This window comes from Callospermophilus lateralis, chromosome 11 (genome assembly GCF_048772815.1).
Source record: "Callospermophilus lateralis isolate mCalLat2 chromosome 11, mCalLat2.hap1, whole genome shotgun sequence".
In the NCBI taxonomy this organism is placed as follows: domain Eukaryota; kingdom Metazoa; phylum Chordata; class Mammalia; order Rodentia; family Sciuridae; genus Callospermophilus; species Callospermophilus lateralis.
Genome location: NC_135315.1, coordinates 79,434,593 through 79,506,681, shown reverse-complemented (window position 1 = coordinate 79,506,681; position 72,089 = coordinate 79,434,593).

Below are 72,089 nucleotides of genomic sequence, written 5' to 3'. Positions count from 1 at the left end.
TTCTTTTAAAGTAAAGTTTTAAATGGTGAAAATGAGAAGGGGGTGGTCACTGCCTAATCAGCTCAGTTGTTTTGATTGTGGAGCAAAGAGAGGGCCGCAATTGTCTCGTTCTTCTGAGAATCTTCAGTTGGCATCATCTAGTTAATATATAGGGTTTGGACTATATCCATATTATGGGTCTCCAACCATCTCTCTCTCCAGGCTTCTGTTAAACCAGTCTAAAAATTACACTCTATAAGCAAACAAGGACTATAGCCACTAATTATTTAGGTATACAGTACTCTTAAGATTTATTGGCCCTTTTAAGGATTTAGGCCTGGAAGCAAACAAGCCTGAGGGGTGGAGGTGAGGGTGTCCATGGACATTTTAAGTTACAGTCCCTTTTTCCTCCCTTGTCTCCTTTCTACATATGCTGATTTACTTTATCCTATCTCATATCCACACCTCAGATCCCCTAGATGAAAGCCAGATCTTCCAAAACTCACACAAGAAGAAATGAACAATATGAATCAGCTTATACACACATATATATTATTTTAATAATTAATAACCTTCCAAAATAGAAACATCAAAAAGGATGGGTGGGTTCTTATAAGCATTTAAGAAAGCAACTGTCAATTCTCCTTTTGCTTTTGATTATATACATTTATTTAATGAGTTTAGGCCAAGACATTAATCATTTTATATTGATCCATTTTCTGAAACTTTGCTAAGCAATGTAAATACTTGTCATTTTTGGTAAAAAAAAAAAAAAACACTTCAAATTCACATTATCATTACATATAAATATATTTTACATAATACATATAATAATATAGGGATATAGCAATATTAATAATATTATATATATTTATACATTTCCATGATTGTTTTGAAATACTGGGGATTGAACACTGAGCTATACCCCATCCCTGTCATAATAATATTAATAAAAATAAAATAATAGCTCATATTTTTGAACATCTCTTATCTACTACATGATAAGATCACTGATTTTGGATACCCATGCTATAATATATTTAATATTTACAGCAATCCTGTGGACTGGCTAAATTTTTTTTTTATTTCCTATATTCAAAGATATAACTTCAAAGGATGAAATAATTGATCTTACCACAATACTATATGAGAACCTGTGATGACCTGGTTTGTTTGAGTTTCAGGGATTTTATATTACAAACTTATCTGATTCCACTAGAATAATCTTTCAAAACAATTGAAGTTTATTAAGAAATAATTTCATTATAATAAAAGAAAATTATGACTGAGCTTTGTTTCATTTCTTTCTGAAGGAATAAATATGATTTGAAACACAACTGAGTAGACAAATGATAAAAACAATAACATGAATTCAAAATTCAACTTCCCATTATTGTATTAAAGCTGTTGTTTTAAAAATTTTTTTAAAGAAAAATTTTCAAATTTTTTTCAATAAGAATGATCTATCATAATAAGAGGCATGATTAATTTATTATAATTTTTATATAAATTTTTAACATAATGTATTCTATTTAACTTACAGATTTTAAAACAGAGAATGTAAGTAAAAAGTACTTGACATTTTCTGGTTTTACTTCTAGCTGATCTTTTTATGTGAAACAAAAAACAGCAAAATCAAAATCCTATTAACGAAATGGTGACAAGAAGCATCTGAAGTAAAACAAATCTTGTTCTTATCACATTCTTTTTCCAAAATTGAATGTGATTTATAAAGTGACTAAATATTTCTGTTTTTAGAGCCTACCTAAGATTATTTTAATACATACATAAGACTATTGCATGTTATTTGGCCAATTAAAATTGTATATTAGAGTTTTTTATAGCTTTTTTCCTTCTTCACTTGACTTCCCTAGTGGGGAAGTTAGCTAGAGTTACCTAGAGTGATTTTCAGGCTGCAGAGTGAACTCTGCAGTAATGAGGAGGGCTCTCTGAATGCAGTCTCAAAACTTTGAAATGAAGGTAAAAGCAAGCCTTAATGCCTCCTTTACTAGTGTCTCTGGGAACCTTGCGAGGAAAATGCTAAAACTCTAATCAACGATACCCTTTATAGGTCTTCTCCTTGCAAATGTTCAACTAGTGAAGATCAGAGCAAATGAGATGCTTTACAATTCCTTAAATATTTTCATTCAATAGGGCTTTCAATGTGGGTTTTCATTACTAACTCTTCCCAATCTGTCCTCTAAAGACTGGTAATTTCTTAGGTCTTTAGTAAATGCCTATTTTTATTCAACAATTGACTAAGATGAATTTTATTAATTTGTGATACTCTGGATATTTTTTTCATTTTTATATTTACGGAAACCTACAATATATAGTAAGGAGTTTCTTCAAAAACACACATTTACGGAACTCCTAAAACATGTGATTTTAATCCATACTCTGACACAGTGAAGTAACTATGACTCATCATTTTATAAATGAGAAGGCTACAGCTCTAATTAAGTATCTTGCTTTAAGGAGTAAAAGAAAGTTTGAACTTGGATCTGCCTACCTTTAGGCCATAGTGTTTTCACCCCACCATGTTGCCAAGGTATATGTGATAGATATATAGGTAACAGGCTTATCACAGAACAGTACCTGTGGTATTGTGGCCTTGGTGACTTTTATCTTCTTTTATGTTGACTGGATCTATGGTTATTGTCTCAAAATGGAATATGGCAAAAGTGCTGGACTGTCGTTTCTAATATTTAGTAATAAAAAAGATGGTGGTTTTTGTTTGGGTATTCTCATTTTCTCTTCAATAAACTACCTGCCTGTCACGAGGCAGCCCTATGGAGAGTCCCACATGAGTGAATTCAGAAGGGAGCTGTTTGAGGACTCTAAGAGACATATGAGTGAGGACAGAAGCAGAACTTCTCCCTGCTAAGCCTTGCAATAACAGCTGTCCTGGCCAATACCTCAGGGGAAGTCACTTGAGGGAGCCTGATACAACCCTCCGGCTAGTCTCCTCCCTTATTTCTGAACCACTAAAATGTGACATAAAAAAATGGACTGTTTTCAGCTGCTAAGTTTGCTATAATTTGTAATAGAGCATAAATAATATGTTTCAATTAAAAAATACATTCCTAATAAATAAATGAATAGATGGATAAATGAAAAGCTGGGATTTATGCGAGTTCTCTCTAACTAACTTGAACACTGATAACAAGAAAAAGAAGAAATTAATTACAAAGAATGACAAATAATTAGAAAATCACATTTTATCTAACCTTAGGATTTGACACCAACAGCTATTATAAAAACAATTGCATAGATAAAGGGATTTGGTTTAAAAACAAGAAAAGCTTTTAAACAGAAATGATTATAAATAGGTTTCTGAAGAAAGAGTTTCAAACTCAGACAGCCTCTTATCTATCTAGAATGGTTGAAGCCTGATGCCTGAGGGCTGGATTAGATGAGGTGTCTTTCACCCTTTGATATTATGATAATTAGCACTTATTGAGCCCTCATGGGGTGTCTGTCCCATGCTAGGTGCTACTTGAAAGCTCATCTAGACATGATCCTTTTGACTTGATAGAAAATACTCCATACATATTAATTTAAAAGAATCTTTCCAGCTCATTTCATTTGTGACCTCTTGTTTTTCTGAATGTGCTACACAAATTGTCTGCATAACTCATTTGGCAATCACTCATGTACTGGCTTGTGACATTACTAGAATTGTTCTTTTATTGATATTTAATTCTTCATGTAAGGAAATCTTTCTGACTCATTATATCTTAATGTGCTTCTCTGCATTTTTAACCATACCAAACCATGTAGTCAAAGCTATAGGCAATGATTACTAGATATTTTTGATATAATGACCATAGAAACACCACACTGCTATTGCATTTTAGCTCTGCTCTGCATCTGTGCCATATACTTTTGAAGTCCAGATCCCACATTTGTATTCTCCCCTACTGTTTCACTTGCACTGACTTATAGACCTCTAGGTCACATCTCATTCCAGGAAGATTTTGGATCATGGTTCATTGTCATGATTCTTCATGATTTCAATATCCATGCTGCTGGGAAAATATAATTAAAAATTAAATCTCCTCCCATCCCAAGAAACCTCTCTATGTAATTAGTAGAAAAAGAAATAGCTTCATTATTATATAAACATTAAACCAGAATGTAACACATATCACAGGCAATCTGCTAAGAAGCTGCAAAGACAGACAGAAGTCTGACTCTTTTATATATCCTAGCAGATACAATTCATTACTTATGTTTTGAGATAAGCAATAACTAATCCTCAAGTAATAGGACTCGATGGCACCATTAGTCACACATAATTCATCCTTTAGATTCACCTGATAATTGGAATGACCATATGTGCTTGTTAATTGATGTTATACAAAGGAAAATCACACTTTCAAATCTTTATAACAAAATGTAGTTTTACAACTTGAATCAAGAGCCCCTAAAATTAGACTCCTACTATCATTCCACAGAAGAGAAAGAGGAGATTCAGTCTCTCTCACAATGTTTATGTTACAGAGAGATGGTGTCCAAGCCCCAGGCATTCCTGGATCAGAAGCTGGTGAGAGGCTTACTGAGTATCCAAACAATTTCTATGCATTTCAAAGAGACAGAAGGAAATTAAAGTTAAAAGTTTTCTAGCACAAATGCTGTTGGAAAGAAATGGGGTCAAGCCTCTTCTCTTATTTTCAACAGGAAGAATTAAGCCTCTCATTTAAAAATTTTATTGTCCTTACAATACAGATAATCCTTCTAATGCATCTGTTTCTCTGAGTATGTCCAATTAGTATAGGTATTCACTCCTCAGGTTATAGCTTTAATCTCATACTTACCTAATTATAAATCCTGCACAATTTTAGTATCAACCTTCCCATTCTCCAACAACCACCTTCAATTTCCCAACTCATGACCTCATGTACAGTGATTATAAAGCATCTTTGCCTTCATCAGGAACTAAAGTCCACTGATGTATCCTTCATCCTCCATATATCTCCACCTTTCTTTCTAATTATCTAGCTTTGAATCCATCACCCTTCATTTAAACTCTCTCCATGCATATATTCTTTACCATTTTTTATTGTTGTTTCAAAATACACTTATTGTATTAAGATCTGAATGGTTACATTTGTTTTAACTCCTTTATCTATTAATTTTCCTTCTGCTCTAGAGACAAAGACTGCCACCCGTGAAATCCAGCACTTTGTTCTGATGTGTGCCACAGCAGCTGAATGTGACTACGTGCTGGCTGGTTCATGACCATAAACCTCAAAGGGGATTTTTACACTACCAAGCGTTCTATCATATGGCTCCAATCCATTCAGTATCATTTTCTAGATGAGCATTTTATTCTTTCTGCTCTCTTTCATCCACCTTTTTCACTCAAGATTTTTTGTTTGTTTATTTCACTAACGAAATAGAATAATCATCAGAAAACCGGCATGTGCTCCCAATATTACTGAACTATTTGCATTTTCACAAATGTATTCTTCCTAACTTCTGCTTACCAGGAATGGACTATAAATATTGCTTTCGAAGACCCTCACCTTCTCTTGTGCAGTTAATTCATTTCCTCTCACCTCGTCAGTTATATCAACTCTGAAATCCCTCCATCTTCTGTATTTATGTCAGCATTTATACTTGCTGTAATAAGTACCTTGTAATAAGCACCAAAATAATACAGAGAAAATGGCAATTGTAGTTTGAATTGCTAGTTTCTATTCTTAAGGTACTTAAGTATCTTAAAAGTCAAAGCAACATACAATAAAACAAAAAAGCAAAACCATCCATCTTCAAGTCATATTGTCTAGGGCTACTATTTCATGATCTCTAATACACTCAACTCTGAGTTTTCCATTTCTGTTGCCTCTATTTTCCTCTACTCTTTTTCTTCCTCAAACACATACACACACACACACACACACACACACACACACACACACACACACACACTTTCTTACCCATACTGTTCTAAATATTACTCATCAAGATTATTAAAGACATCACTTTGCCAAATCTTCTTGTTAGTAATACTCTCCAGACTGCTTTCCTTGTAGTTATTACTTTACTTAAAATCCGCCAATATCTTTCTGTCTTCTAACTAAAAGCAGAAGAGTCAACCATGCTGTACAAGGCCCAAATAATACATGTGGTCCTAGACTTAGTAGAAAATGACAATTTTAGTTTTAATTGCTTAACTAGCTTCTATTCTTAATTTGATGATTACATACCAAGAAAATTAATAGATCATTTCTTAAAACATCATTTTCTATATTTCCCTCAAGTCAAGTACAGTAATGGCTCTATTAAGATAATTCTATACTGTTTAACAGCTTCCACAATAGATCTTGTTCTTTTCTCTTCAGAACTATCTCATATCATTTTTCAACTTCCCCATTAGAATCAATCAAGCCTCTTTTCTCACGTCCTAAATATGCCATGCCTGCCAGCTCCACTGCTCTCAAAATTCCCCCAGCCCCAGAATGAACACTTCCTTCATGCTGACTTGTGTCCTCTGCACTCTTCAAGGTCCAGGTTAATTTCAGATGCTTCTGTGGTTATGCCAATCCACACTGATCTTTCCCTTCTCCAAACACCTATTAATTTTGTCATTAGTGTGCCTGCAGAAATAATAACAGTTGTTTTAGTTTTTATACAAATGTAAAATTATATAGGTATAAATATTCTTCCAGCCAGAGAATCTCCACCACATCGTCCTTTTCCAGTGAACCTAGAATTATGCCAGACACAATGCAGAAGCTTAGTAAATTGAGTTATCGACTAAATGTTCTAGCTAAAGGATAATAATGGGTTGAATAATAATTCAAAAAGAAATTCTTATATGTTCAGAGTATAAAGTCATTTTGGTTGAGACTTTTTTATTGATTCAAAATTTTATCGATAGCATCAAATAGGAAGAAAAAGAAAGACATTAAATTTTCTCTTCTTGCAAATTAAGTCAGTGTTCTGTTCTGGGGAAAACTTCTCATGTGGCCTTTACCTCTTAATCCAATTCAACTTATGTAATAGAAAAAATTAGATATATGTATTTTTTGAAAGTTAAATAAGGATTACTGGAATTGGTGTTTTATGAGGAATACTGTAGAATTTTTCTATCTTTCCCATGAAGAAAGGGATAAACATCCTGAAGCCTAGTTATTGGAGGAATGTAGAAGATGGAGAGAGAAGTATTTTGTCTTGTGTGGCCATCAATGTAGGCCTTGGCAATAGTGTTTGCAGGAGCTTACTATTAGAATTCTTGAACAATTGGGGTATTCTTTTGCTTGGAGGATTCTGAAGTTGCAAAATAATACAAAGGTACTGCTGATCTCTAGTTAAGGAGAAAGGGCAATGGAGAAAGCCTGCACTTCCACTTTTTAGCATGGTAAGGAGAGAGGAATTCCTCACGGACACAATAGCCAGATGGACAAAATAGACAGTAGCTATGCTTGGAGACAGCAGGGTAGAGAGGAGTCAGGCTGAAAGACAACTGAAGGACGACTGCTAGAGACTACAGCCCACCTGTCAGAGGTTTTTGCCGTGTGGACATCCTCATGGGGACTTTTGAAGAGTTTTTGTATACACTTCCTGAAAAAGACACATTTAAATGGATGTTATAAAAAGAACACTGGCGGCCAAGCGAAGCATTAATATAAAGGATGAAACTTTATTACAGGAGGCACTAAGAAAGTATTATTTTTGGAAAGCTCTTTTCATTTACTGATTTTTTTCTTTTGACGATTTTAACCTATCTGGAATTTACCTGGTATAAAGTAATTTTTCAAAACAGCATGAAAGCAGTTGGAGTCAACATTCTATTTTCACATTAGAAGAGGGTGATGTTAACACCAATATGCATAAGTTAAGAGGAAATACTACTAAGTATCTAAAGTTACAGTAATGGTTCTGTTGACTTGGCTTTTATGTATTTGGATTTTTATTTGTCAGAAATGAATATGTATACAATATTCAAATAGAAGGAAAAAAACAGGCTGATTAGCAATACATCTCAATAATATTTATAATTCATGGTAAAGTAATTCTAAAATAATGATATAAAGTTATTTTATAATGATATATGTTTTACCATCTATATAATGATATATGGTAAATGATAAATAATTTATGGTTGCCAAAGTGATTAATAAGTGATCTTTAATCTAATAGTTGCCTTTCCTTCTCTCAAATGTAAATTTTAAGGGGTTAGCGGTGTAGGTCAGTGATAGAACAATTTTCTTCCACACTTGGACCCTGTGCCACCCTCTCTATTCAATCATTTAAGTTTGGATAACTCTAATCAAGTTTTACATCAATGATAAGGGAAAAAAGTTCAAATGAGAAAAATGAGTAAAAGAAATCCATTTCTTTTACCATTATATACTGTCTCATAAAAATATTCTTCCCCTATGACAATGAGCAGGAAATCCCAATAGCAAGGTTCTTGCCTCTTCTCCAATATCTTTCACCTTGATAATTTACTTTATTTACTATAAGCAGACTCTGCTGTCCCAAGAAAACTGAAGTATAACATATTGTTGGCTGCCATTCTTTCCAGACTGACTAAATCTAGAGTTGATTGACTGCTTCAGGGTGAATTTCATTACTACCTTTAAGCAATGAATTTATTTCTGGATGACCACTCTTCCTCTACAATACAAAAAGGATTTTACTTTGTGTCACATCCTCTTCTGAAGGGGTGATACATGTTCCCAAGATATTTTTCTGCAGAAGGATACATTGTCTCCTGGCTAGTTTCCCAGTCTCATACCATACATAAAAGTAAGAATAACACTATTGCTTCTGAAATATTTAAGTCTAAAGTGGTCTTGGCTGCCTTATATTCTGGAAAGTCAGCCAAATCCTGTGCTGATGTTTCTATCATGGTCTGTCATCCCCTTGTTTCATATCAGATCAAAGGCTGCTGAAGTGGCTAAATTAGATTAGGTACTTTGCCTTCTGCCATCACCAATACCATTTGGTTTCAAACACAGTTTTGTGGAGTGCAGTGGTTTAAGCGCTCTCTACCTTCATTACAGCTTACAATTAAAAATGCTTTACAAATTATTATAGGCCATCTGTACCCAGTGGGGCTCAAATACAGAATTTCCTGGAGAAAAAAAATGCCTCTGGATCCTAAATTTCTATCAGGGATATGAGAAATTTTGTAGCCCTCATGACCAAGGACTATGTTATGTATTTTTTTTTTCACCAGAACTAAACAACTATGCAGCCGGTCAAGCTTAAAGAAACTGTAGACTAACTTTTTTAAAGGGTCTAAAATTTCCAAGTTTTCTTTTTTTTTAGAGAAGCTTATCTCTGCCTGGGTGAAAAAAATATGACAGTATACAAGGATGGATGCACAGGACTGAATGGAACAGTAGCAGAATAATCACAGTGAATTGGAAAATGATTCTGACATATTTCCATCAATACTGACTCAATCAGGCAGTCCCTAGAGGTTTCTAGACTAGCAAACCAATGTCAGAAATGCTCTGCCATTTCAGAGAGCATGGGAAGGATTTTTTAAGATGGTTTCTCCCTATATGTAATTCAACAATTGGTATCTTTAATGAATACTTATTTAAATGTTCATCCTCAGATTCAGATACTTATCTCTCAGAAGCATCAGTAAACAAAAGCTTATGTTTTAGAGGAGAGATGAGGAACCAGAGGTCTGTGTTTCCTTTGGAACATAGTCTTCTAGAGGGTTGAGTGGGAGGGAAGGTTTGCAACAAGCCCTGAGGGGAAGAACAACTTTAGATTCACTTTTTCCAGGTACATTAGTTTTAAGTGGGTAATCTGGAACTTAACTAAACTAAATATAGTTTAATTTAAGAAGATATGCAGTGGGACATTTCTACATTTCAGTTCTGACATTCATATCAGGCTGGGATTTCTAGACACCAGCAGGCACTGTAGAAAAGAAGGGTCAAGAGCCATGATTTGTGATTTTTCCTGAATTAGTGCTTTGGTACTGCTCCGGTTACATTGCTTGTTCTTGCCTCTTGCTCTCCCAGGTCAAGGGAAGATGCGATCTTTCAAGCACCTGAAAGTATCTTCCAAACTAGATAAAGACAGGAAACCACACTTTTATACTACCACATCCCTGTACCTGGAACAGGGAAGAAATGCCTCCATTTATGATTTGGAAAAGAGATGAGGAGAGAGAGCAAGAAAGAGAGAGTGAGAGATAGCAAATATGTGTGTGTAAGCAAGAAAGATTAGAAACTTGAAAAATAACCTATGTCAGCTCCAAACTCCCATCTATGAACAACCTCAATAGGTCTCTTTTCTTATCAAGTGTTAGTCAATTTTTCATTACTGTGATCAAACTACATGAGAAAATATACTTAGAAAAAAAAATTATTTTGGCTCACAGATTCAAAGGTTTCAGTCCATGGTCAACTGACTGCATTGCTTTGGGCCTGAGGTAAAACAGAACATCATGGAGGAAAGGTGTGGCTGAGAAAAACAGCAGTCAGAAAAGAGAGAGAAAGAGAGAAGAAGGAGGGGGAGGAGGAGGAGGAGGGGGGATGAGGGGAAAGGGGTACAGGATAAAAAAATACCCTTTCTGGACACACACCCAGTGAACTACTTCTCTCAACCATGCCCCACTGCCAGTGGTTTCTACCACCTCCCAGTAGTCCATTCAGGTATAAATGGAGTAATTCACTGATAAAGTCAGAACCTCATGACCCAATCACTTTGCAGAAGTCCCACCTCTGAACATTGCTATATTGGAGACCAAGGCTTCCACATATAACCTTTGGAACACATTCCAGATCCACACCATAACAACATGTAAAATGAGAATCATAATGATATATTTTTGTAGAAACCATTTCAAGAGCTAAGAGAGATAATGTACATGAGCTGCTTGAATTCTAACGCTTCATGGATATAGAGTTAAGATATTTTGAAAGATGTCCTTCAGCAAATATTTTCAAATTAATACCAGGGGACCTGTGGGGTCCCCTGAAGCAAATTATTTCAAAATATGTTTGAAATTTAATATTTATTAAGTCTTGGAATTGAACCCAGGGTATGGCACAAGATAAGCACACAGTCTACCACTAAGATCAACCCCCCAACCCTTAGTTACTTTAATTTTCAACAAATTTACCACAAGAGGAAATACTTGCAAGATGCTTTCACTGAAAAATCAAGGACTCTCCCCTTGTACCTTAAAATTTAATGATTTTATGACATCTAAGTGGTTCTTAACTATTGAATTTCTACATCTTCATCCTCATACCTTCTTTTCCCACAGATATTTTAGGTATTAGAATCATTAATCACTGACTTTTTAAAAAACTTATTTATTTATTTTTACTTTGAGATATGGTATCATTGAGTTGTCAAACCTGGCTTTACTTGGGATTCTCCTGATTAAGTCTCCATAGTTGCTGGTCTTACAATTCTTACAGTTGTGTGCCACCCCACACTGACTTCTTAACAGCTCTAAGATGCCTCTCTAGGATCAGGACCATGAATCATTTAACATGTTTCCTTGAAGGAAAATGTTTGAAATATTACAAAACAATGGCTATATTTAAGAAACTGAGTAAGGTCAATTGATCTTAGGAAGCACAGGCTACATAGTGCAATAGTTCTTTACCATAGCAGGTCTAAAATATGTACATGAAATTAATATCATAGTTAATTCCTCAAAATCTACCTCAAGTTTCTTACCCTCGAATTTGATAAGGGGTAGAGGACTTGAATCAGGGCTTAGCACTTTTTTCATCTGTGACACACTTGCATTTAAGCTTGCATGGTTTACTCATTAAAAGCACTTCTCTCATCCCAAACTTAGGAGAAATTTTTTTCTGGCTTAAATTTGCTTGGAGAGAAAGAGAAGAAAGCACTGGTCGAGATTCGGTCATTATTATCTTTCAAATATTTTGACTGTCATGATTCTTTTCTCTCTTATTCAAGAACCTAGTCTTTCTAAAATTAAAGCTCCGTGAGAAAAAATACCTGTTTTTAAGTCTCTGCTTTATGCTAATAAATCTCCTTGTTAAGGAAAAAAAGGTCAGATAGCCTGGTTACATCATGAATAGGAAGAAGGCCAACTTAAACAAGAAACCCTGAAAGAATGGTATGTCTACAGTATTACATAGCTATATCTGAAATTGAGACTACAAAAATTCCCAATGCAGTTTTATGTTCAAGAAGTGCTTACTGTACTGAATTAAAATATGCATGGTATGATATATATTTTAGAATAAAATCTATTTTAAAAGATCATCCCTGGATGGTATCACAATGTATTGATGTACTCTCTCTTAAATTTATTAAATAAGAGTGAATATAAAGATTCCCATAATAAGTATGGATTTTGTTCACCAAATAATGAAGTCAGTGAGGAACTCATAAATCACAGAGTATAAATTACTACTGCTGAAGGCTACCACTGCCTAATATTTTTTCTTTAAGAAAGATTTAATTCTACCTACAAGCTTATGTATTTCATGCACAAGAATTTTGAATGTTCTTTTCCCAAGCCTTTGTATATTTTGAATGTCTTGTTTGCAATTGTATCCTTTTATGAAAAACATAAATCATAAATAAACAGATGAAAATATAATAAATTTTCTGAATTAATTTGTCACAAACTATCCACTGTATTGGAAAAAGTATATTTCTGACCCTTTCATTTGGACTTCGTTATTTTCAAAATGTCTATGCATTTATATGAAATTCTGAATGCACATTTGTGCATTGAAGTAAATATCTCATTTTACCTTCAAACCATTCCCTCAAAGTATTAAATAAAAATCTATACAGAGTTTTGAGTACACTGTATGGCTTGTTACCATCAATATAACTGATATTTTAATGTTTTTTGTGAAAAATCATTTATCATATTTTCTCTTAACTGTCTTCATTAGTTTTAAAGTTAAAGATATTAAATATTTCCAAAGGAAATATTTAAAATAATAAAAATTTAGAAAAGTTTTTGGCATATTCATTAAAATTAATAGTAAGTAAAGCAATAAATGACATAGGAAATGTAGCAGTCTCTCACTCATTTCTATTTCCAAGGTCAAGTGTTCTCGGTAGTTCTATTTCAAGGTCTAGCACACATCTAAACGATGTTTGTAGCATTTTTATTTCTTGATATATCAATTTGCACATTGTTGCTCAGTTTTACTTTAAAATATGAGGATTTCACTTTTACATTCATTGTCCTCCATCTCTTCACACCCCCCATTTGATCATTATATTATTTTAAATTTTCCATTTTAATAATCTTTTAATTTAATATTCCAATTTAATTTGTTTTATTGTTCTTTATTTCATAAAATTGTCTTTGTTTTTCTTTTTTCCAGTAGTGTGGATTGAACCCAGGTCACTGAGCATATTAGGCAAGTGTTGTGCCACTGACCTACATCTCCAGCCCCAATCACCACTTCTTTTGGCTCATTTTTCTGCATAATATTATTGTTTTGTACTTCCTTGCATGTCTCCTCCATGACATTTACTCAATAGGGTGAAATCAATAGCAATAACATTCTTATTACCCATAATTCTTTCATTTTCATAATAATGATTTTAAACATATTATCTACCAAAAGCTACTATTATTTTTAAGGAAATGTTTTCCTATGTAAATTAAACAGTCCTTTTAATATGTATCAAATTTAATTACCATTGAACTACTTAAGAAAGAAAGAACATAGTAAAAATCAATTGTATACCAAATATGATCAAAAGATCAAATGTATTCTCTTGGATTATACTTCAGTGATTATTTAAAAATTGTATCATATTTGGATTTTATAATTTAGACACATATATTCAGTTTTAATTTGATGGCTATTTTGCATTTTTTTAAATTTCTATTTAGTTCTTCCTAAAACATACCTATTTATTTTTAAGTACTTTATTTTATTTTTCATTTCTATGGTGATATTCTTACTGTAAACTTCTGAATTTTGTTTTATTTTTTAGTCATGGTAGTTTTTTTTTTTTTTAATGTGGAATATAAGTTTGGATTACAAACTCTCTTTAGGAGGAACTGAAAGAATCCCAAATAGCCTAAGTGCAATATTTGTTTGTTCAAGAAGAATTAGATTTGCTTGTATAAGTTCTTGGAAGTTTATTAGAGACACGTTAAATTTCAGCTTTATGGTATACAGCTACAAAGCCAGTTCATATTCAAGTTTCAAGCTTTCTTCTTTAGCCCAGGCCAATAACTAAGAATTATTTATTTTCTTCTGTTTTTCTTATCTACCATTTTTTTTCCTAAGGTATAGCTTTAGAAGTTGTAATGGTTAATTTGAATTGTCGATTTGATTGGACTAAGAGATGCCAAGGACCAGGAGGATTAGGGGTGTGTCTAGGAATGATTGGCATGAGATAGCTAACTGAAATAGAGACCCTCCTAAGCATGGCAACACCATTCAATAGGGCAAAGGCTTGTGTGAAATAAAAGTTGGAAGGACAAGAAAGGAGCAGCAGATGGCAAGCTCCATTCTTTTTGAATGGATTCTTGATTGCTGCTGCAATCCTGTGAGGATACTGGACTCTTGCTTTTTCACTTTTCCAAAGCGAATTCTGCCAGAGATTCTCCATTAGCCCTCGGTCTCATACTAGGGTAGCACCATTGGTCCCTCTTGTTCTGGGGCTTCAGCCTCTTAGACTGCACAGTCACTGGTTCTCCAGCTCTTCAGCCTGCAGATGGCCATTGTGGACTACCCAGCTTCTGGTAGCATAAGCCAATCCAATACATCCCCTTTTTATAATGATCTTCCTGTTGATTCTTTTCCTCTGGAGAATCATAACACAGAAGTCTTGTATCATTATAAAAATATCTTTTTTCTACTTTCCATTTTATTCAAGGTCTAATTATATCTAATTATGTGCAAAGAAAATCACTAATTTTCCAAAGGCAACAATTCCTCAGCAGACACTGGGGGGTCAATCAAGGTCACCTGTTTCATTGTTTATTTTCCTAATCTCTAAGTTCTTTCAAATATGGGTATTTATTAAAAATATGTAACTTAACAATTTGTATTAACAGTTATGGAACTTTTTTTTATGGCAGAAGAATTTTCAGTGTATTCCATACACAAATTTCCAGAAGCTGAAATCACACTTGTTTTCTTGCTTTACAGTTGTGTCTACTTTGAAAATCCCTCACCCTCTGTCCATAACATGACTCACCTAATCTCCCAGGATTCAAAATTTAGTGGATTAGCAAGTTAAAAAAAAAAGCACAGTTTGAGATTTCTATCTATATTACTTATTTCCATTCAATTTCCCCCACAGAACTAGTACTTAAATTCACTATATCTCTTAAGTTTTGAAATTCTTTCTTATTGGATAGCTTCAACTATCTCAGACAATCAGGTCATTTCATAATATTTAAATCAAAAGTCTTTTAAGAAAGGGCACTTCAGTTTAAGAAACAATGAAAATTGTTCCTACTCTTGTGTAATGTCTGTTCTAGTGGATGAACTATTCACTTTTAACAATTTGTTCATGAATAGAGGATTCTATCCTTAGGTTAAAATGCCTACCATATAGTCATGTTCCTTTATGTTTTATTACCAGACCCACCATAACTGCAATTGCTTCAACAAAGAGTAAACATGTATGAAAGAGTTTTGAAAAATTGTTTTTTACAAAGGCAGTACTTTCAATTTTAAATAATACCTTGCTGGCATTAAGGTTCAATATTTTCTACTTTTGCAATTTTTAGTTGGCATAATATTTAGTATTTATTTTAAGTCTCATTTGTTAGGTAGTAAGTAAAATGTTTTAAAATTGTGTAATGTCACACATTCACTGATACACTTCCTCTCAGGAGGTGGAGCCTGATTTTTCCATACATGGATACTAAACAACCCAACAGTGACTGTAATTTAGTTGTTCTAGACCACACATAGAAAGCACATGGACCTCTTTGTCTACTTAAAATTCATTATCCCCAGTTCTGGACCATGGTCCTCCACACAGAGGAGACAAACTGGGTTTAAATGGGCTGGCTGCAACATTAGGCTAAGAAGAAGGTGGCAAAAAAATCATACGACACAAAAAGTAGTGTCCACATAATGGGGCAGGACAGCTCTTGGACTTTAAGGGTCAAGCTGCCATGTTGAAAAAAGAGAGCAGTGGAAAGACAGAGCTGAGCCCGCATAATGGGGACATCAAAGGCAAGGATAAGGTTTCAAGGGCAGAGTCTTGCTTCCTGTTGTCTTCTGGTCAGTGGATTGATGGACATCTTAGCAGGCACACCCATCTCAGGTGCTCTGTGGGATTTTAGGCAGAGCTTGATGGGGAAGTTCATCTGCATCAGGTGATCAATCCCTGAAGGGATGCTACAGGGAGTTCTCAATGCCAGATCTATCCCCTCATTTGGCTCCTATGAGCAACAGTACACACAGAACACTTGGATGGCTTGTGACATCTGGTAGCTTAGAAAGGGAACTTATTCTGAAATAACCTTATTGTAATAATTGGGATGAGCTATAATCCAGTATGAAGGATGTCCTTTTGAAAAGAGGAAATTTGAACACAGAGACAGACACACATTGAGAGAAGACAATGTAAAGAGACAGAGATTAGCCACTATCTACAAGCCAAGGAGGGTCCTGGAGGAGAGGCCTTCCTTCAAAGCCTTCCAAAATCTTGGTTATGAACTTCTTACCTCCAGCACCATGAGACCATACATATCTGTTGTTCCAAACCACCCAGTTTTGATCTGATGTTACTGCAACCTGAGGAAACTAAAATTTATTAAGTGAACTATTTTGGGGAGCAAATAACATCCTTACTAAATTACCATGAGAGAACTTGAGTTATTAAGTTTAAATTCTTGATCCACAGAAATTGTGTGGTAATAAATGTTTATTGTTTTAAGCTAGTAGATAACTAACAAAACAGGCTTCATTGAGTACTATCTTTTAAAAATATTTTGCATGTGTAGTCTATATTGTGATTTGTACAATTGAGAACTGTGCCCATTATTGTTGTGATTTTTTGTCCTATTATTATTAATCAATAAGCTTTTTCTATACAATATTTTAAAGATTCATTGTAAATATTTCTCTAGCTGTTAATTTGCCTTTTAATTTTTTAAATAAAAATAACTTTTTTGAAGTAAAGTTAACATACAATAAATTGTATATATTTAAAGTGTAAATCTTGACTTGTGTCTATATTACAATCAAGGTAATGAACATATCTACCACCCCCCAAATTTATTTTTGCCCCTTTAAAATCTTTCTCTCACACCCAGCCCTAATTACTTAATTTCCTTAGGCAACCAACAACTGATCTATTTTCCCACTGATCTGCTTTCTGTTACTATAGATTATTTTGTATTTTCTAGAACTTTATATAAATTGAAGCAGTTAGTATATATTCTTTTTTCTGGCTTCTTTCACTCTGAATAATTACTTCAAGATTTATTTATGTTTTGTGTGCTAGTAATTTTTTTCCTTTTTTCTTGCTGAATACTATCCCACAGTATGTAGATAAAACATTCTTTCATCATTGTTGTTTATTTAGCTGTATAGGAACATTTGTTTTCAATTTTGGGGTATTACAAAAAAAAATCTGCTATAAACATTTGTGTACTAGCCTTTGTATGGTTTTATTGCCTTTTAATTTTATTTGGGATATCACATGTGCTTATACATCTTAGATGTTAAGTGTCAAATAAAATAAAGATTTGATTTAAGTTCTGACTAAGACATCTCTTTCTACTATAACTTAAAATAAGACAAGTGTCTGCATTTAATTGTAATCAATAAGTATATTCTTTTGGTATATTATGTGAAGTCAAAAATCTAATATTTTTTCTAATGGTTACCTCATTATCTCAGTATATTTGTTGAGCAATTTTATATTTTGAATTTTTGTATTATTGTAGTTATGGCATATTAAACTCATATAAATCATGTTGATTTTTAAGTACCTATTTTCTTCCATTGATCTGATAATTTTGTAATTTCCTTCAATGTCTTCTTTCACTGGACTTTTAAAGAAAGCTTGCATTTCATAAGGAGATTCAGACAAAGGGAGTTACTCTGGTAACAACTGTGTTTAACATGCTGGGTATTATGGTGCAGATATTAGGTGTCACCCAAAAGCTTGTATGTGGGACAATGCAAGAAATTTCAGAGGTGAACTGACTGGGGTTATGAAAGCCTTAACCTAATCAGTGCATTAATCCACTTGAATGGATGAATTTGGTGGTAACTATAGGTAGGTAGAACATGGACAGAGGAGGAGGGTCACTGAGGGTATGTCTTTGAGGTATATTTTTTGTTCCTGTTGAGTGGTGCTTTCTCTCTATCTGCTTCCTGGTGCACTGTCTTGACCTGCTTTCCTCTTCCACACCCTTCCACCATGATGGTCTTCTTCACCTCTGGCCCAGAGCAATGGAGTTGGCCATCTGTGGAGTGAGATCTCTGAAACCATGAGCCCCAAATAATCTGTTCTTCCTCTAAAATTGTTCATGTCAGGTCTTTTGTCACAGCAGTGAAAAAGTTAATTACAAGGCTGGGTCTAGCCATGGGAAGAAGCAGTGGCAGAGCATAAGCACCACGTGAAAGTACAACCTGCACACAGCAGCTAATCAGTGAGAAAAAGAGTAAATAAGCAAATGATTCTTTCCCAAGAACAGCAAATATTTTCATATGGTTTTCCATTTTGTTTAAAAATCTTCTTTTCTTTGACATGGAACTGTCATCTTTCTCTTTGTGTTGTTGATATTGTTTATTTCTAGATTATTTTGCTTCCCTAAATATTTGCTTGAATTGGTGACTTCAATAATCATAATTTATTTTTTGGAAACCTGATTATTGAAATGTTTATTTTATACAATACTCACTCATGCTTGTTTCTATTTTTGTGAAAATGTTATTATTCTAGTCTAATAATATGTTCAATAATTTACTAAATAAAATCTCTCTCTTTACTGAAGAATAAAGACTATAGACTGGATCTTATAATTTTATGACTGACAGACCAAAAATATAAATTTAAAGTCTCAAAAAGGAAGAACGATTCCTCTATCAATGTCACATGTAGATTAAAAATCAAAACTGACACAATTCATCATAGGTTTGCAATATTAAAAATATGCATTTGCAATTGCAAAATCTATTTTTAAGAGAGCATTATGTTATGATGTGCACAACACTAAAAAAGTCATGCTCTGTCTCTAGAACTTGTAAACTGTTTGCATGGGATTTATTTAATTTCATTTGAATTATCTTGCATTATTCTCTTTATGCATAATAAAATACTATGATAAAATAATTTAAATTATTTAAACATGGTGATTAATATTGATCTAGATGTATTTGTGTGCCTAAAATAAGAAAGATTTCAAAAATACAACAAAATGAAAGGGTAGAATGAAGTAAAAGGATTACAGTATAAGAATGTCTGAAGAGAGAACTTGATATTTATCATTTCTATCAACATAAAAAATAATAGTTTTTAAATAGCAAAACCCAGATTTGCACATTATTTTCTTCATGTTGGAACCAACTATGTGATTTCTGTATTGTAATTTTAATCAAATTTTTCTAATTTTGAGATACAAAAGAATCTCATTTTGAAAAGCTGGCACAGGTTTTGGAGAGTTAAGGTTATTCTATAATTTGTAGGTGAAATTAATTATTTGTAAACTATCTTTCTTTTTTTGCTTTTTTAAAATTTATATATGATAGCAGAATGCATTACAATTCTTTTTTTGCCATTATACATGAGCTCTCTTATTTTTTAGCATACAATTCTTAATACACCTTTATACCACAATTTATCATATCTGTTTGTATATGAAGTATGTTGACACAAAATTAACATCTTCATACATGTATTTTGTATAATGATTACTGTCTCCTTCCACCATCCTAGCTATTCCCCTTCTCCCTTTCTTTCCCTCCTCCCCTATTTCCTATCTAGAGGTAATTTTCCTCCCATGCTCTCCCTTCCTATCCCACTTTGAGTCACCCCCCTTATATCACAGAAAACATTCAGCATTTGTTTTGGGGGGATTGGCTGACTTCATTTAGCATAATCTTCTTTAATGCCATCCATTTCCCTGCAAATGCCATGGTCTTATTCACTTTTGGTGTTGAGTAATATCTCATCGTGCATAAATGCCACATTTTTTTTATCCATTCATCCACTGAAGGACATCTTAGTTGGATCCATAGTTTAGCTATTGTGAATGTATTGCTATAAACATTGATGTGGCTGTGTCCCTGTAGTATGCTGTTTTTACGTCCTTTGAGTATAGTCTGAGAAGAGGAATAGCTGGGTCAAATAGTGGTTCCATTCCAACTTTCCAAGGAATCTCCATACTGCTTTCCAAACTGGCTGGACTAATTTGCAGTCCCACCAGCAGTGTATGAGTGTACCCTTTTCCCTGCATCCTCACCAACACAATTCTTATTACACATATAGGGCACAATTTGTCATGCTCTGGTTATATGTAAAATATATTCACACCAATTCGTGTCTTCATACCTGTACTTTGGATAATAATGATCATCACATTCCACCATCATTTATAACCCCATGCCCACTCCCTTCCCCTCCATCCCCTCTGCCCTAGCTATTCCTCCCATGTCCCCTCTTCTTATGCCCACTATGAATCAGCCTCCTCATAACAAAGAAAACATTCAGCATTTGGATTTTTGGGATTGGCTAACTTCACTTAACATTATCTTCTCCACCTCCATCCATTTACCTGCAAATGCCATTATTTTATTTTCTTTTATTACTGAATAATATTCCAATGTGTATATATGCCACATTTATTTTATTCATTCATCTACTGAAGTGCATCTAGGTTGGTTCCACAGTTTAGCTATTGTGAATTGTGCTGCTATAAACATTGATGTGGTTTTGTCCCTGTAATATGCTGTTTTTAAGTCCTTTGGGTATAGACCAAGGAGATGGACAGTTGGGTAAAATGTTGGTTCCATTTTCAATTTTCCAAGAAATTTCCATACTGCTTTTCATATTGGCTGCAATAATTTGTAGTTCTGCCAGCATTGTATGAGTATACCTTTTCCCCCACATCCTCACCAACATTTATTGTTGTTTGTATTTATAATAGCTACCATTCTGCCTGGAGTAAGATGAAATCTCAGAGTGGTTTTGATTTGCATTTCTCTAATTGCTAGAGATGATGAACATCCATCCCACTTATTGATTCTTGATTTTATTTTTATTTTTTAAGAGAGAGAGAGAATTTTTTTAATATTTATATTTCAGTTTTTGGTGGACACAACATCTTTATTTTATTTTCATGTGGTGCTAAGGATAGAACCCAGTGCCAGGTGCATGCCGGGCTTGCATGTTACCACTTAAGCCACATCCCCAGCCTTCTTGATTTTAATTCTTGCATCAAAGGAGTCTTATTAAGGAAGTTGGGGCCTAATCCCACATGATGGAGATTAGGGCCTACTTTTTGTATTAGACACAAGGTCTCTGGTGTTATTCCTAAGTCCTTGATCCATTTAGAGTTGAGTTTTGTGCATGGTGAGAAATAGGGTATAATTTGATTTTGTTGCATATGGATTTCCAGTTTTCCCAGCACCATTTGTTGAAGAAGCTATCTTTTCTCCTATGCATGTTCTTGGCATCTTTGTCTAATATAAGATAATTGTAATTTTGTGGCTTAGTCTCTGTTGATTCGTTGATCTACTAGTCTGTTTTGGTGCCAATACCATGCTGGTTTTGTTACTATTGGTCTAAAGTATAGGTCTGGTATAGTGATGCCACCTGCTTCACTCTTCCTGCTAAGGATTGCTTTAGCTATTCTGGGTCTCTTTTTTTCCCAGATGAATTTTATGATTGCTTTTTCTATTTCTATGAGAATTGTCATTGGAATTTTGATTGGAATTACTTTAAATCTGTATAGTGCTTTGGAAGTATGGTGGTTCTTTTGATTATATTAATTCTGCCTATCCAAGAGCAAGATCTATCTTTCCATCTTCTAAGGTCTTCTTTGATTTCTCTCTTTAGGGTTCTGTAATTTTCATTATATAGATTTTTTCACCTCTTTCATTAAGTTTATTCCCAAGTATTTTATTTTTTTGAGGCTATTGTAAATGGGGTATTTTTCTCGTTTTCTTTTCTAAAGATTTATCTCTTATATGCAGAAATGCCTTTGATTTATGGGTGTTGATTTTATATCCTGTTACTTTGATGGATTCATTTACTAGTTCTAGAAGTTTTCTGATGGACTTTTAGGGTCTTCCAGGTACAGAATTATATAATCAGCAAACAGTGCCAATTTGAGCTCTTCTTTTCCTATGTTTATCCCTTTAATTTCTTTCATCTGTCTAATTGCTCTGGCAAGTATTTCAAGAAATATGTTAAATAAAATTGGTGAAAGAGGGCATCCCTGTCTTGTTCCAGTATTTAGAGGGAATGTCTTCAATTTTTTCCCATTTATAGTGATGTTGGCCTGGCTTAGTGTAGATTCCATTTATGATGTTGAGATATGTTCCTGTTATCCTTAGTTTTTCTAGTGCTTTGAACAAAAAGGGTGCTGTATTTCATCAAATGCTTTTTCTGTGACTATTGAGATGATCATGTGATTCTTATCATTAAATCTATTGATTTGATGAATTATATTAATTGATTTCCATATGTGAACCAACCTTGAATCCCTGAGATGAATCCCACTTGATCATGGTGCAAGATCTTTTTGATATGTTTTAATATTCAATTTTCCAGAATTTTATTGAGAATTTTTGCATCTATGTTCATTAGATATATTTGTCTGAATTTTTCTTTTTTTGATGTGTCTTTGCCTGGTTTTGGAATCAGGGTGATATTGGACTCATAGAATGAGTTGGGAAGTGTTGCCTCTTTTTCCATTTCCTGAAATAAATTGAAGGGTATTGGTATTAATTCTTCTTTAAAGGTCTTATAGAACTTGGCTGTCTATTCATCTGGGAGCCTAATCTAACCCACTTCCATTTGGGACACTGCAGTCATTGCCATATCCTTCCTCACACAGTAGCCCCTAACTTTTTGACAAAAGACAGGGCCTAAAAGCAGCTACATTTCAGAACAGGCATCCCAAAGGGAGTGTGAGACCCATTCTTGTAGCCCTATCTCTGTAAGACATTGCTTCCATCTTGGGTCACCTTAACTATTATCTCAAGTTACCTCTTCTATTGCCCCCATCAACATTAGATGCAGTAGCATACATGGAGGGACACTGGCAGGGCCTGGAAGCCCAACAAGAAGGTGAGGTAAAGATAATCTGCACGGGTATTATAAGAATATAGGGAAGAAACTGTAATATCTCAGATCCACACTGCAAGAAAGGAAGATACAGAAAACATGAAAATACAAAGGAGGAAAGTGCCCTAAACAAACCAGGACACTATGATAACAGAACCCATGTGCAGCGAAGTTGATGAAATGTCAGAGATGGAGTTCAGAGGTTCATAATTAAAATGATCTGTGAATTAAAGAATGACCTAAATGAGCAAATACAGGCAAAATTTGATCACTCCAACAAAGAGATAAAAGACAAATACAGGTAACAAAAGATTACTTGAAGAGAGAGATAAAAACTCTGAAAAAAATAAACTAGTTAGAAATCCTTGAAATAAAGGATACAATAAATCAAATAAAAAACTCAATAGAAAGCATAACCAACAGACTTGATCACTTGGAAGAAAGAACATCAGATAATGACAAAAGGTGAACAAAGAAACTATAGAACTCAATAATACAATCAATAACTTAGACTTAACTGACATATATAAAATATTTCATCCTTCAATGAGAGAATACACTTTCTTCTCAGCAGCACATAGATCTTTCTCTAAAATAGGCCATATATTATACCACAAAGCAACTATTAGCAAATACAAAAAAGCAGAAAATCTTTTCTAAAGATTTATCTCTTATATGCAGAAATGCCTTTGATTTATGGGTGTTGATTTTATATCCTGTTACTTTGAAAATGTGCCATAACTACTTGGTGAAAATTATTGAAATTCTATTCTGTTTACTATTTCATTACCAGATTTTGGTGGGAAATTGCTAAAGTTCATTTTTAACCAGTCATTAGGAAGCATACCAACATTATATTTTCTATACTTTTTTTAAAAAAATTTAAATTGGTTTATTAATTGCAACATGTTAATATGTAATAGTTAATTAACAGATTGCAGGATATGTGGAAATTTTTTTATTATTTTTGCAATTTTTCTGTAAATCCAAAACTTCTTAAAAATCAGGCTTATTGTTAAACAACATTAAAAACTTGAACTGGGCATTGGGCATACCTATAATAATCTCAGCTGAATGGAGGCAGAGGCAGTAACAAGAAAGTTGGAGGCCAACCTCAGCAATTTAGGGAGACCCTGTTTTTACCAACCTTATTTTTTTTTTACCAAAATATTTTGGAAACAGAATATGATCTGATTCTCACCTTTGACTCTACTTTAATTAACAACAATAATATTCAACAAGCCAAGTAAATGTTTTCTCTCTAAATATCCCAGATGCTTATTCTACTAAATATCTATATTTGTCTATGTTTTCTGTTTTCCAATTTTCTAAAATATTTTGAAAGTAGAAAGCAAGGGATAGTAAAAAGTGAGAGATTTTTCAGACTTGACCTGCCTTGGGGGGGGAAAAAACTATATTTTTGTAGGTTGAAGAGAAACTTCCAACACAGGACATTTAGGATATGTGTCTTAAATTTTAAAAGTATTTATCCTATTTACTTTTTACCTTTTAGTTTATAACAGGAACCTCATCGTTTCTCTTGACAACTTAGAAGCAAGGAATCTAATCAAGTTATAATGGACATGTAGGAAAAAATTGTGAAGATGCTAAGTGCACCAGGAATGCCATAAATATCCTTTCTCGATCAACCTTCCTGGCAATCTAATTATTACTTTCTTTCTTTTTTTTTAAGATATGTCAAAACTCTGTAAGTTTCTAAACTAATGTCATGGCAAATGATTCTTTCTCATGAAATATGAACAAGCTTATCAGTAAATTTAATTATTTCCTCAGAGTTAAGCCAATTTGCATCAATTTCAGAATTTATTTCTATAAGTTATAACTGTTTGTATTTGTTGTATTGGGAACCAAAACAGAAATTTTAAAATGTTTGTTGGTTCATTTTAAGATAGCAATGATGTGATGAATGCATCACATGATAACATCATATAATTAGCATGAAATTAGTTTTAACCACAAAGACCTCCTTGATCTGTCCTAAAGAAAAAGCAATAGTTGTTATTGATTTTCTTGTTGTTGTTGTTTACCAGAATATGAAAGAATATAATGAAGGAAGGTAAAATTATGGAAAGTAATTCTTTTTTGCTTTACCAACTTATAGGGATCTGAAGAGAATCTATGAAACATGTTAAAATCTTAACTAAGATTGTTAAAATTTGATAGGCTCCTTTACTTGATTTACTAATTTACTTAGCTAAAATATGCAAAAAAACCCACCATTCTGTGTAAACTATCTAGATAATAGAGATTTTGCATTATACTAGAATAATTTGTATTATTTATTATTGGGGAACAAAAATAAGTATTACCTAGATTGGAAGTGTGACTCAGTGATAGAACACTTGTCTAGAATGAGTGAGACACTGCGTTCAATCCCTAGCACCACAAAAAATTAATTAATAATAATGATATAATGTGTTCATCCCTTAAAAAATAATTGTTCCTTTCCAACTGTTTTAAATTCATTGATTATTTTCAATTTTTTCAACTTCGCTTTAATAGACAATCAAGTATTATTTCTTAGGCACTCAAGATTCCATTTTAATTAAAATTCCAAATCTTCTCAAAACACTTCTTAATTTTTGCTTTTCTAAACTTAATCAAAAAATAAGAAGAAAAAAAATGTTTACAAAATATTACAGAGAAAAAAACTACCTTTAAAATTTTCTCCACAGGATTCTGAAAAAGCAGAATTATTGTTCTTTTGTCTTAAAAAGAGAAAGAGGTGCTATAAAGGATTATGATTTGTGAGAAGCTTTCATCATGTCTCCTAATCATAATATGCTATCATATCAGGGAAAAAAGATCAAAATTTTCATGAAATATTTTTATTAAGCTTTCCTGTATTTATCATTGTCCCAGAGGTCTCTTTTAAAACTATTAGTAGATAAGAGCAAAGATTTACTACAAGTAGCTTATTGTGTAAATGATTAAATGTTTAATTGCTCAGAATCTTAATCCTTTTATCAAAATCTAGCAGATTCTAAGCCTCTAGTTCCTAACTGGTGATGCACACTAGACTTGCTCATGGAATTTTATAAAACCTCAGATGTTTGGATTCTATGACTTATTGTGTCTTTTTATATAATATTTTTAATAAGTTGAATATATCACTATAAGTAACTGTATGGTACATCTAAATATTTTTCTTCAAATCATGGCTTTGAGGCTGACCTTCCATAGAAACATCCAATGTGTAGCGTGAGTCTGTATTTCCAGGATTCTTAGTCAAAAGCAGATGACTTCTGAGGACTATAACATTCATCAAAGCTCCAACAGAATAAGAATGAAATACACAGGATTGATGGAACTGAGGAGGAAATCATTATTCTGATTTTATGTTTGAAGCATATTTGATTTACATTAGTTTTCTGTTTTATGTGTTTGCAAAGAAACTTTCTTTTTCTCATGCTATTGAACTCACAATGTCAGATTTTTGTAAAATAAAATAAAATATTTTTAAATGATGTCAGGTTCTCAATAACCCCTACTGGTTCTGAAACTCCCTTTCATATTATTTATAGAAATATATTCATTTCAAGGCTTTGTTAAGTTCTTTTAAAAAATCCATTCTCATTTTGACAAAATGTAATTGAACACATTCATTGTACAATCAAGATCTTCTCTGGAGTTTCATATTTAAGGATAATTTGCATTGAATATGGTGTGACCTGCTAGTTGTAAAAGATTCTAAGGCAACTTAATTTAAGAATCTAATACCTACGAGACTGTGACAAAAAAAAAATGTGCCAGTTTTACAGGGCCCTAAAGTGTAGGTAAGAAAATCAGAAGGGTTTTTGTGGCAACCCTGGGACATTGGCAAATTTGGAAGGAGTATCAAGAAGTGAACACACCCAAATTCATAAGAATGACAGATGAAATATTGTTGCATATTTCAGCAACTTGTATTTCTAACTTGGAGATACTCAATAGGGATTTTTAGGGTTCAAATGTAGAGTCCTTATAAAAACATGCAGATTAAAGTAAATTTTGTGGCCATAGAAATTGGTCAGTACTATGAGGCTCCAGATTTGTAAAAATAAGTTTGGATTCCTACACGATTAATTAAAATTCTTGTTGAATCTATGTAAACAATCAGAACAAGTCTACTGAAAGAAAAATTTTGGCATACCAATTATAATATTTGAGATTCTTAATCAAAGGGGGAAGGACAGATATTGTAAGAAAAAAAATTTTGAAAGAATCTGCAATTCAGCAAAATACACTATAATGTCCTGAATGGCATAGCCTTCCTGGTTATCAAAGCCTTTCATCATGTTTGAGCTATTTTTGAAACTTTATCAAGCATAGAAAGTTGATAACAATACAAATGATTCTTATTCATAGAAAGGCAAATTCATTATGCCCCATGAAATACATTTGGTTTTGGTCTGTGGATACATGCATTTTTATATCTATTTATAAATTGATTTTAACAAATCTTAATTTTCTATCTATATGTGGCTATTTAAATTTATTCGAAGTGGTAGTAACATCTTTTTTTTCTCTGATTTATTACTAAGTTAAATGAAAAACTGAGGAAACATTTGCTTTATAATTTTATAAAAGCAATTGTTTTTCCTTGTAAAAACACTTAGCTTTTAGGAGAGTCTTATGTTTTCAGTTTGTTTCTTACTTCCTTGCTTTTGTGTGTGGCTTTTGGTAAAAATCAATGAAAGGACTGAATTTTATATCTGGTTCTACAGGTAAAGTAAAAAAAAAGCTATATAAGTCAAAAGGTAGAGGGAACCACAGGAAATATAACATATATCAAGAATTAAAAGGTTTGGGGGACATTTTGAATTTTTCAGATTCTAAAATTAAGGAATTTAAGATCAACTTATGTAGATATCAGAGATTCAAGAGTCTCAAAGTCACATATACTTAGCTTTGTTTTTATTATTTTTATTATTATTGTTATGACTCTGAAAAGTATTGTTGTAATTATTGTTATAACTAAAGCAGAGTCTTGGCAAATGGCAGGACACAGAGAGCAAGTTAATCACAGGCTTCATTGCTGCTTCAGCCACTGACTTTGACTGAACACAGTAATTTTTTACATTCTTGAAATCTTAAAATGTCCTCCAATGTAACTTGAAAAAACAATTACAGTTATAAGTATAGATACCAGAAAAATATAAACAAATCATATCTAATTTATTTTAATGTATTTTTGGAGAACTATTTATGTGATATATCACTTTAACATAAACTATTTCATGAGAGTAAGAGGATTTGAAAATTTAATACAAGAAAATTGTAGCTACTCATAATTTTGATCTAAGTAACTGCTGTAGATTCACCCAGAAAAGGAAAACCAAATCTTGAGAACAAATCAGCTTCATTATAATTATTAGATAATATGCAAAAGAAGAAAAGTATTAAGAACTGATAAACTTCATAGCAGTAGGTAACATGTATTGAGGGCTTATATGCTAGCTATAATTAAGATTTGGGTTTTACTTTTATAAAAAAAATTAGTTTGTTCAGGTAATTAGAAGCAGAACAAATTAAATTCATTTATTCAACTGCTTTACTGAACATCTACTTTGCATCTACAAAGTGACTATTAAGAACGTTTTTCATGGATAAGAAGATATATAGCCTGACTATATATAAAAATTGTTATAGGAACTAGTCAACAAATACTTTATTTTCTATTGTACCTTATTCCCTATGGCCACGACCAACCCTACACACACACATGCAAATGAACACAATGTTACTAATTCCCTTGCCCTAGCTAGGTACAGTAAAATAGGCACACGACCTGAATAGTATTCAGGAATGTCCAGCCTTATGAAAAATAAAATGATAACAATGCCAAACTGTGGTAGGGATATTTTAATCATCCTTTGATTTTATAAATATAGACAAAGACAGTGATTTCAAATAGATAGATTTGGGGTGGGGCGGCAGGCATGTATTATCTGCTTTGAAAACATAGTGAGAATTAAAGGCACCCACATCTATACACAATATATCTTTATTTTCCACTGTCTTCATCAAATTAATTTTACTCCTGGAAACTCTTGCTGAGAAAGATAATAGTGTTCATGCTAAGAATTTTCTGAAAGACATCTGTTATACAGCATATCAAAAAACAATTTTTAGGATCCCTTTTCTCAAAATCCTCTCCTTGCTGTGTCCACAATATTAAATTGCTCTTTCTGCAATTCTAATAAAGTCCCTGAATCAAAACATACCCCCCACCTCCAAAAAAATTTAGCCATTAAAACCTTAGAAGTACAACCTTCTCTCCTCCTTCCAAACAGTAGGAAGACTTCCATGAGGTGGTGCTTGCTCTCTTTATGGTAAGAATAAAGCCCACATTTCCTCATGACTCAGCTTGCTTGGTAATATTTTCTGGATCCAGAATTCAACAATAGGTTTTATCAAATGCATAGAAATTTTGTTTAATACTTTGTGCTTTTAAGTTGTACCTAGAATATATAATCACTGGTTAATTTTTCTTAAAAATTAAAGATAAAGCATTCTTGCAAGATGACTACCCCATGATAAGGTAGAGAAGTAGGCATTTTGCAAATATTACATTCTAACAATGAAAATATATTAAAATTTAAAGAACAGAAAAACAAGATATTCAATTTTAATCTTTGTTTTTTAAGGTAAAATAAATTCAAAGTGTTTATGTAATAAGTCTTCAAATCTTTGTTTTTTAAATTTATTCTTGACATTTTTCTGTGCCTTGTTTTTAAAGTGAGGTGCTCCATATGGCTAGGAACATATACTGAGAAACTTCCTTCTGCAGTAGCTGAAAAGAGGAAGTCAATCAAAAGTAGATGATGCAGAACAGCTTTGAATATGGAGTAAAAGGAGATTAAAGAAGAGTAAACCAGAATAGCTGAAGAAAGGACAGGAGCCTTGGGATCAGGGCCAACAGTTTGCTGAAATGGAGACTGGGGTATGAAGATAACTAACAAATATTGGAATTGGGTGGCTTTCTGCAGTGGGGTCAGAATAGGAACTAAAATGAGAAGCCTGGGGTTGGAAACAAGCTTTTCCCTATCCTAGATGTACATCAAATATATATCATTTGATGCCAGATTTAAATGAGCTATTTCAAAAACGCTTGTGAATTAAAAGCAATGCTTCAAGAGGTATATAATTCACCTCTTAATTGCTAGCTCCCAACATGTTCATATTTATAAATTCAAGTTTAGAGAAGGGCTGTTTCAATTTGGCCTATAATCCTCTTCCCATTTTTAATTTACATTAGATCTATAGGATTACCTTAAGTTTAATTCTACTCAAGTAGCATTGTAATGTGAACCATATTATCCTCTTTATACCAAAAAGGAATTTATCTTTCATTTTATCATCTCAGATTATCCATGTTATTCTCTTTCTTCAAAAGAAATTCCTGCTACATTATGTACAACCGTTTCTGTTGTTGGTCTATTCCAAACTAATAGTTATTTCCTTCCATTTTGAAAATATAGGATTTATATTAAATAATTTTGGGGAAAGAATAGAGAAAATTCGCAATAGAGAAAAACAAAATAAGTTTGGCTTATGAGATTTCTGGAATTTATATAGTTTTATTAGAAGATGTATATATTTTCTTCATGTTGTATTATGTCTCAAAGAGTATTGTGCTGCTAGGTTAAAATGTGAGTATAAATGCGCAGCATGCTGCATACCATTATTTCTGCCACAAAAAGTGAAATTATTCTGTTATAAAATATTACCTTGCACAAAGGTGAATTTCTTTGTTGTATGTGTCACACATTTATGTTAAAGCAGTTAGTCTTCTGAATTTAGCTGTAAATGTACAAAAAAAAAAAAACCTTGCAGAAAATTGCATGAATATTCAATTAGAGTTTTAAAAACATTTACATTCTTTTATCTAACATAATCCAGAAAGGTTTTTTTAAATTGATTTCAGGGTTTTGGCCTGATTCATAAAAGTGCATTTGGACTTTGCATAGGCCTATGAGTATTAAAAATTCCGTGTTTAAAACACACTCAGAACGTGAAACCAATCTTTTTTCCTTGACAAATCCAATAAATATATCTTCTCTGTGGTGATCCCAGTAAAGTTAGAAGCTGAAAGTCATCCTTCAAGTTTTTTTTCATACTATTTCCAATTGAATGGATCATGTGTATATATAAATTTCACAGCAGTAATATCTTTCCAAGCTGGCCTACTTTTTAAAAATTCCCATTCCTATTTTGCTAAATTTGGTTCTGTATTATTTCTCTTTTGCACCATAATGTCCTGAAAGAGTTTCTTTTATTAAACATTATTACCTCTGAAATAATCTCACTGCTAGGCAGGGAGTTTTGTTTTTGTTTTATTTTGATTTTTTCATTTAATGATCATAAGATATTTTTCCATATCTCATTAAAACCCCTCGATGACTGCTTTTCAGACAACAAAGTTCATCATTACGTACTCGAGGTCCTGATTCAGCTCAACTGACTTTCCTCTTGCTTGTATGCTTCATAGATAGAGATTATCCATCTTTGTCAAATGTCACCAATGTATTCTATCTATACCTTCCTAATTCGGCCTACAACATTCTAATATAACCCAGGCACGTTTTTCATAATTCCACTGGTACATACTTGGGATTGAACCCTGGGGCACTATACCACTGAGCTACATCCCCAGTCCTCCCCCCCCACCCCCCCGCCAAGAGTGAGTTTCTCCTAGTCATAAAATCTTAATTTGTCACTAAGGAGGGTCTCCTTAACTTATTGAGGTTGGCTCAAAATTGTGATCCTCCTGCCTCAGCTTTCTGAGTTGCTGAGATTATAAGTGCATACTACTGCACCAGGCTACATTTTTTAAAAATCTGGTTTTGAAGTTTATAAATGGGTACTGAAAGGATAAGGTTTGTCCTGAAAAGTTTTTAAGTTGCATTCGGAACCTGAAATTCATGTGGCAGTAAAACAATTCCCGGAACTGCCCATTAGATGTGTATCGAAATCTCCCCTGACCACCTAGTTGCTCAACGAGAACAACCACCTTTCCTCCAAAGCCGTGCAGTCCCGCACGTATACACCTCAGGTCTTAAACCAATCAGTTTGAATGTATACCCCTTCTTAGTACTGACCAATCACCCCCACCCGACCTGTTCCCGCCAGTGAATGTGCTAATCATATTTTAGAGTTGTTATTTGATTTTCCCACGGTATGTGATGATTTGCTAAAGGATGCTATGATGTATGTAAAGTCCCTGCCCCCTCCAAAGAGTGTATATAAGCTCTGCTCAAGTTGTTCCTGGGGCTCTTTGTTCTTTGCTCCTCTTAAGTGAGCTCTGAGCCCCAGCATGCTGGACCCCCAATAAACCCCTTTGCTGTTGCATGAGAAGTCTCTTGGTGGTCTTTTCCTCCAACGTTCGCCTGATCCTTTACAGTACAAAATAAGTCAGGATCAAGACTAAGGTGTTGACCTTACCAGGGCCACACCTCTGCCTTTCAAGACCCTGAAATTTTTAACATTTCTCATACTAGGGTTTCAGAGCTGGGGTCTTCTGAGAAACTGAGGAAATGTGAAGACCCTGTTTCAAACCCTGATTCTTGCTATCAAGCCAGAAAGATTTCAGTGTAACAGGAATGAGTTTATTGAAGAAATAGGAAAAGGGAAAGAGAACACTTTCAAGAGACAGAGTGTGTCTTCTCAGAGAGGAGAAAAGCAACCTGTGTCAGGGTTTTAGCCCCCTGTTCCCTCCTGACCTGCAGGAGAGATGGGGAGCGCACGCTCCAACCAGGATGAGCCAAGACAGGCAAAGGTCAACTGGCTGCCTGCACCCAGCCCTCCCTCACTGGAGGACAATCAGATGCTTCAGGGAGACCAGTCAAAGCAGGATCTCCTTTATTAAGAAAGCATACAAAGCTAATATAATGTACAGGAGCCAATCCGGATAAAGGTCATCAGGGTGGGGAGAGTTCATCCTACAGGCAGTAAGGGGAGACACGAGCTGTCCAGGAAGGTGGAAGTGTTCTGAGCCTATCCTAGAGGTGGTCTGATTTTTCATCACAACCCATGGCAATGCCTTCTGGCTAATCGCCAGGCACCATCTGCCACACATGTGCAGCTCCAAGATAGGGAAGTGGGTAGCAGCCAGCAAGTTAGGTTTCCTCTTTTCTGATGCAACATGCCCCACATGTTACATCATGCCCTACAAACATGCCTCTCTTGCACTCCAGTTTTATTGGAAGCCCAGAGAAGTTTACAGAGAGTTTTCCTAGGTCCATCTCTTGACTTTTGACTGACATCAGAGTGACATCAGACTTTCAAGTACCCACTGCTGTGGCAACTCTAGATCACCTTGGCTCATGCTAACCATTTCTTACAGATTTTATGGTTAAGAGGACATATCCTTATGGCTAGAATTTTAGGATTTGGTCATAAAAGTCTTCTAGCTTCCTCCTATTGACACTATCATGAGCCTGCATTTCTCCTGCAGTTAACAGGTATTTTGCCAAGGAATATGATATATCTTTCCACTTATGGCAGGCAGGACTATAGGTAAATTGCTAATTGGAAAAGAAAGAAAGGGGGTTTCAGCAGAGGGAGCCCATTTTATACAATTATTTTCTTAACACTGTGTTCCCGCTTTTCACATGTCTGTCCCCTAACATTATCAGGGTGATATAGGAGTGCATACTAAGTAGGAAAATAAAGATAAAATAAATCTGAATTTCAGAAAAACTTTAACAAATACTCCTGAAGTTACACTGTGTGTGTGTGTGTGTGTGTGTGCGTGTGTGTGTTTCACAGATATGGAAATCTATACATGGATAAAATAGACAATGATAAAATTTCAATATAGTGATTAATTCACTTGAAATTTAATTCATTTGAAATTAATCATTTGAAAAAAAGTAGGTTTAGTTTAGTGATTTACATTTGTCCTGTTAGTTTATTAGTCTTTTTTTACACCCACTGATGTATCTCATGAAAATGAAACTTTAACAGTATATAATGTCTGAAGTTTTAAACAAATGTCTTCGCCTATGCCTGGATATGTATGACAGATAGGTAGATTACAGATAAATACAGAAAGAGAAACGAAGACATTATCTTATAAAACAGAAGTATTTAGGAAAATGGATACTTCCTAGCCATTAAAAATCTAGTACAAACATTCAGCTATATTTGTATTTATAAAATACAAAGAAAAGAAATATGAATGATCCCATTTATAATACCATAATAATACTTAGGAACTAATTGAAAAAAAGAAAGTGAAAAAATACTAAAAACTGTCAAATTATTGATGAAAGAAATAGAAGAAATCACAATTAATGGAAATATATCCCTTTTCATGGATTAGAATTAATTAATATTGTGAAATACATACTACCCAAAGCAACTTACCAATTCAATTCAGTCCCTGCGAATTCAAATAGTATTTTTCATAGACATAGAAAAGTAATTACAAAATTCCTTTGAAACCTCAAAAGACATCAAATAGCCAAAGTAATTTTTAACAAAATCAAGACAGTTGGAAGCATCATACCACCTGATTTCAAAATCTATGCCAATGCTATGGTAATCAAATCAGTATGTTACTGGCATAAAAACAGACACATAGACCAATAGAACAGAAGAATAGAGAGTCAAAAGTAAACCATTAATTTATACTCAATTGATTTTCAACAATTATGCTTAGAATATACAATGGGAAAAAAGTGATCTCTTCAATTAATGGTGCTGGGAAAACTGGCTATTCACATGCAAAAGAATGCAATTATTCTTTTATCCTATACCATATAAAATCAATTCAAAATTAATGACTTAAATGGAACACTTGGGAATATTTGGCTTGTTCCTTATCTCACAGCAAAAGCTTTCAACTTCTCACTGTAGAGTATGTTAGTCATTGGTTTGTATATGTGATCTTTATTATGTTGAAATATACTCCTTCAAAAACTATTTTGTTAAAAAGATTTTTATTATATAAGGATATTATATTTTGCCAAATATTTTTCTGTATCTACTGTGATGATGACATGAATGTGTCATTCCTTCTGTTAATTTATATCACATTCATTGATTCACAAATGGTTGTACCACATTTGTGTTCCTGAAATAAATCTCACTTGATCCTGGTGAGTGATTTTTTTATTGTGCTGTTAAACTTGGTTTGGTATTATTTGGTTGAGGATTTTTACAGCCCAATGATCTCTGTTGGTTCTTTCCCCAATTGTGGTCATTTCTTCTGATATATATGTACATAACAGTTCTCAGCCTGAAGACTGGAGGTAACGCAGCAGCAGATTTCTAAAGCAGTCTCTGTCTCAGCAACTTACTCTGTAAATCTGTACCACAAAATACAGGTACCTGAACATTCCTGAGCTCTGATCTATCCTTTCCATTTGAGAGCACAGTCACAAGTTTCTGGTTTGGATTTTTTTTCCTCTCTATGTAACCCAGTAACTACCTCTAGACCACAGGCTAAAGCAGTTGTAAGCCTGGCCATTTGTTGCATTTATTCTAAGGATCACAGTCCTAGGCTGCTTGTTGTCTTCTCTAAAATTAATTGTTTCTCATATATTTTATAGCCTTCTAGTTCTTTAAAGAAGAAAGACAATTTCTACAAAATAGAAGTAGTCCTCAGGTTTTTTTAATGTAATAAATTTTTGCTTTTTTTTCATTTTTATAAAAAGGTAACCTTGATTTTTGGGGAAACACCCCCGCCTACACACACGCACACATAAACACACATATGTGTACTTAATAGTATTTAATTCCTTATTGGAAATGTTCTTATTTACTATATCAATGACATATTTTTTGAACCTAATTTAACTAAATCTTAGCAAATTTGAATATTGCATTTTCAGTTTATATAACCCACTGTGAATATTCAGGAGTAATTTATATTTTAAGACTGATTCCCATGGCTTGAATATCCATAAGAAATTGTAAGCATATAAACACAAATTTCCAATTGATATTTGAAGAAACATAAATTTAAACTCATTAGAGATGTTATAATGCAGTTCTTAACAAATTCTTAAAAGATATTTGAGGATGAAATTTCTATAGTGTTTAACACAAGACAGTACAATAATCAAACCCTTTCAAATATTAATTCCCAGAGGAAAATAACATCGTATCAAATGAAAGTATGATAGAAGAACAATAATTCATTTCTAGAATAAAGATAAAAAATGTTAACACAGATCATTGAGTTTATCCTTAATGGCATTTAAACTTTAATTTCATAATGCTGGAGAACAATTAAGCTTTTCCCCTCAGTAGGTGGATTTCTCACAAATACTACAGAAAAAAAATGTGCTGTGAAAGTTTCATTAGTCTTGGTTTTAAAATTTTTATTTAGACCCTGTGTGACATTTTCAGATTGAACACTTTCTGGTGTTTGGTCTTCCAAGTTTAGCAACAGTAACTAAATTCTCAAGCTATCTTAGATATTAAGGATAAAGTAAATATGTGATATAAAAGATAAAATATAAGATGTGTAAAGCATACATGACCTCCTCTTTTAAAATTTAAATATACTGATAAACAGGAAGAACTGTTCAATTATGGAAACATTTGGGAACAAATGATCATAAAAGTAATACAAATGGAGATAAAGAAAAAAGCCGTTAGCTTGAGGAAACACATGATGAAGAAAGGAAATTGCAGATTTGGCAATTAAAGGACAGATATAGATAGAACAGTATTGTGCAGAGTGCACTGGAGAGGAAGGAACTCAAAAACTAATTGGATTTATATACCAGTGTTCATAGCAGCAGTCTTTACATTAGCCAAAAGGTAGAAACATTGTCTACATATATCAACAAATGAATGGATAATCAACATGTGATAAATATTTGTATATAGTTATCTCATTGTGTGTATAAATTTATATATATGTATATATGTATATATACATTGTATATATATATATATAATACATATAATAGTTACACAATAATAGTTACACAAATGACATGTATATATGTATGTATATGTATGTATATATATATATATATATATATATATATATATATATATATATATATACACACACACACATGCATAGTGGAATATTATCCAGCTTTACAAAAGAAATGAAATTATGATAATTTCTACTATCTGGCTGAACCTTGAAAAACATTTTCTGAATGAAGTAAGTCAGACAAAAAGGTAGAAATATATACTCTTACTTATGTGAAAATTCAAAAAGCCAGAAAGTAGAACAGTAGTTACCAGAGTTTGGAAGAAAGAAGTAATGGGGAGTTAAGGAAATAACTTTTTAATAGTTATAGAATTGCAATTTGGGATAATGAAAATGTACTGAGAAAAAGTAGTGAGATGGTGCAAAACAATGTCTTTGTACTTAATGCCATTAATTTTAAACTATTCTATAGTTAAAATTTTAACTATTATATAGTTAAAAATTTCTAAATGCTAAATTAAAAGTGTTATACATTTCTGTGTATATATATGTATATATATATACATATATATATATAATTACATATATGTATATATAACAATAAGAAAAAATATTGGTGAGTAGTTTGGGGGTAGATGATGGAAGTCATTGAATGTGTTGTTAAAGAGCTTACATTTTCTCTTGTATTGACGCCTTTCGAATTGACATCTAGTACCACTGAGGAACATAAGGATTTTTCATAGGTATACAGAGAACTAATGTTCCCATAGGATCTCTATTTCCACCTGGCTTCTAAATTTCTTTTCTCCTGCTTTCTAGAAGAAAAGCATATTTGTTAACTCTCCAGGATCTTACTGTGATGTGTTGCTCTTTATTATACAAATCTTCCAAGTATCAAGTAAAAAGAGTTCTGAAACAAATTCCTTAAAAGATCTTTCTTCTCTAATCAAGTCAAAATATACATCACTTTAAGCGACAATACTGGGCAAACAAAAGAAAAAGATTCAAAAGAAGAGTGAGTCTATTCAGCCTTATTGAGTTCAGATGAAAGCAAGCAATGAGGTTACATGTCTTATTGATCTTTCTTAGAATTAAATTCCAGACACCTTATTTTCTTATGCAATATGTATTATTGTGTAATTATAGATTGAAAAATGGCAATGATCTTGTCCAATCTGTTTTGACTAGTTAGCATGAAGCTATAGACTACATTTAACAACAAGTCATATGCTATTTTTCATTTAAACTGATGAGATAAAAGTACAGTGCCATGTTTTTGATAAAAAATTTTAAACAAGTTATAATTAAAAGTATTACATAAAATGCTATATTGACAAAGACATAAAAGTCATAGATTTTATTTTTCTAACTCAGCCAATCAAGATTAAAAGATGCTTCCAATTGAAAAAAATGAAAATATTATTTATAATAATTTGGTTATATTAATTAACTGTTGGATTTTTTTCTCAGAATTTGTTGAAGTATATGCTTCCAATGAAATTGTCATATACCTTTACAATTTTACTAGTCTCAAACTGTCTTATTTCTACCATATACAAACAGAAATTAAACTTGTTTATTTATCATAAAATACAGGACCTAGAATGAGGTTTGAAAATTGATACAGTGCTCTAAGTCTTTCCTATAATCCCCACTGACTTATATTTGCAAATGGTGTTTTCTCGATGTTAAAATCTTCAACTGTTAAAAGTGTTAGGGACTGGATTGATACCAAACATTTTCTTATTGTAACTAGAATTTATTCTAAAGATACATGTAGTGATTAAAAAAGCAAAATACCACAGAACAGTCCTTGTCATTTCATTAAGAACTTCAGATTTTACTTGTATGCTTAATTATTATAAAATATATTTACATTTTACTGAATTACACACTAATAACATTTTTTAAACAATTTTATCCTGGAAAATATTCTGTCAACAAAAAACTTTTAGTCATAGGAAATATTTTTGAAAGCAATGTTTTTCATATTTTGTTATAGAGAAGCATGATTAAAATTATCAGTAAATAAGTTTCTCTAATAAAAATATTATATAATAAAATTGTGTGAAGGAAATAGGAAGTGAATATAAATTCAAGGCATAAAAAGAACAATATAAAATTTCTTTCAGGTAGTTCATGTATTTTAAATAGATACTAAGAGTAAATTTGCTGTCCTATTTTTATTTCGTTACATATCTTTTAAAGTTAATATAAGTGGTTTAATTGCTTATAACATAAAATATAGTATTTTTACTTAAGAATGACAAAAACTTGGTATCAGTTTAATAAATGCAAAATGATACATAGATTTCAAACTTATTTTAAAGGACATGGGCAAAGTTTGGGAGACTATTATCATATACCATATGCATTAATGAGTATCTTTGAGCAGAAGTTGGAGTAAAGAACTAAATTGTGGTAATTCATAAAGGACTACACTGAAAAAAATATTAAATTAGGTTACCTATCTTCTCAAAGTATATAGCTGGAAATAAAGTCCAAAATAAAATGTTGTTCAAAATATAAATTTGAAATTTACAACTCAGAAATCATACTGAAGTATCAGTTCTAAGCAACAATTTTTATGTTGATCTAAATATTATCATGCTGATATAAGAGAAAAGATGTAGATACCGTATGTTTTACTATGTTACTAAGTGGTATCCTAGAGTTCTGAAAAAAATTAATTTTACTAGCAGAGACATTCTACTTTACAAAATTAGACCAAAAAAGCCATTATTTTCATTTTTCTTCTATCCAACACTAAGTTTTTCTGACCTAGTACCAAAATAAGCTGTTGATCAATGCAAGATAAATCAAATTAATAACAGAGTAATAACAAAGTCCCCAAATTCAACAAAACCTGAAAAATGCATACATACATAAGAGGAGGAAACATTAAATTATTTTTGCAGTGAATATGACAGCTATGCATTTTTTACTCAAGTAATCACCTGTTAGAAATCACTTAATGTATGAACCACAATTTCATGGTAAAACATGAAACTACTGAAAAAAGTAAACTTGAATGCTCAACATTAAAAAATAGTTACATAAAATACTATGAAAGTTTTCTGAATTTTGCCATCATAATCTTAATGTATATTTCAAATATGCTAAATCTTGTAATTACTAAGTCAATAGAAAAGAAAAAGCAAAACTTGAAGGTATGGTCAAAATAAAATGTCCACCTTAAGAACAAAGTAATTTAAAGTTCCACTAGAGATGTAATAATACTAACTCTTGAGATAATTATTGTTAAATCAATACTATTAAATCTGTAAGTGATAGATATTTATGATCAGGATTAAAAATAACATACTTGATATGAAAATAATGTACATTAATAGTTTAAACATTATACACTAACTTTGGAAGATATTTTTCAAACACATTAACTGGAATATAATAAAAGATTAATATTTTTCCAAGCAAGCTAAGACTTTTCAGGACCTTAAAAATTAACAATAAAAAATAGAATACTTCATTCAGAATATCAATATTTAAACTCTTTTTTTTGCCTCACATAAAATTTTAAAACAAAACTGTATATTAGAATTTATTTAAATAAGATTTTGGAAAATCATTATTGCTCACTGGGTAACTCTTTGGATTTCTAAGTTCTGATTCCAATTAAGAAAATCTTTTTTAAAAAAAAAGGCCAAGCATGGTGGTGCTCACGTGGCTTGGGGAAGATAGAGGGAGGAGGATTTCGAGTTCAAAGCCAGTGTCAGCAATTTAGGGAGGCCCTAAGAACTAAGTAAGACCTTGTCTCAAAATTTAAAAAATAAAAGATAAAAAAAAACAAAAACAAAGGCTGGGGATGTGGCTCAGTGGTTAAATGCCACTGGGTTCAATTTCCTGTATCCAACCACCTCCCGCTCCAAAAATGGAAGAAAACAAAGTCTTCATAGATTATCTATGAAACAAACATTCTCATTTTTGAAGACTTCTGGACCTAATATTCATTTCATAGTGTGATAGTCATTTTGGGGTTTGTTTTGTTTTTCTGAAAGATAGAGACAAAAAAGATTTTTTTTTAATCAAACGTTAGAATTTTGAAATCTCCACATAATTTTAAAGTGCCAATTTATATAAAATAAATACAAAGAAAGCGAAAAATCCAGCATGAGTATTTGAAGCCTTATTTGCTTCAAATAGAAAGATCTATTCTAAATTAGAAGCTCACTGTACCCTTCACTGCAGATCTGTCTGTGACTAACAGAGTTGCCAGGCTTATTATCTTCACAAGACTCAGACACTCAGAATGAACCGTTGGGCTCATTAGAACACACAAAGCTGGGAATATCTTTCAACAACTCATACCAACAAATTACTGACACTCCAGAAAACTTGCTGTCTACAAATTTAAGTGGAATAAAGAGTTATCTAAAACAACGAAATAATCAGAGCAGAGCCATGTTTTAACACATGTTAGACTTCTACAATCAAGGAACTGTCAAGAGGAAAAATGGTAAGCTAATACTTTTTCTTCCTATCAAAGTGAAAATGAAAACAAGTGTTAGAGTGACATGAAGAAAAAATGTGTAGAAAGAATTAGAAGACCTCTCCAGTGACCTCTGTGTGTGTGTGTGTGTGTCTGAAGGAAAAAATCAAGTTTACTTTCAGAAGTCATCTTGTTTTTAAGTTATATTATTATTTTATATTATTATATTATATTATTTTATACTATTATTATATATTATTATATTATATTATTTAAGTTATATATACAATGCTTTGCCAACCTCCAAACCTCTTTGTTGAGGAAGTTAAACTCTGACCTGACTGGGAGAGATTGTTCAGCAAAATAAAGAAATCACAATGTGATCAAGATTTAGATTGTTCAGGCAAAGACACAGAAAACATGTCTTGAAGTAACTTTCTGAAATCTTCCCAAATAATAAATATGACAATGATGTATTTGAATTTAATATAAACCCATTTAGGTGACCTTAACCCAAAATATACATCTGAGTTGGTATTTCTGATATCTTTTATCAGCATTTTTGATAGAAAATATTTTTTTCAGGAAAGAATAAGGAGTTTATGGAATATAGTTAAGGACTTAAGACCTGCTACTAACTACACTAGGTATTTTCAGAATAATATTTACTCCAGGCATAGGCCTTTTTAAGATAAAATATTTTCAATACTTAATCCCTTGATCTACCATTATTTGATTTTTTTTTACTCTAAGATATTATCATTATAAAAATTAATCAAATCAGTCAGTACCTTAAATACTTTAAAAATATGGCTAACATAGCCAACTGTGCAGTTATATAGCTAAGTGACTTTAGATATATTATTCTTGGATTCCTAATTTTTCCTCCAAGATATAATGCTATGATGGGGATTACCAAAATTTTACTCCATTGCTGCCTACTGAAACATATAGGACAATTCCTCACTAATGGAGTTCAGTGAGGCTAGAATTTTCACCCAGTCTTTGAAAGAAAGAGATGACAATCAACCTTGGGGGAATAGGATGGTCATTTGTTATTTACATATTAATTCATGTATAATCATTTATTGGTTGGAGTATGAATTATAGAGAAGAAAAGTACCCTTCTTAAGTGTTGACTTTTGACAACTGTGTACATCTGTGTAACAGGCACATACTAAAGGAAAAACCATCTCCATCCTCACAGGAAGTTTGCCTCTCTCCTTTCCAGTCATCTTCACCACTTTGGCAACAATTTTCTGATTTTCATGACCATGGGACAGCTTTTCCTATTCAGAAATTTAATCTGAAAAGCATCGTGCCTTGTATTCTACTTTATATACACCTTCTATCTCTCATAATAATGTACATATGCTTCACCTACATGGTTGAGTTAGTAGTTTTGTTGCTTTTAATGCACATTATTATTCCATTGTACAAGATCCAACAACCGGTCTAGTGTTCTTCTGTTGATGAAGAGTTAGAACAATTTAAAGATTGGGTGTACTATGAATAATGTGCCTGTGAACTATCACACATAAATCTGTGTGTGAGTGTGAGTGTGTGTGTGTGTGTGTGTAAGCTTTGCTGTATATTTGTACATCATTGTGCACTTTACACATTATTCTGGTCCCTTGCATTTGTGCAAGAGTCTAAGCTTCTCCTACACTGCTGAATAGGAAAGTACAATTGCACCCCTGCGTTATTTCTGATCTTTATGAGTGTATCATCTAATATTATTAAAAATATTTTCTTTAACTAAAGATAACATCTAAACATTAGCTAAGGATGATATGTTTAAGATTATCTATAGGTAATATAAATTTTATTATATTAGACATAAATATTTTATAACTATTAGATATTATCTTTAATTTTTAGGGGTACCTTTTATCAGAATGAAGAAGCTCCAATTTCTCATTAGTGATAATTTCTTTACAAAAATTTCCTGAATTTTATCAAAGCTTATGTGATTTACTGAGATCATTATATTTTCCTCCTGTTTTCTATTGATTCGATTAACATGATTTATGTTAAAAAATCAAGCTTGCATCCTTGGAACAAACTGAGCTTGCTCATAATGTGCTATCATTTATATTTCTGGTTTCTATTTCATATTCTATCTCTGTGTTCATGGAGGTATTAGTCTATAATTTTCTTTTCTGATGATATCTTTGTCTAGTTTTGATATTGGGTTTATGGTTCCCTTATAAAATGAATAATTGTAATCTTCTTCTTTCTGAAATAATGTACTGGGGATTGAATCCAGTGAGCCACATCCCCATCCTCTATTTTATTTACAGACAGCACAGCATCTAGCTAAGCTTCTTAAGTCTTGTTAAATTATTGGGGATGGCTTTGAACTTTGAATTCTCCTGCCTTAGCCTCCCAAGCCTCTGGGATTATAGGTGTGCACCATGATGCCTGGCATGGGTTTAGTTTTTGTTATGATTTGAATTCTGTCCTCCCAAAACTCCATATTGAAGTCCTAACCCACAGTACCTCAAATGTAATCTTCTTTGAAAATTAAAGGATTGCAGATGTAATAAGAAACATTAGTAGGATCTGTCTCTAATCCAATATGTCTTGTGTCCATTTAAGAAAGAAACATTTAGACACAGACATGCACACAGGATATAATGTTATTTAAAAATGAAGGCAGTGATGATGGCAATATGTCTATCAACCAAAGAACACCAAACAATTCTAGGCAGATAATAGGTATGGAGCCAATCCATCCCTTACATCCCTCAGAAGAAACCCACTGTGCTAAAACTTCACCTTGGATGTTTTGCCTCCCAAACTGTGAAACAATAAACTTCTGTCAATTAATACTATTAGTTGGTGAGATTGCATTGAGACAGCCCTAGAGAACTGAAGCCCAGACACCATACCACTATTCTGACTTCATCTCTCTTACTATTTTCCAATCATTCACTTAAAACTGCACTGGATACCTTGCTGCCCCAGGAAGAAAGAGAGCATGCTCCTTCCTCAGATTTAGCATACACTGTGCTTCTTCCCAAATCTATTGTTTTCCACAGAAATTGTAAATGGCCCATTTCCTCATCATCCCAGGTCATTTATATCCCATTCTCAGTGAGGTCTTGGCTGACTACTCAAATGCACCTTCCATCCCTAATATCTGTATTACTAATATACACCATTTTAACCATCTTGCAGAAATATGACTTTATATATAACTCCATCGATAGAAAAGTCTAAGAAACAAAAACTACTGTACAAACAGGTTGAAAGCAGATTCATGGTTACCTGGAAAGGGAGATAGAATGAATTACCAAGTCGCACAAGGAGATCTGGGGATGTGACTGAGCGGTGGAGTGTTTGCCTGACATGCCTGAAGCTCTGGGTTGGATCACTACAACCAAAAAAAAATCACATGAAAGGACCATAGTGCAACTTTTGAGGGTGATGGGTGTGTTCATTGTTCTGATTATAATGATTATTTCACCAGTATGTGCATGCAAAAATATATCAAATTTTACACATTTAAATGTACAGTTTATTGTGCTTTAATTCTATCTCAAAAACAAGATGTAGCAGCAAGGTCAGGAGTCAAAAAGGAAATATTGGGCTCAGTCGGTCATTGAGAGTTTAATAGTTTTTGACACACCATTACTTCTAAAAAATATTAAGACGGAAATCACAGGTAAGTATGAAAAACATTGTGAGAGATGATGTAAATGTTTTAAAATAACTAGACTCTACCTTCACAGTCTAACTAACTTCATATCATTTTATATTCTGTATTGAAAATATATTCATACATATGAATTTTAAAATCTGGTAATAAAGAAACTTAAGTTTCTTCATATTTTGTAAGGGTCCAGTGAAGCGTTGGAGAAAGACACCACAAGAGACCAGCCTCATGCAACACACAGGGGGAAGTTTATTAGGATCCGGTTCAGCGCGCTGAGGCTCCAGGCAGGCTCGCACAAAAAGGGAGAGCAGCCCAGAGCCCCAAGCAGAGGTTAAGCAGAGCTTAAGTACACTCTTTGGGGAGGGCGGGGGGCTTTGCATACATCAGAACAAATCATCATGAGGTGCGGGAAAATTGAACAACAACACTGAGACGTGATTAGTACATTCATTGGCGGGAAAAGATTGGACAGGGGTGATTGGTCACTTCTAAGCGGGGTACACATTTAAACTGATTGGTTTTGGGACTTGGATGCCTACGTGCCGGGCTACTCAGAGTCCCAAGTTATTAGACAATCAGAGGAGTCAATGAGAATATTTACTGGGCAGTTCGGGTATTGTCCTAACAGCTACAAAGATTACAGGTTCCGGGGTTACCAGAGGAATTTAACAATACTTGGTCTTTTACTTTTTAACCCAAGCCTTGTAGCCTAGAAACTTTACAATGTCTGGTCTTTTACACTTTAACTCAGGCTCTGCGACTTAGAACCAGCTTAAAAATTTCACCTTTACAATTTAAGGCACATCTTCCTATTTCAAATAGAATATCTTTTGGCAAATAAAAAAACAAAATGGATGAATCTAGATGCTTTGTTATAATTTTTTAATAGAAGTAATTCATGGTAATCTTCAGTAAATTAGAAATATGCTGTGGCATAAAGAGAATTTATACAATATTAGAGACACAAACATGATGCTCCTTATGAATCAATGGTCTTCAAAAATGAATTGAAAAGGACAGAATTAAAATTGCTTCCAGAAACGTAAGCCAAAAGGAAAAATCAGAAATGACTATCAACTCTGAAAACCTAAGAACTATAACCTTGATGATTTCCTTTGAGTTATGCCTGTATTAAGAATTTTAGGGCAAAAAATATAGATTGTTAAAATGTACTAAGCAACATATTCTTACATGTAGATTATCGCTTCTTTGGGGGTTTAAACTATGATTTTTTTTCAAGGAGAAGTGGAAGTTAAAAAAATAGACATACTGATTTTCTTGTCTTTTATATTTCAGAGATGATATTCAATTTCAAATTTCCAAGAGGACCTTCCTTCTGCATTTTTATTCTAGAACAGTTATATCCCTTTGTAATTATTAGGCCTTGACAGCTGTACATGAAGTTAAAATAATGGGATTTGGCATCTGAGAGCTCCTTAATCTTCTTTCATCAATATAGCTATTATAATTGAAAATGTCAAGTTAAAATGATTGCAAGGCTCAGACATCTGTCACTTATAATCATAAAAATTTAGCTATGATTACTAAATGTATGCATCATTTTGAAGCCTATTATAGAAAGCATAATTATTTGCAAAGCTTAGAAAAGTATGTATCATTTAATAGCAATTGTACATAAATAATGAAACATGACACTAATTTACAAAGAAAATTTAAGATCCTCTTTAATATAATACAAAATATGTGCTACTCACTTAATGATGGTCAAAAATTATGTTATGATACTTAAACAATTTGGGTAACTATGTAATAAAATAAGACACATTTTTATGTGCCCTGAAAGTGGAAAGATCTTCTTTGTTCTTGTTTTCAGGCATATGACTAAGAAAACATTATCTCTGACTTAAAAATGTTTATCAACCAAAGTGATGCCTTCTAAAAATGTTTAGATATAATTTAGTGTTTTGTCCTATAATTTTTTTCTTCTGGCATATAGTATCTTTCTGAAATAATATACCTTTTATTAATAGTGCATAAAATGTGATTTATTATTGTATACATTACAGCTTTATATTCAGCAAATATTTGAATTTTTAGATAATTTTAGTAGTCTTTTCATGAACAGTTTTGGTTCCCATGTAGGTGATCATTTTATATGAAAATAGTGGAAATTCAGTGTCTTCATTTCTAATTTTAAAGTTTGCATCTTTGTCTTATTTTATTGTCCTAATTTAGACTTTATTAGACAACTTTTAGTGGTCATCCTTCTCATAATGATTCTGTTATTTCCAAATTAAGTGTGTCATGTTTCATAAATTTTTTGGACCTCTAGATAAATCACAGCCCTAACTGAAATTTTCATTTTCTCATTGTGAAGTCCTAAGAAGACTCCCAATTAATGTTTGCATGCACACCTGACCCCCCAAAAACCTGGTGTTGTTTGCTAGGTTTGTGGCGTTGATAAGTGACAAAAATAGTTATTTTGAGTGGGATTGGGAAACTTTTTCAGGAAGCTCTTAATTTAATGGCTCATACTTTGTTATCCATACAACCGCATAATTGTGTTTTCAATGTCTAAAGAAGCATTAATAATATGCCCACTTTATCCATGAGATTTTAATTTGCTTATTCTATGTTTAGTCTTAGTTATTTGGACTAGAGTTTTATCTCTCTTATCAATTTGTTTTTCAAATAAATAGTTTTTTATTTCATTAATCTTCTCTTTTTTGTCAACTTTGTTAAAATCTACATATGTTTTTATAAGGCCCTTGCCTCTTTAGGATTTCAATTTGTTTGCTCTTTTTAGTTCATTCTCCTAATTTCTGTTTCTACTTTTGTAAACGCACCTTTGAATTGAGATTTTTCTAACATGAGCATTTTATGTAATGGATTGACCAATTTGTCAGTATGCACCAGCCTTATTTATCACTGGTAACATCTCCTTTTCCGAATTTTACTTTGGCATTATTATGGTTACTATGGCTTTGATTTGATTAATTTCCTGTATGTATTTCCCCCTGATTCTATTTTAATCAGTTTGTCTTTATATTTAAAATTGGTTTCTTGAATAGAGTATTAGGACTGTGTTCACACAATCTGATAATCTCTGCCTTTTATTGAATGCTTGAACAATTTGTATTTGAGATCATTTTATATGGTCAGATCACAATAATTTCATTTTTATGTAGAAGGAGGAGGCAAGTGCCAAGGAGTGATATTGGTCAAATTATACTATTATATTATGTGCACCTATGACTATGTAATAACAAATCTCATCATTATGTACAAATATAATGCACCAATAAAAATTTCTCATTGACTTTTTTTTTCCAAATTAGTTGAAATGTATATCGATGTGGATTTATTTGGGTTTATCTTATTGGGTATGCACAGGGTGTCTTGAATGTAAGTGTTCATGTTCTTTCCCAAATTTAGGGAGTTGTTGGCTATTTTTTTTTAATAGAACAAACCATCTGGCCATTTCTCCATTTATTTTCCTTCAGAAAATCCCATAATGTGTATATTGGTCATCTTTTTTTAAAATTATTTTTTGTTGTTGTTGTCGTAGATGGATACAATATCTTTATTTTATTTGCTTATCTTTATGTGGTGTTGAGGATGGAACCCAGAGCCTCACACATGCTAGGCAAGCTCTCTACCATTGAGCTACAACCTCTGTCTATACTGGTCATCTTAATGAATGTTCTGTAATTCCATCAAGTTTTCTTCACTAATTCATTTTTTTATCTTTTTGCTCCTCTTAATTATTATTTCTAGTATCCTGTTTTAAACTTTTCTAAGTATTACACTTAGAATGCCTTTTAAACACATAAGAATGATTTTTATGGTTTGCTCAATTGAATCCCTCTCCTCAGCTTTCAGCATACAAAATATGTTTATCAGCTTCAAGATGCCTATTTGGAATTTTAAAAATATTTTTCTATATATTTCTTAAAATTCTCACTTTCTTTACTGCATTGTTCTTTGGCTCTCAACATCTTTAGGGGTGTTATTTTAAATCTATTCTCAAGTGAGTGACATCTCTCTATTCAGTTAGGGAGAGCTTCTGAGGATTTATCTTCTGCTTTTGTTATTAGCATTTTGTCTCACTCTTCACATGCCTTCCTTCTGCATTCATGTCTGTGCATTAGACCAAGCAGGCATCCTGCCAGTATTGACTAACTGGCATTGTACAGAAGACCTCCACCCAGCAGCTTGGCCAGAGATCCTGAAGACCTCTACAAACCCATTCAAGGAAGACACACAAGCAATTCTTGAGTTTGTCTGCTTAGTATGTGTTGCACCAGGTAGGTAGTGGTGGCATCTCGTAGCCCACATAGCCATCTCTATTTTCCCATGTATCTAGATGGGCCACCTGTCTCAGCTTCAAGACTGGCAAGAAAGATGCTAGCTCTTAGGGCAGGCCCAGATAAAGTTTGGAAATATGGATTAGAATTTTTCTTCCTCTCACTCTGCTGAGTCAAAAGTCGGAGAGTATTCTTAGCCCTGTGTTTAGGATGGAAGGTTTTTTTCTCTCCTCTACCAGCAGCAGTATGATTTTACCAGTGTGCTAGGGGTGGCAGTAAGGGCTGTCCTTTACTCAGAGAGTTCTGGATTTTGATCAATGGAATGGGCTAGGAGCAGGATCCAAGCAGGCCCCAAAGCCTTTCTTATAGTGGTTGTTCCTTCCCTTCTCTGGGCCTGCACTATTCAGGAACTTTCCTTTCTCTTGTCTTTTCTCTGGGTGCCTGCGAAAGTCTGTGGAGAAAATCTTGTGGTTTCTTTCTTTTTTCCTATTACCACAGATACTCTATATTCTCTCAGTAGCCTGCATTCAGCATCTAATTAGAACTTAGTTAATTTTTGTTGTTGTTCTGCTTGTGACATCTGTTTCTAGTAGGAAAGTGCCAGCAGTGTCTTTTGAAGCATATATCTTTCTTCAAAGTTTTGGATTTGCAGGTTCTGTTTTGTTGTTTTGTTTTGTATTGGTTAAAATGAAGGCAATGATAGTTTCAACTCTGTTTTCTATGCAGAATGTGGAAGTGGTCATCTATTAAGTTATGTTCAGCATCTTCCTGGTCCTTTTAGTAGCATCTCCCTCTTGAGCATATTTTTAATTTCTTTTTTTTTAAATTTCCTCACACATATTAAATATAATTATTAAATGTAATTACTTTTCAATATCAGATCATTTTAATGTTCCTTGCCTGAATTTTAGTACAGTGCTGTATACCTGCTATTACATGAGTATTGGTACTTTTATGAACAGGGAGATGATAACTGGCCTCAAATCAACAGCATTGCCTTTAAGAACTGAGGTGAAGCTGAGATAGAGGGGGCTTTGAAAATTGAGATGCAGCTGAGAAAATTAGCATGTGAAAGAAGATTCTAAGTTACCTTTCCAGGAACACCTCATCCACAGCTGCATTGAGGAACACTCCAGGCGCTCAGGATAGAAAAATTCAGTAAAAATGGTCAAGACAGTGCATAAGATTAAATGCCTCTCACCTAAGGCATGAGTTCATATAAACTTTATTTGAACATAATAAAAATAGAGTCCAGGGATAAATCATAATATCATTTATTCAAAGGTATTGGATAAACTAGAAACAGTTATGATGTTTTAGGTTACAAAGTTATTTTCCTCCTACCCAGTTAGGTGTCTAATGACACATGATGTAGGGAAAGAATAAACTTTCTACACATACTCTTGTAATCCTAATTTAAATTGTGTATTTAGAAATCAGATTCAACATTGACGGTACAAACTTTTTCTATATTCATTTTGTTTAATATAATCAAATATCAAGGATAACAACTTTGTAAAATTTTACTTATTAATATCAATATCATTATTGCTTTAAATATTTCCCATTCTTACGTCCCTCTTTTTTATAATATTCTCTAGAACCAATCCAAAACAGCTATATTTCAATTTTAACTGTGGTATAGAAAAAGAAGTCATGGTATTAACAGTTTTAAATATTTGTTAACAATTATGTTTTTAATTGAGCTCTCTGTTCAAACACACATAATCTTCTACTTCATGCTTATATTATTTTCTATAATTTATAATTATTTTCTATAAACAATATTGAGGCAATAAAGCATGTGTTTTCTTCATTAGAGATACATAATGTGATTTTTAAATTTTAAACTCTAATTCATGTTCAGTAATAATGAATCCCTAAGCAATTTCACATTCATGACTTAAATGATATTTATCTGGTTTTCATTATACAATTTATTATTAATACTTTCTGTCTTTTTAATTTTATCTATTTAGAAGGACTACTCTTTGCCTGAAAATATTTAATAAAGGTAAGACAATTTTTTCTTTTTTGATTAACAACACAGAGTTTGTTGTTTGATTTTCTTTTGAATATGATCTTTAGTCAGAGGAATACATTTTATACTAGGTAATTGCCATTGTTTTTCTCAGTGTCAATTCACATTTCAGATTATGTTTTTAAAGATTATTCATGTGTAACAAGTTAAAGAAAGCAAATTAAGCTGAAAGTTTAATAACTTGATTGAGAATCACTGCCTAAATAAACTTTATTAACACGTATGATTCCAGAAGCTTACCCATGTCCATGCCAGCCACCTGTTTATTAAACACCTTTTAACTTTCCTTTCCTGACTCCAGCAAAGTAATTAGAGAAACAACTTTTCATTCTACTTTGAGGAGTGTTTTACTTCTACATTATATGTACTGTTACTATAACATAATGCTGTATGAATGTAGGTAATATTGGAAGCAAGTTAGCTCTCCTAGTTTCCTCATGTTTAGCTGTGCTTCTAGTTTACCTGAACATTAAGGACAAATTCTTCAAGGAGACATGTTTCTAAACCTCTGCTACACTTAGAAATTATTTAGAGAGCATTCAAAATAACACTCATTGTTTTTTAATTAGTTTGTAGTATGAATTGGACACCAATTGTTAACATTTCTTTTGAGTTTTCTAATATGTAGCCAAGGTTGGGAACCACTGGTTTAGATTAGCATAATTTTCTTTGCAATCATCTTAATAATAGCAAGGGGAATCAAATAAGTTCAATGGTATGGAATTTTATCTAATTTATATTTTATGTGATTCTTGGCATTTGATAATGTGCTTTTATAATTTCTTCAAGATGAGAAAATAATAAAAATAATATAAATGTTCTAATTTAGAAATCATTAAATACTTCATATAAAGGTTAAATAGTAAATGTTTTAGAATTCTCAGACCATACTCTATCTACAATTATGTAGCTCTGCTGTTATGGCATAAGAGGAGACAAGACAATACATAAACTAATAGGTCTCAAATGAAATTTTATCTATGAAAATATGCAGTTGTCTCTAGGTTGTCAACCCATGTTCTAAATCATTATTTTTCTTCTGATAAAAAAATTAAGTTCAACAGATAAATTGAGGGGTAGCTTAATTTCCTACTTATTTCTTTATCTCTTATTGTCAGTACTAAGGTCTTATTTTTGAAAACAATTATAACAGGTATCTAATTTTTCATATGACTGTAAATTTTAGTATTCTTTGGCTCCATTAACTTTTAGAAAAAAATATCAAAAATTCATGTTGTTAATTAAAAATAAAATCACCTAAAATTTCTATTCATCCTATACATCATAACTAAATTAAGCATAATAAGAATAAGATAATTTTATTCCTTCCATATCTAGGTTTGGGGGGAAAAAGGTAATATAAATGTGATATACTCAGTAGACAATAAAAATATGTTGTTGCTCTGACCTATAACTAGTGATTCCTTACATTTAAAATGATTGTTATATTATTATTTTTTAATTTAACATGAAACTTCATTTTAATTGAAGTAATATTTTAAGTTTTGAAGGGTTATTAAAGACCTAAAACCTGAACAGGATTTTTCTAAAATCAAATCGTTAACTATACGTACATTTACACCACCATTTCAACATGTTCTTTAAATAGCTCTACTGCAAATTCCTTGCAGTTAACCTTCCTTTAATGAACCAAATATAAATTTCAAGACTTGCTGTCATCTCTCTGACAGAAAAATATTTACTCTAAAAGTAGAAATCTTATTTAACTATATGTGTGCGTGTGCATATGCATATATATAAACTACACATACTTATTTATAAATATATTGTTTTTATATAATAATGCATGTGTTATCAAATATTGTTAATATATATCCATGTATTTGTAATTTACAAACCTATTGATCTATGTGTACTTTTGTGTGCAGAAATTGAAATATTTCTTCAGGACATTTAAGAACCTTTGAGTATTTATCAAAAAGCATTTATCAGTTTGTGTAAATCAGGATATACACCAGTGATCTTTATTGAGTTAAGGTGAAATTGATACAGACACCTTAGCTTTTGTGTATGTTAGTGATTGCAAGGTATATCATTGTGTATATTTCCTGTCTCCTTTTTCTATCTCTGTATTTAAAATGAGATCCTCAATGGTAATGCATAGTTAATTTTTTCTTCCTTAGTCAATTTAACAATCTTTGCCTTAATTGTATTATGTTGATCATTTAAAATCAATGGGAAAATTAAGTAAAATTTTCACTAACCCATTTGAAATTAATGGGAAAATGAATTAAAACTAAGTGTAAATTTACTGTATTGCTATTTATTTTCTATATTCCTCTGTCTCCCCATTTCTTATTTGTTTACTTTTGTATTAATTGTACTTTTAATGTTTCTATTACATATCTATTGTTGGTTTATAGTTAAATAACTTGCCTTTTTTACAGTAGTGGCTGCTCTTGAGTGTATAATACACAGTTTTTAAAGTCAAATTCAACCTTCAGTTGCTGCAGTTCCATTACCAATACAGTATAAGAACCTGAGAATAAGTTATTTCCTCCTGTTGCTCTTCATTCAGTTGTCATACATTGGGGTACAGCTTGTGCTGTAAACTTCAGAGTACTTTGCATTTTGTTGTTGTTGTTGTTGTTTTGCAAATTTTATTTTATGTTTTTAAAATTTTATTTGTTCACCTCCCCTCCCATCACTTTCCTCTGCCTAATCTAAGGTAATGCTATTCTTTCCTAGTGCCCCCCTCCACCGCCTTATTGTGAATTAGCATCCACATATTACAGAAAATATTCAACCTTTGGTTTTGTGGGATTGGCTTATTTCGCTCAGCATAATATTCTCCAACCCCAACCATTTACTTGCAAATGCCATAATTTCACTTTTCTTTAAAACTGAGTAATATTCCATTGAGTATATATACCACATTTTTTTTATCCATTCATCTATTGAAGGCCATCTAGGTGGGTTCCATAGTCTAGCTCTTGAGAATTGGGCTGCTATAAACATGATGTGGCTGCATCACTATTGCATGCTGATTTTAAGTCCTTTGGGTATAAACCAAGGAGTAGTATAGCTGGGTCAAATGGTGGTTCCATTCCCAGTTTTCTGAGGAATCTTTTGGGTTTGAAAATAGATGTTTTTAAATATCAAATAACAAAAATATTTACATATTGGCTTAAACTGCTATAATGATTATTTTGCTTTTTAATATATCTTTTTTATGTATTAACTTCTTTTTTAATGCTTCTTCAATCCTATCATGTTGCTCCTTTACCTTTTTATTTCTTTCTTTTTATTTTATTTATTTATTTCTAATGAATGCTATACTAATCTTTGTTACACTGCAACTAACATGCTGCTTTTAAGATTCATTGTTTTATTATTGGTTTTGTGCTATTATATTATTATGTACTGTGTTGTAGTTCTCCTTATAATTTTTGTCCTGGGAAATCACTAATTGTCCTGCATCTTTTTATGTGTGTCATCCAACATATAAATGACTTGGGTATTATATCTGCAAAATTCTCCTCATCCATAGGGGACATCAATTATATCACTTTTAGATAACTTAAAGCTTTCCTGTGGTTCAATGATATTCTGTTTATTTATTTTTTTGTTTGTTTTAAAATGTGTCTTCTTTATATTGTATAGTTTTCTGTTTCTATGTTGTCAAGTTCACTAATATTTTCTTCTGTAATGTCCGTTCTGTCTTTTTTTTTCTTGCATTATCATTGTCAAGGCAAATATTTATATTTTATTTTTAGAAGTTAGGTCTTTTTGAAAAAGACTCATGTCTTCAGTGTCTGTAATTAGACTGATTATTGCTTTCTGTGCCATTCTGAATCTGTAGAATATAGTTATAGTAATTTTTAATAGTCTTGCTGGCATATCCCAACATCTGAGCTATTTGAAGATTTTGAAAATTGACCTAAATTTTATATTAATTATAGAATTATATTTTCCTACATTTTTCATACATAGTAAAATTTCATAGTGTACAGTCATTTGGAATTTGAGTGCTGAATACTCTTTATTGAGACACACACACATACACACACACACAAACGCACACACACACACAGAGACTTACTCTTGGGTACAGATAAGTGACTTGAGAACAGTTTGATACTTTTGGATCTTGCTTTTCATCCCCTCATTGTTAGGTAGGCCCAGAGCAGCATTGAGCTTTGAGTTAGTTATTTCATATTGTGGGGTCAGGGAATATGTTTTGAACATTCTATTTATGTCTCATGAATTATGAGATTTGTATAACTTGGAGGACTAAACACTGTTTCTGGCCCTAAATGAGCTCTGAGTGCTGATTCCTGGTTTGTTTTTGTTGTTGTTGTTTGTTTGATTGATTTTTTTTAAATGCCATCCCTCCTCTAATTTTGGGCATCAAATTCCTTCCTTACAGGCATGTGTGGGTCAACATGCAGTGAATTACTTGGGTAGGGTGCTCGGCACATTTCCTGGACTCTTTGTCTAGTTCTCCTGCCTCCAGTGTTCTCTCATAAACTCTAACTCTATGGGCCTCCTTGGACTCTTCACTCTGGCACCTCAAGATAAGAGCTCAGCAGGTTCCAATCTGGATTTTCTTAAAAAAATATTCACTATGATCTGCAAAATACAGTAAGGTGAATAAATTATAAAATACACTTTATTTGTCCCCCTTATTACAGAAGTGAACTTCTCTTGTTACTTTGTAAAGAAAAACATTGTTTTATCCTTTCATGTGTCATCAACCCATGGCCCACCTAACAAATTTGTCAATGTGCCTTCACTTACATATAGTCTATGAATATAGACTTTTGAAATATAATAACAAAGTTGAGTAATTGCCAGGGAAACTACCATCTTTCACAACTTTGAAACTATATTCTATCTGGACATTTGCAGAAAACATTTTGTCTATCTTGTTACATACTGTCTTGTTTTCAGTTGTTGCTATTGTTTTTTGAGACAAAACAAGAATTGTTGACCCTGTTACTACATCTTGACCAGAAGCACAATTAAGTTCATTCTTTATCAACGATTCTTTTGGTAATCTTTATTCTCAGTAGAGATCCATGTCAATCTCTGCAATATTAAAAAGACAAAAGTAAAAGCATAAATACATTTCCATATTTATAGGTAACATATACCAGTGCCAAAGTCTCCCTTATGAAGTGATTCCTCAAGTTTTTCTTTTATGTGCTTCACACTGTGTCAAATATTTTATTTTTTCTAAAAAACTAAATAAATAAATGACAGCAGGAGGCAGATTCTTAATATCCAAGATAATAGACCAGGTTGTGTTTATTTATAGTTTATTTGGAAATTTCAGAAGCTCTTATATGGGGAAAACAATACAATTTTTGTTTTTTACATCCTTTTAATGTAGTTCAATGTGAATAATAAATTAGTAATACTTTCCAAAATGTTCTTGGGTAATTTTCTTTGAATAATTAACTTCTGTTATTTTTAGTTAGCTGTCTTTATTTGCCTCCCTAAATTTAGTCTGGACTATAAAAGCTTAGGGACAGTTCATTTGTTTTGTTGATATGTAAACATGTGCTCTAAGTACATACTGTCATTAGAAAAACAACCGATTTTATTGGATTTGAATATTATTAATATTGCCATTATATAATGCTTTAGTATCAAACATTAGAGATGCCTAAGACATTTTTTTCTACTAAATAAATATTCAAAAATGTAGTTATATGGTACTTTAGATTTTAATTATTTCAATTCCAATTAAATAGTCTGTGATTCAAGTTAGATCTTAGGAAATACTGAGATAAATGTGTATAGTCGTGAACACTAGCTTAAACCAGGGCATGTTAGGGTGATTGATAGATTGATATCAACCTCAAAGCAGTAAAATAACAAATTGTTTTCTGGTAGTATTTGCTGATGAGGCATACTGGCATCTTTGATTTATGTAAGTAGATAACCATTAAAGATTCAAGTAGAGTGACATGATATGATTTTCCATTTTAAAAGAATGACTTTGACTCCTAACTTGAGAATATCTTTAAAGTTATAAAAATACAAGTACAGAAGCCAGTTAAAACCCTACTGAAAGATCACAGAGAAGAGATGATGGAATCTTTATTCCCAGGCGCACAGTGGTAATAAACTAGATGTATTTTAAAGACTTGCATATAAGGTATAAGAGAGAGATGCCAAAGATGTTTCCAACTCTACTTGTTCATTTTATATGACTTGAGTTGCTTTCAAGGTGGTAAAGAACACAGGTTTGGGAGGGAAAAAAATTAGAGGTTCAGTTTTGAATAAATTGAGTTGAAAATGTCTATTGTGCATAGGAGAAGTAAGGGAGAGTACACATTAGACACTAGGGTTTAGGGAGAGGTATGTGTTGGGGAAACAAAGTTGGCATTTATAACCATATACCATGTTATTAATCAAGCCATGGGATTGTATGAGAGCCAAGAGACTGAGTGTGGAGTATTAACATTGAAAGGCAAAACCACAGCACATAATACTATTAAGGGATATGAGAAATGAGGAGGAAGCTTCCAAGAAGATGAGAAGAGTCACAGTGATAAAGGACAAAGGAGGATGTAGTAATTCAGCTCCTAATAGAAAGAATTACTTTTAACCCAAGAAGGAAAAGAAATGAAATCTACTGGTTCCCTATGCTCTGGAATCTCAACACCATTCATTGATCTTTATTTGGGACTCTGTTTGCCATTTATGCATGAGATTCACTGTGGAAATAAGTTAAGGATGAAGATACCAAAATCAGGGTGAAACATATTAAAGATAAGCAAAAAGTTACAAACAAATAAGATGCCCATTAGTAAAAATCATAAACGTTATTTTCCTTTTCTTTTTTTTTTTTCTTGGTAATAGAGACAGGGTAGCCTTGAGTTACTTAGGGCCTCACTAAGTTGTTGAAATTGGCTTTGAACTCAGGATCCTCTTGCCTCAGCCTCCCAAGCCTCTGGGATTCTAAGCATGTGCCACTGCATCCAGCTCATGAAGACAATATTAAACTTGGTTTTCCTAGATTACTTTATATGATATGGCTGACCTCAAACCAAAAGGCCATCACTTTAGTCACAATTTTTTTTTATCGGTTATTCAAAACATTACAACGATTGCAGAATAACATCAGTTACACATCCACATTTTTACACAATGCCATAATAGTTACTGTTTTCACAAAACTAAAGGTTTAAATAAGTTACATATCCAAATTAATTGAAGTGGATGGACCAATAGGTACATAATAAGCCTTAAAAACATTGACTTGAACTTAAAAAGTAAATAACTAACCAAGTCATTTTATTCATTCACACATTCATCCAAGTAACAATGAAATCCTGACTAACAAAACATTGAATTAGAAATATTAGTACACAGATTTTTTCTATTATTTCAAACTGAAAAAAAAATTTGGGGGTGAATTCCCACAATATTATGTAGATTTAAGTGTGGAATAAGTAACTAAAGAAACAAAACAGAGCTATAATTGAAGTAGGGTCCATGAATTCTAGGAAGCAAAAAATAAATGCTCACTCTAAGCAGACTCATACATCTTAATAATCCTAAATATACTCAGAACACTGAATGACTAAAGAGAATTCAAGTATTTGATATGCACTCTGCTTCTTGTCATTGGACTAAGTCCCTTAATTCTATATAACATCCACCATAATATTTTTACATTAGAATAGCCACATAGTCCTAGTTTGTGCCTGTTATCTAGGGTGGGAGTTACTGGCATTCTCTTGCCCTTTCAAAATATCAATTTGGATGATGAATTATATGATTGCCTATTTGTTTACTGGGGATGGAACCCAAAACATTCTACCACTGAGCTAAATGCCCAACCCTTTTATTATTTATTTTGAGACAGTGTCTCACTAAGTTACCTAGGGCCTCAGGAAATTGCCGAGACTGGCCTCAAACTTTCAATCTTTCTGCTTCAGCCTCCTGAATCGCTGGGATAAAAGACATGCAAAACAAAGCTCAGCATGATTTCATATTTATCATAGGTGGCACCTTTTTTAACATCTATTTTTCTCATACATTGGGTTTTATTTTTTCCAAAGACACTGACCATCCTCTTGTCTCAAAAAGTTAGAATTGAGATCCTTCATTTCCAGTAAATATTTGATTCAAATAATAGCTCTCTTCTTATTTAGAAAGGAACATGTTGGCTTTTGAAGACCTTATATATAAAGGTAAAGCTTATCTTTGGCAGAAGCATGTAGAATTTGTGGCTTTTACAGTGTGATTGGCAGGTCCTTCATCTCACAAAATATTCAGAGTCCACCCAAATGATAAGAGCACTAGATGGGCATTCTCCAACAAGAAATCTCAAAAGCCTTTTCCTTCTATCTCTCTAAAAAATTACCCTAAATATTTTGTGTGGTATGATATTAATTATAGTGATGGCTAGAAGAATAATTGGAAAGAAAATTTTGTAGGGATAAAAAAAGAGGTCAAACCAAACAAACTAAAAACAACAACAAAAATTTAAACCATTTAAACTTCCCAGAAATTTTACTGTATATATCTACACATTTGACCTTGCAGAAATATCTTATTATCTAAACCCATGACAATGGGAGATATGTTTTAAATTTTTATCATTATATGTGTGTAATTTTATATGTGTGTGTGTGTGTGTGTGTGTGTGTGTGTACACATGTGATACATGGATTTTTATGGGAACATAGTATATAGGCCTTTGGTGGGGAGATATATATATATATATATATATATATATATATATATATATATATATACACACACACAGACACACACACAGATATATAAATTATAAATATATAATTATATATTTTTATTGCAAATAAATATATACATATATATGTATATATATTTTTTCTTACAATAAAAAGCAACTCTACTACCATGTTATTTTTCATCTATTAGCCTATGACCCAGATTAAATATCTTCAACATTTTATATGTATTCATATCACATGATTATCCTTTTGTCTGAGTTATTTAATGTTAAACATTATCTGTTGGCTTAATCCTATCATTGATGAAACTGTTTTTGTCCTACATTTGTTTATGTTTACTATCATACTCAAAACAAATTATTTTCATTGTTTTAATTATGTTCATTATAAATTCCAATTATAGTACTAAAATATTTTCATGAATTAATACTATAACACAAGTTTGTACTTAATATGTCTTTGCAATGTATTCTTTAACAAAAACATTCTTGATATCTTTTTCATCTGTAATAACTGGAACATCTGACCACCCTGATGTTTTCCTCATTTAAAAAAAATGTTGTAATACACTTTATGTTTAGAGAAGTTTTAAGTTTATAGCAAAATAAAGTGGAAGAAACAGAGATTTTTCATAAGCCTCTCCTCTTTCCACATATACATAGCTTCCCCACTATCAAATATACCAGGGGTATATTTGTTAAAATCCATAATCCATAGTGGTATATTTGGTCAAAAGTATATCATTATCACTGAAAGTTCATAGTTTGCATTACAATTCATTCTTGGTATTGTACATACTGTGTTTTGGTAAATGTATATAGTATCATACAGAGTAGTTTTATTGACCTAAAATTCCTCTTTCTTCTGCCTATTCATGTGTCTACCCCCAGAAACCATTGCATTTTTTTATAGTATACATACTTTTCTCCTTTTCCAGGATCATTAACATTTTTCACCTAACACTGCATTTAGGATTTCTGAATGGATTTGTTTCTTTTCTTCTTCTCCTTCTCCTTCTCCTTCTCCTTCTCATTCGCTGATGGGCTTGAACCCAGGGCCTTGTGCATGAGAGATGCAAGGCAAGCACTCTACCAACTGAGCTATGTCCACAGCCTTCTGAATGGATTTTTATTCCCTGATCCTTTTAATTTATTTATTTCTAGTGCTAAACAATGTCCCACTTTTAACATAACTATTCACTTTATGAAGAATATGTTGGTTGTTGTGTGGGCTCTCTCTTGTCCAGCGAGCAGGTCCACGGAACAGGGTAGAGGAGAATGTGGAGATGCTAATCAAGACCTCCGGATACCAAGCAGGAAGCAGATCTGATTTTATGGTGCAGTTACCATGTATACTCAGATAGTAGCTAAGCAGATTACAGGCAGCCACTAATACAATTTCTTGCCAACTGTCCTTGCAGCAACCAATCGAGGAGCAGACTGTGGAGCAAGCACAGGGCCTCAACCAAGGCCTCACACCTAGAGCTGTGCCTTCAGAGTAAGTGGTTTGCTGCTCACACACCTAGCATGGAGGAGTGGTTTGCCACTCAGACGCCCCTAATGTATGCCATTTATGCAGTACTCCCTATTAATAAAACTGCTATACACATTCAGCTTCAGGTTTCTACATTGATTTACACTTTTAGGTTATTTGGTTGAAAAATTCTTAATTGCTGTGTTATATATTTAAGTTAACTTTTCATATCTGTCACCAAATTACCTGACAAGAACAACTTAGAGAAATAAAAGTTTATTGGGGCTCACAGTTTTTAGAAGATTCAGTGTATAGAGAGAAAACTTAACTCTGGGGCCAAGGTGAGTTAGTACACCAGGTGGGGAAGGATCCAGTAAAGAAAAGATGCTTAACTCCTGGCAGGGTTATGAAAAGAGAGAGAAGTTAAACCTTTTTAAGGCACACCTCCAGTGACCTACCTCCTCCATCTATGCTCTACCTACCTAAAATTACCACCCAATCAGTTCAAACTAGGATTGACTAATTAGATACAAGTCTCTTAATCTATTAATTTTACTTCTGTCTATTCCTTCACTAACCAGGAGCTTTGGGGAACCCTTCATATCCATACCATGACTATATGCTTAGTATTATAAGAAATATTCATCCTGGGTCTTGGTTTAACTTAGTGGTAAGAGCACTTGTCTAGCGCACATGAGAAGAACCACATTATTGTAGTTTCTGTGTTAACACACGATAATTCAGAGGTAAAATGATTGCATTTTTGAAAGGTGGAACCATATTAGCCCATCCTAGTTAAAATGGACTGCTAGGTGGTGACTGTAGGCAGATGGGGCATGGCTGGAGGGGGTGGATCATTGGTGTTGTTCCCTGTGCCCTGGAAGTGTTCATCTTTTCTTTGGCCCCTTTCTCTAGCTCTCTCTGTTTCCTTTCCACCCTGAAGTGAACAGAGCTCCTCCACCATGCCCTTCTGCCACGATATTCTGCTTTACTTTGGGCCCAGGGTAATGAAGTTGACCAACTACGAACTAAACTTCTAAAACCATAATTAATTTACAGGAAAAAATTTGGAAAATATGGAGATACAGGCTTGAGAAATCTTAGGATGTTGTAAACCAAGGATAAAAGGGTGATTCTGGTGGGAGTTCAGAAGATCAGAATGCTGACAAGAATTCAGACAGCAAAAACTGTACTTGTGAGAGTTCACAGAGGAATAAGGGCTCTATTGGAAATTGGGCCTGGGACCATTCATGCTACATTCTGGAAAAGAACTTTTCTACAATTTGCCCTTGTCTTGTGACTTTGTGTGAGTTTGAATTTAAAGGTGTGACACTAATTAATCTGGTGGAGAAAATTTTAAGGCAACACAGCATTTGGATAGTGGCATGGTGTTGCTGGCAGCTTTTAGTCAGATGTACTATGAGAATTGGAAGCCGACAGCAGAGTTGACAGATTTTTTAAAATTGCAATTTGGCCAGAAAAGTGCACATAAAATTGGGGCCAAGGAAGGTGTGGTGGTTAAAGAGATTAAGCATTAAAGACATACCATGTACTTTGCAAAGAGACATTACAAATAATACCTAAGGACTTATAAAACCATGCCTATTGCAGGTTCAAGAATATAAAATAGAAAATTCTTTTGAGAAGAGATTATGGGTCACCCTTTTTGCACAGTGTGTCCTAGGAAGTTGTTCCACCATGCCGAGCCACCTAGACACTCAGAGTTCACTGTAGCCATGATCCTGGGGATGGGGGTGGTGGTGGCAGGTACTGCATAAGATGATGTAATAACTTGGTATCATCCATGTGGTACTGGTTCTGCAGTGATGCAGGATACTTGAGTTCAGGAATTAAGGGGTCATGGAGGCCCCCACAGAGCTTTCAAAGTAAAACCTGAGACACCAGAAAAAGTATTTCAGGACTAGGGTGTGTCAAAGCTGCCCCTGAGAGTGCAATGAGTGAAGCTGCAAATATAAGACTGAAATTGAAATAGAGTCCCCAGGAATTAATAAATGCCAGTAATGGGGACTTTCTGCCAAGTAAATCTGCTGGAAACAAAGAAAGGCAGGTTAAAAGAGAGCCAGTGTGGGTTGCAACTGGCAATGCCGAAGGTGTGGGACTGTCCAGACCATTTGGAGTAAACATCTCACCATGATGTGACTCAGATGCTGGATGTGAATCTATGGAACTTAACATCTGCCTGGCTAAGTTTCATTCTTGCTTTGGTTCCATCCCTTCTTTCTATGCCCCTATTCAGACCTTTTAACATGGAAAGGTTTATTCTGTGCCTTTGTATATTAGGAAAATGTAACTTTCTTTTATTTTTACAGGGACTCAGAGCCAACAGTTTTCCTTGGGTCTCTGATAGAACTTTGGACTAGGAATTTTGGGCAATGCTGAAACTGTTAAGGCTGGGGGTGGGGTGACTCTTGGAAATGTATTAAATGCATTCTGCATTATGATATGGACGTGAGCTTTGTAGGCCAAGGAGAGAATATTACGGTTTGGGTATGAGTTGTCCTCTCAAACTCCTTTTTAAAATACAGGGATATTCAGAGATAAAATGATTATAATATGAAAACTGTAATCAAATCAGTCCATCCTAGTTTGAATGGATTAAAAGGGGGATAACTGTAGAAAGATGGAATGTGATTGGAAGAGGTGGGTCACTGAAACCATGTCCTGGAAGGATTTCATCTGCTCTATGGCCCCTTCCCTTTGATCTCTGCTTCCTGCCTTCCATGTGTGGAGCAATACTTCTCTTCCATGACTGTCCACCATGATGTGTGGCCTCACTTTGGGCTCAGAGCAATGAAGTTGACCCCCCATGGACAGAACCTCTGACACTGTGAGCTGAAATAAACTTTGTTTCCTCTAAGTTGTTCTTTTTTTGTATATTTTGGTCATAGCAGCAAAAAGAGGACTAGACACACACTGGTTTCCAAATGCCTGCATTGTTTTCTGTTCCCACAAACAATGAATAAGAACTCCTTTTTCTTCATAGCCTCATCAGCTTTGATTTTCTTTTGTATTTTGGCCATTCCACTAGGCATATAGAGGGATTTCAGTATTATTTTACATTCCCATACATAATAATGTATGATATTCAGTAGCTTTTCATATGATTTTTCACCCATCTTATTTGGTGAAGAATCTGTTCTGGTCTTCAGCCTATTGTTATTTGAGACTTTCATTTTCTTATTGTTAAATTTAAGGGTTATTTGTGCATTTCTATTAGTAGGCTTTAATCAGATGTGCCTTTTACATGGAATTCCTTCCAATCTGTTACTTGTCTTCTCCTTCCACCAACAATGTCTTTCACAGAGAAGAAATGTTAATAAAGTTCAGCTTCCTAATTTTTATGAATCATGTCTTTTATGTTATTTGTAAAAAGTCTTTGCTTACAGGTCACATGAATTTTTGATGTTTTCTTACAGATTTTGTGAAAATTCTATGATTTACATCCAGATTTATTTTTGCATATGAGTGCCCAGTTGTTTCATTGACAATTATTAAAAGAATATCTTTGATTCATTGTATTTTCCCCTTTGTCATCAGTTGACTATATTTATGTGGGCTTATTTCTGGAATGTTTTATTTATCCATTTGTCACCAATATGATTGTCCTGATGTCTGTAGCTATATAGTAGTTCTTGAATTCAGGTAATATCAGTCCTCTAAACGTGCTCATCTCATTTTAGATAGTGTTGGCTTTGGGGGGTCTTTTGCTTTTCTCTATAAACTTTAGGATTAATTTGTTGATATCACATGTGTTAATCAGAGTTTCTTTACTATAATGAATACATTAGATAATCAGATAACAAAGTGCTCAAAGAAACTAAAATCTATGTTGATGAATACATGCAAAAAAATCTATGGGTACATAGTTACCCTTTCACATATATCTATATATGTATGTAATTATATATCTGCTTGCATATAATCATGTTTATTTATATGAGACTAAACATGAGTTCATATTGATAATATTAACCCTAATGCATTGCACATGGATTATCTCAGTATGCACCTTTTGTTTATCCATAACTTTATCCACTGTAAATTGCAAAAGTGAGAACTCTGGTTCTACCATCCACCATCTATTTACTTAATTGTTAACCTTCACATACATATGCAGTGCTATCAGAATTATCAATTCATATCTTGACAGAAAACAATTTTTAATGTCTAGAGCACTGTTCTTATAAACATTTTATTTTCCCATCATTCTTAGAGACTCAACTCATTTCCAAAATTATATAAATCAGCTTATTTTATTTCAGTGAAGTGTTTCCTATTTTGCATGAGAGTCAAACTGTCTTGTCACATCGTATTCCTTTCTGGCATCTTTGCATACCCTGGATAATTTTTCTATTTGTATACAATAAAGTTTACTTTTTATGCTGTATGGTTTTATGGACTTTGATAAATGCATCATGTCATATATCCAACATTATGATACCATGCTTCCACCACTGTGAAATCCCCTTAACTTCATTTATTTCTACCTCCTTGAAGTGTTGGCAACCATTTATATTTTTGCCATCTCTGAAATTTTGCCTGTAGCATATGTCTTGTAAGTAGAATCATACTATGTGAGCTTTTCAAGGCTGGTTTCTCTTACTAAGAAAAATACTTTCAAGGTTCTTCAATGTCTTTCATGGTTTAGTAGCTCATTTTTAAACTTCTAAATAATATTTCACCGTAGGAATAGACCAGAGGTCTGTTTTCAGTCTATTCACCTATTGCAGAACAACCCAGTTATTTTACAAATTATGAATAAATCTGCTGTAAATATTTGTGTGAAGAATTTTTTGTAAAAATACATTTTAAACTTATTTGGATGAATACCAACTAGCACAATTGCTAGATTACATTGTTAGACTATTATTATTATTGAACGAAATGGTCAATTTATCTTCAATGTGGTTGTATCATTTTGTGCTTTGCACTAGACTTGTATTATATGAAATTGGTATAATCACTTATTATATCCAGAACACTTTTATTATTGTTGATTTGGGGGGCAATATTTTATATAGATAATCATGTCATCTATGAACAAAGATCATTTTATTTCTCCTACTCTAATTTGCATACTTTATTGTTGATATAATGTGATAACATCTGCCATGTTTGTAAGCTTTTCCTTCTCCTTCTCTGATTGTTCCTTTCATTCCTCATCACCTTTTTCTGTCTTTTATGGTTTAATTCAAAATTTATTATAATCCCATTTCTCTTTTCTCTTTGCATATCAATATACTTGTTTGGTTCATCCTGAGGAATTACTTTAGAGTTTGAAATCTACATTGACAATGGCTTGAAGTTCACATTCAAATTATACACCGTCATGAGTACTGCAGGTTCTTTAGAACAACTTTGAACTTCCAGTTCTTTCTTTCTTTTCCTCGTAAAATCGCTTTAATTCATTTCACCTATTCATATGCCTTTATTTACTTTGAGTAAATATCTACTAAGTCAAATAAACATCAGAAAATGAAAGATAGTTCATTCAATTTTACTGATGCTTTTCACCTTTTTCCAACTTTGATCAAAATTTTATTGCTATTATTTTTATTTATTTTCAATGGATACATAAAAACACAAGAATTGTACATGTATGAATGTACAAACCAGGTATGTTGGGGCCGGAGTTGTGGCTCAGTGGTAGAGCGCTCACCTAGCATGTGTGAGGCCCTGGGTTGGATCCTCAACACCACATAACAATAAAATAAAGGTATTGTGTCCACCTACAACTAAAAGAAAATATTAAAAAATAACAGGTATGTTGGCATGCAGCTGCAGTCTTAGCAAGGGAATCACTTGCTCTCAGGGATCAGCATGGACAATATAGAAAGGCTCCATCTCAAATAAATAAAATAGAATTGTAGCTATGAATTAAGTATCAAATAATGTTTCAATACATGTACACAAAATGTGATGTTTAAATCAGGTTAAAGATATTTATTTCCTCAAATATTTATCATTTCTTGAAAGAAAACTTTTTCAAATAATTTCTTTAGATTTTTAAAAATTTATAATGAATTATTGTTACCCAATCACTCTACTGCACAACAACACATCAGAACTTCTTGCTATTATCTAAGTATAATATAATGCCCACTGATCAACCTTTTTCCATCTCTACCTATATCAACTCTCCCTAATCTGGTAACCACCATTTTACTCTCAACTTCCATAAGATCACTTGTTTTAGATTCCACATATAAGTGAGATCATGCAGAATCTGTTTTGTTAACCTGACTTATTTTACTCAACACAATTATCTATTCCATCCAAGTTATAGCCAATGACAGAATTTTATGCTTTTGTGGCTGAATAATATTCAATTTCTATATAGACCACCATTTCTTTATCTGTCAATTGATGGACACCTAGTTTGTTTCCTCTCATCAGTATTGTGCACAGTACTGCAATGAATTCATGACATGAGATGTCTCTTCAACATATTGATTTAATTTCATTTGAATATATATTTAGTAATGAGATTTCTGGATCATGTGGTAATTCTATTTTAAATTTTTTTAGAAACTTCCACACTGTTTTCCACAATTGCTGTATTAATTTACATTTCAATTAACAGTGTCAATGGTTCTTTTTTCTCTAAATCTGTGCAAGCATTTGCTATCTTATCTACTTGATAACAGTCATTATTACTGTGGTGAGGTGATATCTTATTATAGTTTAAATTTGTAGAATTTCTTTCGATTATGTAAACTTGTTTTGATCTATATATATATTTTTCTTCTTAAAGAGATTCTTTCACTATTTCGTGTCAGGTAGATATATTGTCCAGGAATTTCCTCACTTATTTTCTTTGAGTCAAAAGAAAACATTTTTCTTGCACTTTCCAATAAAACTAAATTTTTTTCTCCTTTCAACACTTAATTTTTTTTTGTTTCACTCCCTTCTAATTTCTAATAAATCCAAATTAACTATTTTCCTTTTTACTGTATAAATAAGTTGCCTGCTACCTCCACCACTCCCACCACTTCTTTCAAAGTTTTGTATATGTTACGCTTTTTAAATGTCTCAAAATGATCTTCTTTTCTTATACTTCTCATTCTTTTTCTTCCTTTTTAGCATGATGGTAATTTTTATTAAAAAGCTGATATGCTCTATCAGGTAATAGCACCTGTGGTGAATAGATCCTAAATGTGAGATTATTTTTAAGTAAGCTATAATTTGAGCTGTTTTTATTGTTTACTATGCCCACAGTTGCCAGGGGCTTCAAATTCCTTAGGTGTTCTTATTTCTCTTTCTACTGGTGTCTTTGGTTTTCCTAACAATTATGTATTTCAAAGTAGTAACATTTCCCTTCCTTTGCCAGAGATGTGGCATGACTTTTGCCTTGGATTTTAGTAGTGACAGCCTTGTGAGGTTCCTAGAGATAAAATCCATACACTGAGATCCCTCTCTCTGACTGTGGGTGCAAGGGATTTTTACTCTGACTCTAGTCCAAACAGAACTTCTATCAATTACTCAATATTATCATGTATGTCTTCTTGACAATTTATAGTTCCAGCAGCTTTGATCCAGGTAAACTGATCTAAGCTCTGATTCTCCACATTGTATGGTATCTTCAGATTTCAGGGTGCTGGTTTGTTCTGTGACCTCTTCTCTTTGATGGGCTTGAGAAGAATCCTTGTTTTTCAGTTTGTTTAGTGTTATACTTACAGTAAGGATAATAACATGCTCTTTACATGTCAGAGCTGATGTCCATTTTTTAAATAAACTAGTTAGTACTAATTTTTCAGGAATCACTTTGGTACTTTCTGTTGAGAAAGGATTGGCATGAATTTCACTCCTAGTCCTAGTATGGGGTATATTTCCAAGTAAGGTACATTCTGAGCTGAGTCATCTCTTCAAATCTTAACAAGTCTTAGGTCCTGTGGCTGCTAGAGTCTTCTCCTCTTGGTTCTGCAATCCTTATTAGTGAGAATTTGGCCTTTTGAGGCAAGCTGGGGTTTATAGAAGGCAAATGTGGCAATATAATCACTAAAATTCTTCATTTTAAAATATTTTAAAACTGTTTTTAAGTCACATGACATTTTAGTAATGTGACTCACTAATGAAACATTTGTTGATTATTTTAATACATACTGCCTTTGAAAAACATTATTCCAGGTATATAAAATTAAATATATAAAATTAAATATTTTATAATTATTACCTTATTGACTGTATTTACATGCATATATATGTACTGATAATTATTCATACTTTAAATTTGAACAAATAATTGAATTTTACTGATATAAAAAATAAACTTATGAAAGATTCAACAATTCATTTCTCATTTCTATTTTTCTCCATATTCTATTGTAGAACATAGTTTGAACACATCTCCCATACTTATGATAACAGTTTGATATGTCAAATAACTTAGTCGTGAATTTCTAAACAAAATTGAAAACATCTACTAGTAAAAGTTCCTGACCTATATACAAAGTCATCAATTACTAATTCTGAAAACACTGACATGCTCTGTCATCTCAAAATAATTACTAAAGTTGAATTGCTCTCATAATTAAAGAAGGGGATTATTTTTTTATAGAAAATAAGTTATGTTGAAATATAAATAGCTCTAAAATTAATAATCACATTGAATAATATCATGCAAAACTGGTAAAAGAAAAATTTATGTCAACATTCTGTATTTTCAAATAGATGACCTTCAAGTACTCAAAAATAGGTGATATGTCATGGAAATTAATAAAAATACAGTACTTTGTCTCTAGATAAATATTTTAAGTGAAAAATATTCCTAAAATAATCAGTCACAATATTCATTTAAACTGGAGTTCACCAAAATTTTAACGTTGCTTATGAGTGAAATTTATATCACCATAGACATGACTGAAACTATAACAAGGTATATAAATGTATATGTGTTTGTGTATTGTAAGTGGCATATGTTTAAATAATCATTTCTTCATTTCAATTGGAATAATGTTTTTTTTCACCTCTCTGAAAAAGGAGTTTAAAATCTTATAGCAATAAACTTAGAAATATTGCTATTTTTAACTTGTTATGTAATTTATAGAAAAATATTTTTTAAAAGGCATGATGGATATAATGTTGATGTTTATGGCATCATTTTATAACACATATGCTATTAATAATTTAAAATTATATATGAAATATGGGCAATAACTATAAATAGAAAATTTTATATTAAAATAATACTCTATAACCAAACTTTTATTATAAATTTTATACAGAAAATTATCATGATATTTTCAACTCGATATTTTAAAGGTTGAATCATATAAAACCAGTTTATTAACAATATTTTGAAGAATATTTTGCTGATGAAAATCTGTTACTGTTAGACTTATATGCAGAAACATGGAATCAAAATATATGCCTGCCTAAAATAGGTGAATTCTAAGTGATGAAGTTCACACACCATTCAGTTTAATATGACACATAGTAAAAGCTGTTATTCTGTTCCATTAAATCCCTGAGTATATTAGTCAGATTTTCATCACTATAATGAAATATGAGAGTTACCTAACTTAATTTATAAGAGAACAGGTTTATTTAGATCTCAGTTTGGGTGGCTGAAAGTCCAGTCAGCATAGGAAAGGTTTTAAAAGCCTGCCCCTTTAACTACACCACCTGGAGGTATGACTAGCAATGGCAGGAGTATGTGTGAAAGGAAGTGATTACATCTCAACCCAGGGACAGAGAGGGAATGAAAGGAGTTTACCTCATGCCTCCACTGCCCTAAGAACCTCCTACTAGGCCCCCCTCTGAAGGGTTTCACCATTTCCCAATAACACCAACTTAGGAGCCAAGCTTTGGGGGAGAGAAAAATCATATCCAAACCATGGCAATGAATTTTTTTTTAATTAATTTTTATTCTTGGTTGTTCAAAATATTACATAGTTCTTGATATATCATATTTCACACTTTGATTCAAGTGGGATATGAACTCCATTTTTACCCCGTATACAGATTGCAGAATCACATCAGTTGCACAACCATTGATTTACATATTGCCATTCTGGTGACTGTTGTATTCTGCTGCCTTTCCTATCCTCTACTATTCCCCCTCCTCCCTCCCCTCCCCTCTTCTCTCTCTACCCCCTCTACTGTAATTCATTTCTCCCCCTTATATTTTCCCCCCTTTGACCTCATTTCCTCTTGTATATAATTTTGTATACCCCTGAGGGTCTCCTTCCATTTACATGCAATTTCCCTTCTCTCTCCCTTTCCCTCCCACCTCTCATCCCTGTTTAATGTTGATCTTCTTCTCATGCTCTTCGTCCCTACTCTGTTCTTAGTTACTCTCCTTATATCACAGAAGACATTTGGCATTTGTTTTTAAGGGATTGGCTAGCTTCACTTAGCATAATTTGCTCT